The sequence below is a fragment of the Gossypium raimondii genome, chromosome 12, assembly GCF_025698545.1.
Source record: "Gossypium raimondii isolate GPD5lz chromosome 12, ASM2569854v1, whole genome shotgun sequence".
In the NCBI taxonomy this organism is placed as follows: Eukaryota; Viridiplantae; Streptophyta; class Magnoliopsida; order Malvales; family Malvaceae; genus Gossypium; species Gossypium raimondii.
The window spans coordinates 25,308,469-25,380,557 of record NC_068576.1 but is presented as its reverse complement, the minus strand read 5'-3'; the positions used below and the strand labels follow the sequence as shown (position 1 = coordinate 25,380,557).

Below are 72,089 nucleotides of genomic sequence, written 5' to 3'. Positions count from 1 at the left end.
GTTATCCGTATTTATATCTCAAAAATATTCCAAATTAGTTTCGTCTATAAAATTTTTTTCATAAAATGGAGCATTATAAAGTTCACAAATAACCAGAGGGGTCATTTGTACATTTTCCCCTCACACGGGTATCGTTCCCTATGTACGACCTTTCACTTTTCTAGACTCCTGGTCTCGGAAAGATGCATAAAATTCCTGAACTACAGGGACCATAGCAGAGTCTTTTGAGATCACACAAAAACATTCCTATCTATGATATCTAACTAAAGGTCATATCTCTTGACTGAGAACCATCGACGGTTCAAATCCCCTCTCTTGAATAAATGTTTTTCCTTGAAGTTCTACAAAATATTTCTCAACATTTGGATTCGGGAAATTAGCAGGATTCAAAACCGTCGAAGGTTTTTGTTCATTAGTTCTTCTAACCTTTCTTAGAGGCATATTCAATACTATAGTATGTTATGAACTAATCTTAATAAAGCAATAGTAATGAGAAAAAGAATGTTTAACTTTGAGTTTTTTGAACCTTTGGCTGCTTTTCCCCGAGTGGTTGATGATCCTACACTTGAATAAAGCTTGTGAGAAACATAAATTGGGTTTTATGAAATTAGGGTTTTAGGTGAAAAGGGGTTTAAATATGGAGAGTTTTTTTTAAAAGGTTTAATGTTTAAGAATGGCTTAGAGTTTGAGTTAAAATGTGTTTAAGTTAGAAACTAGAGGTTTTTATGTTCAAATCAAGCAAAACGAGGGTTAATCTACTAGGTTGCGCAAATGGCTAGATTCAACCTTACAAAAAATTGCAGCAACGTCGCGACATAGGAGTTCCTTGTTGTGACACCCCTAGCAGCTTGTCGTTACCCGACATCAAGGTTCGATGTCGCGACACACTATAGAATTTTGGAATTTTGGGTAAACTACCTTCGGTGTCATGACACATAGACTCCATGTCAAGATATCAAATTGGTTTTCTCAATTCTTTTGATTCTTACCTTGGTGTTGTGACACTAGCTCTATTTTTGCCCAAAATTCCAATTTCTTGAGTGCCACAGTTTCTATAAAACATAAGTTTGATAAAAATTAATTTCTATTCTAAATAGTTAATTAAATATACAATAATTTAAAAAATAATTAAATGTTAAATTTAATTATCAAGTTTTATTACTGGATTCATCCGATAGTACCATTAATGCATATGAGGACACTTCTTTAGTTCTTTTGGTGTTAGTCCATCGTCTGTCATGCACTCTACCTTCTTTTGCTTGTCATGTTTCTTGTACCTACACTTCCTACCTAGATCAATTATAGAAAACACTTTCTCTTGCTCAGGGTTGTTAAGGATAATTGCAGATATTTCGTAACATGATCTTCTTAATATATCCCTCTCTTTGACTTCTTGTTGGTAACTACATTTAAAAATCCCAATCTCACCATTGATCTTCATTGTTAACTCATTCTTTTCCAAATCAATGGTGGATGTTGACATTGTTAAGAAGGGTCTTCCTAACAGGATAGGTATCTCGCGGTCTTCCTCGAAGTCTAATATTACAAAATTTGTTGGCATGATGAAACTGCGCAATTTGACTAACACATCCTCCAATACTCCTTTTGGCTTTACTGAAGATTTTTCAGCCAATTGTATTGTGATTTGAGTGTTTTTGAGGTTCCCTAACCCAATTTTTTCATAAATAGATAAATGCATTAAATTAATGCTAGCTCCTAAGTGTTGGGAAATGTGCCCATATTGTAGTAAATATGTAACTATTTTCTATTTATTTGAACGATGAATAAATAAATAAAGTTAATTTCACTTTTCACTATTATGTCTTTTGTATTTCTATCTTTTATATTTTGCATGCATAGTGAAATTGTGACAATCAAATATTAGCTTTTTGATTGTCTAAAGTTCAAATTCAAGATAAGTGGCATTGTAAAAACCGTTTACACTGTGAGAAGGACAACTTACTTCAGTAGATAATCTAAATGAGCTTGTAATCCTGGAAAAGAATCAAAGTAAGCATTTGATTCAAATATTGAGAAGGATTATTACGTCGTCTACAATTCCAATTGGGGAGATGACTAGTCTTGACTATTGAAGCAATTGACTTCACGAGTAGAGACATAGATGTATTCATTGGTAAAATGATACATTGGACTGGACCCAAGATGAATTAATTCTGAATCTGTTTGTGCATTAATTCACTTGTGAAGTTCATGGTGTGATTTACCTAAATCCTAAGTTAGCCACTGACCATGCGTATGCAACTCATGTGCTTTGATATAAGTGGAGGCTTATGCTCTAAAGATGATCGAGCCCATAGCCGGTATGTTGGGTACATGACTTGTGTATGGCATGGCTTTACTGGCAACAGTATGATTCATAGCTCAATTAAAGAGTTAATGAGATCCTCTCATTGGCATTGTGTGGATTGATAAATTTGGAACATTGCCACAGGTTGCTTATTCTTGAACGAGAAATTTATCATAGTCATTTGTTGACAGTGATCATATGAATCATTAAGAAGACACAATGGTGACAATGATATAAAATAGGATTGTATTGAGTGAACGAATTTAACCCAAAGGAATCAAGGATATCTTATGAGGGTAACACACACATGACGAGGTCATTAGATAAAGTAGTTGGATGAATTGCTTTCGTAAAGAGTATACAATAAGGAGTTTTCAATCATGGTACTTCTTGTGAACTAACTCCATGATTAAGTAGTTGTGAATTATCAAAACGATGCTTCTAGACATAATTGCAATCACAAGTGCCTATATGTTCTATTGGTTCCTCCGCTAGCTCAACAAAAGCTTGATCGAACTGCATTTGAATCAGAAGAAAATTCAACGACTTTAGGAATAATTTAATTGAGTTGATTTATTTGATGTGGAATTAAATTAGGTGGTTGCGATAATTGTTCAACTAGAGAATTTGACTAAATAATATTCTTGAAAAATTAATGTGGAAAATCTATGTGATTTTTGGAAAAATTAATTTTGATCAAGTAAAATGAAATTAATCAAATAAATTAAAATTAATATGATACTTTTGTAAGTTAATTTTCAAGTTAGACAATTGGCCGAATGGGTAATTGAACTTGAAAATTGAACCTGAGATTGTAAACTGATCTCGAGAGCCTAAAATTGGGACCAAGACCCAAAAACTGTCCAGCTGGTGGCTAAATTGGACCAATTGGGCTGTCATTGACCCAAACCGAATCAACTGGGGTGCCGTAAGGGTGTTGCACCTGCATCACTGAGCATGACAGTGTCGGTGGCTACGACGGCAACATCTCAGTGGCTGGCGGCAGTTGGTCGTCGCTGGTTGAGCAGTGGAAGAGTTGCACTCCCACTAGGACTCTACCAGATAATTTGATTTCAGATTAATTATTCAAAAAATATTTTTATTTTAATAGTTTAATATACAATTTAATTCAATACTTATCTTAATAGTATTTTACTAATTTAATATTATAGTGATTATCTTAATATTAAATTTAATTTAATGTTTATCTTGTAGATAAACATTGTATTATTTAATAAGATTTAATATTAAATTTAACCTAATATTTATCTTGATAAATATTATAATAATTTAATATTAAAGTGATTAAGTTTAATCATAGTTGAACTCTCTAAACTCTCCCTATATAAAAAGAGCATTGGGTCATTATTTAAACACACTTGAATTCAAGAAAAAATTGTAGAGAAAAATTCTTTGAAGAGATTATTCCATAAAATTTCTTGATATATTTTTCTAATTTACAACTCGACCCAAAATTTTAGGGAAATTGAAAAATTACCACACTCGTAATTTTTGTGAATTTTTTTGATTCAAAACGAGCCCACACTCGGCAGACGTGAGCTTGAAGATAGCAGAGAAGACTACTAGGTTGAAGCGCTCATCCTAGATGAATCGAAAAGGTATAATTTTGGTTAAGTGTTATTACTTTAGATATCACAACCAAGATCTTGTTTTGGAAAAAAATTTAAAACTTTGGTTTTTCCCTAAATTTATTTTTTGTTGTATTTTCCAAACCTGTTTTTCAAAGAATTAGTATCAGAGCTAGGTTGTGTTCGATCTATAAGTATCAAAAGATAATAAAAATAAATTTCTCATCTTTTTGACTGAGTTATATGGGAATGAATGCGATATTATATTTTTTTTATATAATTATTTTTTGTCGAGGTTGTGGTTCTTAGGAAATAGATCGTGAACTATCATCTCTACGTAAAATTCATAGAATTCTTGTGAGCCAAAAAGGGACATAGGACTTAAATGTAATTTTTCCAAACGGAGTCCATGACGAGGAAAAAATGCGATGGTGGTTGAAGACCCAAGGAATGCCTTGTGGTGAAAAATTATGTACTTTTATTTTTCCATTTATTTTCTAGAAATAGAGCCATGGAAGCCTTGGCTCACAATTTTATTTTAATTACCTATTTCATTATATATTTGCTTTATAATTAATATTATGTAATGTTATAATTGTGATATATATATATGAGATGATCCACAGTTGATTGGTTAAAAATAAGAAGTGTGGTAATGAGAAAATACATGTGTTATATTGTTCTATTCACTTCTTTGGGTTATTCGATAACTGTTAGAAGTGTGGTAATGAGAAGGTGCATGTCTAGGATTGGCTCTAGCTAGGAAAGACTTGGTTTTTAAGTGGTCATATTTTACTCACCTCCCTTTCTTGGGACCCTACCTGTTGCACGGTTCAGATTCACTTCTTCGATTTTTCCCTTAAAAGAAAATTTATGGTAAATCAAAATTGTTTATTTTTATGATTGATTGGTTCTTGTGAATGAATGTGAATATTATAAAATTTTCATAGCATGCCATGCATATATTGGAAGCATGTCATTTAGAATAGGTAATAATGCCACTAAGACCGTTGTATGATCATTCTTAAAATTTGGGATAAAAAACCTTGCATGTTTTTAAAATCTTGAGTGGGAGAAGGTCCTTGAACAAAACGTACGGCCTACATTGATGATTCCTAAGTGATAGCATGATAAAGTTCTAAGTCGGTTCCTACCTTGGCCGCACCCCAAGGTAATCTTTGTCATGTGGGTTTATTAGATGAGATTTCCATTTAAGGACAACTAGTCATGCTTGACTTTCAGAGAGATTGTCCTAAGATGGCTCACAAATGAAAGACTATTCACGATAGGTGTTGAGTCAATGGTTACACACTCAAGATATCTCTTATTAAATAGTTTCACAAGAAATGATATTTAAGCTAGAGATGATGGAAAAATGTTAAACGGTCACTAGTTTGTTTGGAGTCTTGAGAATTAAGATTCACAAACTGATTGGATCTGATTGGATGTAATCCATGTTCTTGCTAGTTAATCATGGGACCCCAAGGTGACATCGTTGATAGACTAATGTTGGCCTATGTGTTTAATTGTGGAAATGGCCATTTGGTTTAGCTTGAGTTGTCGTATTTTGGTGTTCATATGAACTTAGTTTTGGCATGTAAATACTGGCCTTGATATGGTTGAATGATGGAAGAAAGAAAGGTAGTTGAATGTGCATATTAAATATGTCATATAATTTGTTATGAATTGGAGCTTTGTTGTGGAAGACATATTTATATATTGATGCTAGTGATTAAGTGATTAATTGGTATCTTTTGGTGTGTTTTGGTAAGTGAGTTACATGGTAACTTTTGATGCAAATATGCACATATGTTAGTTGATCATTTGATTATATTGAACACATAGTTAGACATGTTTATAAATTGTCATTTGAGGTGCCTAAGGGCAAATTGGTTGTATGTGAATACACCATATGTGTAAGGCTTGATTATGCATGTTTTGGGTGCCTTATTATGGCTTGTTGTTATGCACAATGTTGGGTGTAGGCTTATGCCTATTTGGATGAGAAAAGTGGCTTGTAAAATGGCTTATTTTCGTCCACATGAGTAGAGACACAGGCGTGTGTCTCAGCTGTGTGACATGGTTGTTACACTGCTTAGCACACGACCTGCCACAAGGACATGTGAGGTTACTTTGAAGGGTACATGGCCTAGCACACCGGCGTGTGGCCATATTGTAGTAAACATGTAATTGTTTTCTATTGATTTGAACGATGAATAAATAAATAAAGTTTATTTCACATTTCACTATTATGTCTTTTGTATTTATGTATTTTATGTTTTGCATGCATAGCGAAATTGTGACAAGCAAATATTAGTTCATTGATTGCCTAAAGTTCAATTTGAATACAAGTGGCATTGTAAAGAACATTTACATTGTGAGAAATACAACTTACTTCAGTAGATAAGCTAAATGAGTTTGTAATCCCGTAAAAGAATCAAAGTGAGCATTTGATTCAAATATTGAGAAGGACTATTATGTAACACCTCTAACCCGTATCCGTCGCCGAATTAGAATTACGAGGCATTACCGAACAAAGACAACCATCCTTAATAAACAAAGACATTAAAATCTAACTAATATAGACATTGCAAACTAGCAAATCCATAAGAAAATAAACCATTTTAGTATGACTATTATAATCATATATAACACAACAAAATACGACCTCCAAAACATTTATCTAGTCTATACATGCCATAGTTAGAATTTAAATATTTAAAATACCGAGATAATAGATAAGGTGATGAACTTGTTGACGATCCCCAGCTTGAAGTGGATCTAAAATCTATAAAATGCAGAGACGTAACGAACAAAGTAAGCTTATATAGCTTAGTAAGTCTATAGCATAACTAAAAATATATAAGTCATATAATTTCCAAATCAAATTCATTTGAATTCGTAATTAACACAAATAATTATTTTATTAGCATTTGTTGTCTTTAAACCATTTTATTTATAATCAAATATATATACCTAATAAACATTATAACCGAATGCAAACATATTCATCAAATACTTATAAACAAATGTATATACACCTCAAATACATATATATACTTATCAAATGCATTTGGCGAATATATATATATCAATTGTTTATCAAATGCATATACCAAATGCATATATATTTAATAATATATGCATATACCAAATGCACATATATATAGATATTTAATAATTACTTAGACCAATATATATGTGCTCATCAATTTAATATAGCCAAAATCATAGCTATATCAATTGCATATTCTCACATAATTTAAATGACTTCACCAAGACTTAGCCTCGCTAGGTTTTAAAACCCGATTCTATTTTAACTTTTAGCTTGCTAGACTTATAGTCTGAAATGTATCACCCAAGATTAAGCCTACTAGACGTATAGTCTCGAATAATTTCACCGCATAAAGCTCGCTAGACATAAAGTCCAATTATTTCACCGGCAATAAATCGATTAGTAATTGAGCTTTAACAAAAGAATCTCAATTCACGTAAGTTGTATCTCATATTTGTATATAAAATCCACTTAAAATTCAGCTCAATAATTTATAAACCATATCTTTAAATAACATAGATAATATAAAGTTCAAACATCAATTCCAACTCAAAATTTCATACTTCCAATGCTATTCAAGAACTTTACATGAATAAACATACATAATTTATTACAAGAATATATACTTGTATATTAACATAACCGAACCTCATGTAACCTTGTATAATTGTCATACCTAATTTCACTATAAAATCATATACATGTATGTATACCGATCATTCAATATAACATATATATATAATTACCAACTCACATATATAAATATAAGTTACATATCTTAATCAAATCTAAGAGTTTATTCATATATATATACATATATTCAAACCTAATATACATATATATGTATAAATCATACTTACCTTGGATTAAAACCAAGAATTTATACATATACAACATTCATACTTCCACTAAATAAAAAAACTATATATATACACATATGCATATATATTCGATCATTATGTATATAATTATAAATATAAATATATACATATTCGTACCTTTATCTAAATTCAAAGTTTATTCATGCTATTACATATATTTTGAATCTATCATATACATGTATAATTTCATACCTAATTTCATTACAAGAGATTTTCATATATATACATGCCTATCCTAATCTCACCTTTACTTATATAAAATTTAAACCTATAATTTAACTCATAAACTTATACAAGATTATACTTGTATATTCAAACTATCAAATACTTATATAAAATTCATACTTATACTTCAAATTATAAACATTTAATTACAGCTCATCAAGTATACCATCGATATACATGTATAAATATTGATTTAATAACTTTTAAATTGCTAATAGACTTACCTCCGATAACGATAATCGAAACTGAACGATTAGTCAACGACTTTAGTCTTCCCCCGATCCAAGTCCAATTTCTTTAATTCTTGATCTAAACACATTCAAATTGAACTCATTCAAATATAATTTCATTCAATTTTGTCCAACAACACATAAATGGGCAATTTACCATTTTACCCTTACTATTTAACATTTTTACAATTTAGTCCAAATTGTACAAAACACAAAATATTTCAAATTGACCACACTATGTTTTGGCCGAATATTTCCTAGACCCATATAGATCCTTGCATGTCATTTATTTCACCTTTTAATCCCTCAATTAAATATTTTCTTACAAATTAATCCAAAATAATTAAATTCATCAAAAATTCAAGAACACACATTATAATCTATCACATATCTTTCATATTTCATCATCAACTATTACCAAGCTCAAGTATTCATAAATGGCATGTCTCAAAATCACTATCAAATTCTAAAATTAAAGCATGGGCTAGATATAACACGAAGCAACGATCACAAAAACGCAAAAATCATCAAAAATCAAGCATCAAAGATGGCCGAATAGCTTGGTTGTTCTTCTTTTATTTTCTTTTCTTAGTTTCGATTAGATGATAATGAAATAAAAGATGATGGTGGTCTTTATTTTTTTAATTATAATATTATAATATAATATATATATTATAACATTTATAATTAATATAAAGACTATATATATTATACACATGCCGCCCACTATTCTATTTAATGGTTAAATTGCAAAACAAAACCTCCATATTAAAAGAATAACCACTATTCAGCCCCTTTTTAGAAATAACCTTTAAAATTTTATTTTACGCGATTTAATCCTTTTATTTAATCAGACACTCAAACGGCAAAATTAAAGCACGAAATTTTCACACTAGTAAATTAACACATAATAAACACAGAAAATAATATTAAAATATTTTTCTAATTTGAATTTGTGGTCCTGAAACCACTGTTCCGATTAGGGTAAAAAAAAACCAGGCTGTTACATATTATGTCATCTACAATTCTAGTTGGGGAGATGACTAGTCTTGGCTATAAAAGTAGTTGACTCCACGAGTAGAGACATAAATGTATTCATTGGTAGAATGATACATTAGGCTAGACCTAAGATGAATTAATTTTGAATCCATTTGTGAATTAATTCACTTGTAATGTTCATGGTGTGATTTACATAAATCCTGAGTTAGTCACTGACCATGCCTATGTAACTCATATGCTTTGATATAAGTGGAAACTTATGCTCTAAAGTTGATCGAGCCCATAGCCAGTACGTTGGGTACATGACTTGTGTATGGCATGGCTTTACTAGAAACTGTGTAATTCATAGCTCAATTAAAGAGTTAATGATATCCTCTCATTGGCATTGTCTGGATTGATAAATATGGAACGTGACCATGGGTTGCTCGTTCTCGAACGAGCAATTTATCACAGTCATTTGTTGACAGCGATCATATTAATCATTAATAAGACACAATGGTGACAATGAGATAAAACTGGATTGTATTGAGTGAACGGGTTTAACTCAAAGGAATCAAGGATATCATATAAGGGTAAAACACACATGATGAGATCATTGGACATAGTAGTTGGATGAATTGCTTTCGTAAAGAGTTTACAGTAAAGAGTATACAGTAAAGAGTTTTCAATCATAGTACTTTTTGTGGACTGACTCCATGATTAAGTAATTGTGAATTATCAGAACGATGCTTCTGGACATAATTGCAATCATTGGAGTCTAATTGTATTTGTTCGATTGGTCCCTCCGTTAGCTCAACAAAAACTCGATTGGACTGTATTTTAATTAGAAGAAAATTCTACGACTTTGGGAATAATTTATTTGAGTTGATTTATTCAATGTGGAACTAAATTAGGTGGTCATGATAATTGTTCAACAAGAGAATTTGATTAAAGAATTTTCTTGAAAATTTAATTTTGAAAATCTAAGTGATTTTTGGAAAAATTAATTTTGATAAAGCAAAATTAAATTAATCAAATCAATTAAAATTAATATGATATTTTTGAAAGATAATTTTCAAGTCAGACAATTGTCCCAATGGGTAATTGAACTTGAAAATTGGACACGAGATTGTAAATTGGGCCCGTGAGTGCAAAATCGAGACCAAGACCCAAAAACTGGTCGAACTGGTCCCGATATGCGAAACTGGGCCGAAGGTCAAATGATGGCTAGATCGGATCGGTCGGGTCATCACTAACCCAGACCAAACCGGCTCAGGGTGTTGTATAGGTGTCGCACCAGATCATCGGACACTGGCGGTGCCATTAGTCATGCATTTACTGCATCTCTAAGTGGCTTGGCCATAATGTTGTTCGTCAGTGGTTGAGTAGTGGAAGAGTTACACTCCTACAGAGAATCTACCAGAGAATTTGATTTCAAATTAATTATTCCATAAATAATATTATTTTAATAGTTTGATATTAAATTTAATCTAATATTGTTTACTTTATAGATAAACATTCTATTATTTTAATAAGATTTAATATTAATTTGAATCTAATATTTATCTTAATAAATATTATATTAATTTAATATTAAAGTGATTAAGTTTAATCATAGTTGAACTCTCTAAACTCTCCTTATATAAAGAGAGCGTTGAGTCATTACTTAAACACACTTGAATTCAAGAGAAAGGTTTTGAGAGAAAATTCTTTAAAGAGAGTATTCCAGAAAATTTCTAAAGATATTTTTTTTTTATTTACAACTTGAATCAAAAGTTTAGAGAAATTGTAAAATTACCCTACTGGTAATTTTTGTGAAAAATTTTCTGATTGGAAGCGAGCCCACACTCGGCGGACGTGAGCTTGAGGATAGCAGAGAAGACTACTCGGTCGAAGCGCTCATCCTAGATGAATCGAAAAGATACAATTTCAATTAAGTATTTATTACTTTAGATATCACAACCAAGATCTTGTTTTGGGAAAATTATTAATACTCCGGTTTTTCCCTAAATTTATTTTCCCTTGCATTTTTCCAAGACTAAGTTACATAGAGCTTTATTAAAATGAATGCTCCCTATCTCTATGGGAATTATTAAGATTCTCTATCTAGAAATAATAGACTACAAGAGGATTCCCTGTCAAGAAATAATAGCACTACAGGAGGCATTCATATTAACTTTTTCACCTACCTTAATTTTCCTATGCCTAGACATGATTTCCTTTAAAAATTTGGCATACTTAGGAACTTTCTCAATTAATTCAATCAAAGCCAAGTTGTCATTTAATGTTTTTAACAAGTTTAGAAAGCTTAGAAACTCGTCTTCATCCTATTTTTTTTTCTCTTCCAACCTTGAAGGGAATGATATCTTTGCAACGATAGGGTATTTAATTGTCTCTTTTTCCGCTTCAATTGCCGGTGTAACTACTTCCTTTGGTTCTAGTTCACCATTAGCTTTTCAGGAGTATTCTTGAAGATTATCAATATTCTCCTTATTTACCTCCTGAGTTGGGTTTCCGGGCTACTCAATACTTTACCCGATTGGAGCGCGATTGCTTTTACATGCTCCTTTCATTCTCTCTGAGGATTATCTTCGGTGTTGCTAGGAATACCCATGTCAATTTGTTTTTTTATATCACCCATCGTGGTCATCAATTGGCTCATCTGATCTTCAAGCTTAGTTAATTTTTTTGAATTAGTGCACTAGTTAATTTTTTTTGAATTGGTGCACTCAGACTGCATCTGCTTCACATCTATTCTCATTGACTGTATCTCCCCCTCGATTCGATCCAAGTGTTGACCACATTCAGTATGATCAATTACGTTAGCCTTTTTTTAGGTTTCTATAAGTAAAGAGGTTGATAGTTAGTGTTTTTAACCTGATTTGAAGTACTACCTCCTCCTTGATTTCCTCTCCATCTCAGATTCGGGAGATCTCTCCATCTGGAATTATAAGTATTTGAATAAGGGTTTCCACCCCTATTTCCTATGTAATTCACATCCTCGGTAGGACTATTGATGCAATTGAAGAGTGGTTTGTACCCTCCATATATAGACAGTGCACTATTCTCAGATTCTATACGGTTGATCTTGTCAACTAACTACTGGTATTTGTTATCCTCTTGGACAACATTTACCATAGATGATCTTAGGTCATATGTATATCGTTCAGTTGGCCACTGGCAAGAGTTCATCTCCATATTTTCTATTAATTTGTAGGCTTCCTCGTACGTTTTGTTCATTAATGCACCTGTTGTTGCTCCATCTAATCCTGACCTTGAATGTACATCCAACCCATTGTAGAAAATTTACAATCTTAACCACTCAGGTAATCTGTGGTATGGGAATTTCTAAATCAACGTCTTAAAACGCTCCCATGCTTCATGAATACTTCCCCTCTAATTGTTTAAACATAGAAATTTCTATTCTTAGTTAGAACGTCTTGCTAATGCGGAAGAACTACTAGAGGAATTTTCCAGCAAGTTCATCCCATGTCAAGATTGATCCTGGTGCCTACGAATCTAACCAATAAAAGGTGTTATTACTTAATGAAAAGGGGAGCAATCGAAGACGAATAGTGTCATCAGTGACCCCATTATTTTTGAAGGTATCACAAAGCTAGAGGAATCATTTTAGATGCTAACTTGGATCTTTTGTCATCATTCCTCAAAACTACAAATGATTCTAGATCATTTGGATCATAGTGGGCTTGATCTCAAAGTTATTGGCCGTTATAGTTGGCCTCGTTATACTCCCTTGAACCATAGACATATTTGGTATATTCCCTTAGAGTTCTTTTGTTTCACGCCATGAGATTGTTTGCGGGTAGCTATGGTGGTGGTGGTGGGTCTTCTAGGTTGTTTTTGTTAGCTTAAGTCAAACAGTGGATTATCATATTGTGGTAAATTACCTTTAGCAGGTAGCTGATTCTGCATTGGCTATTCTTGTTTTTCTCTTGTTGTCGATGATTTCCTTTAAAAATTTGGATCTATGACTGGCTTTATAGGTGTTCCCATACTACAATTCATACACTAAACCCAAAAAGAAAATATTATTAGAAATAATTTGAGACTAAATCAAAAACATATGAAACCTTAAGGAAAAAGTTAGAAAAATTCACACTACAAGGATTACACGGCCGTGTGCCCAGGCTGTGTGACTCACCAATATTTCTTGATATTCTGAGTAGACTACAATAAAAAAAATAAGTGTGATATCTCATATCAATTTATTTGATCATAGCCATGCATTTCTAGTCTCACTCCATCAAGTGGACAGGGATAAATTATGATTTTCTCTATAAACTTATCTCCTAATCTCATTTGTCCTAAATTACTCCTTAAGTGCATCACTTCCTAGGGTTTAATTGCACATAATTTAAACCAACTAACTCAAATTTAAACCCTAATTAGTTGTTAACTAGTCACACATTCATTCGATAATCTCCTTAAGGAAATTAGCTACTCATTCGATAATAATCAGTTGTTTGATTGTGCAAAGAAAAACACCTCTGGCTCGTAATTATTTCCTATACAGAGGTGATGTCACGACACCCCAGGTCCTGTGTCACGACATCGAGGGTAGTATGCTCATCTTTATGGTATCTTCAAGGGTGTGTCGCGACATCCTCAGGCTATGTTGCGACACCAAAAGCAGTCTTGGAATTCTTCTATTCTGCTTCCTATGTTGCGACATTCAATGCTCCATGTTGCAACACAAGGACCAGAATCAAGTTAGTACGCCTTCTAGTGGTCTCTTACATGTTCATAAAGTATATTAGCTCACCTTTTGGCCTCATTCGACCCCTAAGGTTAATAAAAGACTAAGATTACACACCTTATTGAATTTAAGTAAATTTACGAAAACGTAATTATAGCTTAATTAAAATTTTTATGTTCAAGCTCCTAAAGGTTGAAAACTAGTTTAATCTACTACACCAAATTACGGTAGATCATGTTAGAGTATGCCCAAAGACCAATCATGAGATGGTTGTAATAACATACTTGATTTATCATGTTTATTAATATAAGGCGTTACCATTATTATTTCAGTTTCTTTTCTGTGTGTATAAATAAGCTGTTTTATAATAATGTCCTAAGAATAATATGATTATTCTTAAAAGATCCTTAGTCAAGTATTATTGTTGGATAGGACAACGATAATGCATTAAGACTAACATGTAGTTGATTGATGATAAAGAGTTGTCATTGATATGGAATGTCAGAATCGATGCATGAATATGTGTGTTAGAGAACAACATATTGGACTGACCCATTATGAGTATGTCTCTTGGATTATTATGTAATTGTCACAACATTACTCATAGTGATTAATATGTATATGATCCTCAGACTTGAGATCATCGTAATCCCAACATCGTGAGTAGTATATTTTGATACGCTTAAACGCATAATCGTGAATCGGTTGTTCTATAAAGGCTGATGTTGGGATATATCACAATCGATGTAGAGGGATATGGTTGGTCGATATAGAATAAGTCCCTCCTACATAATGGGAGTAATATCTTAGGCCACTTGATTAAGTGAGACTAGAAATGCATGACCATGCTCAAATAAGTTGATATGAGATGTCATACTTATTTGTATATCGTAGTCTGCTTAAGATATCAAGGAACATGGAATGGACTATACAAGTGTGACTATTCCATGACTTGTGTCCAATCCAGAGATAAAGGACTTAAGGATTATTGCATAAAAGGTTAATCATAAAAGGTTATGTCGAATCATGATCTCTTGTGACTTAGGTAGCAATGATGCATTGCTAGATGCCACTCATTGTTTGTAACACTAGAATCGTTCTAGTATTACTGCTAACATTATAGGAACCTACAGGGTCACACCCTATAGTTGAAATGAACGGAATAAACCATAGTTGGTATTATTTTTGGGTGTCACTTGAATTAAATTAATTACAGAATTAATTTAATTCAGTAATCAAATTTCCAACACATTATGTACAAGGTTGTTGTATGCATAATGAGGACATGAATTTGATTAGCATATGAATTTAAATAAATATATGGTTTACCGAAATTATATTATAATTAATGTAATTATAATTTTCGGTTTAAAATATTATTATATTTATTTAATTCCTAAAAAAAACCCTAAAAATAAAGGGATATATTAGAATCCCGTTTTTCTTTATTTTTAAGGTCTAGCAGCCGTCAAAGAAATATAACTCTCAAAACTGTTTTGGGGATTTGTTCCGTTCGTAGTCAATTGGGTGGATTACGTAGAGGTCAGAGTCTCTATAGATTGCGGCTTGGTTTGACTATAGATCAGACGACACATTGTCGAGAAGTTACTGTCTTCTCAATCGAAATATTAGATAATTCTGTAATCTTTTCGCCCCGATTCGTTCTTCACACATGGATCCATGGTTAGGGTCGCCGATTTTAATTTTTTCCGCTGCGCCGTAGGGGTGCCGGCAATCCAACAGATCAGATATCAATTTTGAAGACATTTTTAAAATTAAACCTTTGGAAGAACAAAGATTGATGCAAGAATGCATGGAGTCATAATAGATTAAAGTCAAAAGCATTCAATTGCATTCCCACAAGTAAAAAATGAACTTCAAGAAGGAAATATTTGGAAAATAAGCATACTTGAAATCCATTTAAAAAGAACACTTTATGCAAAAATCTAAGGATAATACAAATGTGTCTTATTTGCATAAAAGTTCAACCAAATTCATTTCTATTGAAAGATGCCAATTTATATTTGAATAAAGATGCTAATTTTTAATAAGAAATACGACAAGACATTAATAAAAATTAAAATTACATAAATAAGATAAGTCAATATAAGCAAATGTAATTTTTATTTCAAGTACCCCCTTTCCTAGATGAACATTCTCAAACTATTTCTCCCCTGTTTCTAGATACCAATTGTTAATAAAAAAAATCAGGCATGACAAGCACAAAGGTACCAAAAATGTGATCATCAAAAGCTAATCAAAGCTAGAATGATACCAATCATGAATACCATAAGAAGGAGAAATAAATATGCAAAGCATACTTCATTGAATAAGTAATGCATGTGAACAACATAGTTTATTCCATTCAATAAGTATACTAATCATCACAACTTATTACTCTGGTTAAATGACAATATTATTAATCATAAGGCATGGTAATGGCATCCAATCACTAATATAACAATTTGAGCAAACAATGGATACTAATGTAAATGTGATGTGAAGAAGGAGATCATGACATATTTGTCCAAGTCGATTTCAAATAAAAACCTAAAATATGTCATGGAAACGTTATATAAAGATATAACAATTCATAGCAATATACAAAAGAAAAGCTTAAGTTATAAATAATTTGGAATAAATATTTTGAAAAGTTAACAATTCATAGCAATTCATAGCAATATACAAAAGAATAACTTAATTTGATAGTCTTGTTTTGAAAAGTTATTTTTTAAATTGATTGATAATTTTTATTAAATGGAATAAATATTGGTGAACACATATGAATTGAAAATTATATAGAGGAAGAAATAGTACAATGATGTACGAGAATATGAGATCAAATTGAAAGAAACGAAGTAAGAGAAATGGTGATTGATCCGCCATAATTTGTTGTGGTGAGTTAAGGTATTTTCGACACTTAATGAGCTTGTTTCCTAGTGTTTTTATATGTTTTTAGTTCATTTTTGGTTTTTAGTATCTTAAGTTTAAATTATGCAAACTAAGTGTTTTTACGCAATTTTTTGAGTTATGTCATGACTTAATGGGCCACTACGGGCCTAGAGATGATTTAACGACTCTATTTAGTGCGTAGGACATTATTTTTGAGCTACAGAGACAAAGGATGACTATAGAATCACGACATCGAGGAGTGGTGTCACAACACTAGACTTCGAAGCCAAAATATCCATAAAATGAAGGTAGTGTCGCGACACTGGTCTTGTTGTGTCACGACATCGGACGACGATTAAAGATTTTAATTATGGGTATTTTACTCCATACAAAGAATTGTAATTAAAATTTTGGGCTATTAACCAACCCTAAGTCAGTCAGAACATAAACTATAGGCATGTTTAGCCTTATTTTAGGGGGCTTGGCCAAGTAAGCCATGTAGCTAGTTTTAGGGTTTTAATTTAGTTTTTAGGGTTTTAATTTAGTTTTTACTTTATTTCAATTTATTCCTTTAAAAATCCTTTTCTCTTGTTTCACTTGGATTTGATTTCGATCCAAGATTTCAATTCAATAGTTTTTTTCATTATTTCTTTTTGGGTTCCAATTGCAGTCGTTGTGATCTTCGCAATTGTTAAAGGAAATTCTGTTCTACGTGCAAATCAATTCCAAAATGGATTTATTTTCTTATTCCCTTCTGTTATTTAATTTACTATTTTGCATGTTAAATATGAGTTTAAGGATTATTGCATCTAGATCCATGAGTCTCTAATTTCCTTAAGGATATTATCGAATGAATGTGTGACTAATTAAAAACTGATTAGGGTTTAAATTTGAGTTAGTTGGTTTAATTTATGTGCAATTAAACCATAGGAAGTGATGCACTTAAGAAGTAATTTAGGACAAATGAGATCAATAGATAAGTTTATAGAGAAAATCATAATTTATCCAGGTCCACTTGATGGAGTGAGACTAGAAATGCATGGCCATGATCAAATAAATTGATATGAGATATCACACTTATTTTTTTTATTGGTGATTAATAAAAGGAAAAAGAACCTTGATGATGGGTGTGGAAGTAAGAAAATTCAATAGCTCTAGCAACAAATTTTGAATTCTCTCTGAAAAAGTTTAAATATTTTTTGTTGTTTATGCTTAATTGGGTGGACTACACAGAGGCCAAGACAATTTCGTTGTAGCTTAGAATTGACACCCCGAAAGAAATTTGATCGCTAAAGGTATAATTCTAATATTGTTTCAAACCGATTTATTCCTCGTGCTTGTATCATTGGTTGATGATCGCCAAAATACTTTTTCCACTGCGCCACGAGGCATACCAGTGATCCAACACTGTCAAGGTCTACCATCTCTGATCCGCTTAATGGGTCACGAAGCTGTGACAATATGACCCACATGCCTCTTAACTGGAGCCTTAACCTTTCCTCTCCTCTCACGCTCCACGCGCTAAGCTTCTTCAACTATTTGGTTTTCTCTACAAAATTTTCAAAAACCCTATCTTGGTGTGGAATGACCTAGATCATCATATCATATTGCAACCCATTTTCAAATCAATCACACTTGTCCTGCTCAGTCACAATCATCCCTAGCATACCAGTCAAGTCTTAAGAATTTAGCCTCATACTCGACCACTAACGTGTCTCATTGCTTCAATTTAATAAATTTGAGCTTGCGGGCCTCTACATATTTGGTCCCCACACATTTCTTCTAAAAACCCTCTTAGAAGTAATCCCAAGTCTGTCTCTCCGCTTGAGTACCACTCATAATGGACTACCACCATTGGTAAGTCTTGTTCCTTAACAACGATACTGTACCATTCAATTTCTGCTTGGGGGTACAATCCACGTCATCTAAGATCCTTTCTATAGCCTATATCCAATATTCAGCTATGGTAGGGGTCGTCCTAGCAACACCCCTAAACAGCTCAGCTCCATTAGATCGAAGCCTCTTAGTTACGAACCCACGACAACCTGATTCGATTTGGGCTATAGCCACCCGCTGAAGCACCCTAATCATGGCATGCAATACAACAGCATTTCTAGGCTCTTGATAACTACCCTCAATGGTAGGTGCATTCTCAACATGTTCAGTCACGGGCTTAAGTGTACACAATTGAGATTCTGATAAATTGATTTGGGTCTCATGACTTTATGCTCCACGGGCTCTCATGACACGGTTTCATACTCCTCGAGTGTTCATTTCATTATCACAAGTCTAAATTTTATGTATTTATCTATAATTGAGAAATAAGTTCTCGTTATTAACCCTTAGTGTTTTCAGTCTAATAGTTCAACTATAGTTTACAGCTTATAGTCTTTTTATACTTTTAGTAATAAAAGTACTTATCTAGGATCGTATCAGATTTTTGTTTTAAAATACAAACTTTATCAACTAAAATTGTTTTATGACACAATTCCCAGAATACCCCTTTAAAAATGCAAACATATTTAAGTAAAAACCATAGCTCGAGTTTTAGACCATGTCACACCCCAAATTTGGTCTTAAAAGTTTTGAAGGTATTTTAGGAATTTTAGCCTATATGTGCTTGGAATTTCGTAAGTTTAGTAACCGATAATATTTTTGACAAAGGCTATTAGGATTTTAAACCAATTACTAAAAATAGTTTTAAATATCTTTAATTTTGGAAATAGGATTGATTTGTAAAAATGTCAAAATTGAGAGTTTTTATGAAGCAATTTACTCAGAAGTTTAAAATCAACCTAAAAACCCCCATCTACAGCATGTTTCACGTTATTTCTTTCTTCTTTGCTAGTTGTGTCGCCCTTTTGCTCTCCCAATTCTCCCAATTGCTTTTGATCTGCAATTCCTATTACATCTTGTTTTCTATACCTTGAACTATAAATCTCCGTTGAAACCAAAAAAACACCCAAAAACTTCATTAATTTCATCATCTTCTTCAAGAGAGAATTTTTTTAGAATTTTTCCAAAGTTCATTTTTCTTGCATTCAAGGTAACCAATCATCTTCTATTAATTTTAAATGTTGTCTAGACTTTAAAATCACATTTCTAGCCATTAAAACACATATTTTAAATAAGAGCCAAATTTTTGGTCATTAATGGTGGATTTTGGGTTTGTAGATTAAAACTTGGTTTTAAAGTGCTTTTCAACTTGTTTTAACATAATTAAAAGGTTTGTAAAGTTACTTTGAAGTTTCGTCAAGGAATTCTTGAGTTTTAATGAATTTTCGTCATTATGGCCAAAACTTGTCAAAAAATGTTGATACATTAAAACGTGTAGTTTTGTGTAGTTTAAAGGTTGGGAATTAGTCATAGATGAATGTGTAGATGAATGAAATTCATTTCATGTGAAAATATTAAGTGTAGGTTGAGATATTTGAATTTAAAGTTTTCTATGTCGAATGTGGTGTAGCGTCTTAGTATTCGAGCTTGACGATCGGGCCAAGAATAAGGTGATACATTGGTGGTATCAGAGCTCTAGGTTCATTAACTTTCAGACCTAGGTGATTTTTGTATGTTTGGGGTTTTGAAACTCATGAGTTTCAATCTCTTTGTTTTCTTGGAATTGTTGATATGACTCTGATTGAATTGCATGAGATTGATAGAAATTTTTTTATTGAATTGTATGTCGGGTAGGAATGGGAACACGTTGCCTTAATCCTAAATTTTTCTTACAGGAACGAGACTTGGATCCTCCCTTCACCACTGACACCGTTTATTTGTTTGTGTGTATGCTAGATTATTAGATATGCCTCCTAGGAGTGTTAATGTTAGAGCTAGTGCTCAAGAGGATGGTACATATTTCGCACCTCTTGTACCACTACATAGAGTAAATATACCTAATGATGGTGTAGGCCCTTTGATGGAAGTGATAATTAGAGCGTTTTAATGGATTGCTGGTGCTAACCCTGCTCCTGCACCTACCAATCCTGCATTTGCGAATCGCGGGTTGTTGCTTGAACGACTTTGGACGTTGGGTGGTATAGAGTTTTTTGGAGTTAAAGGGCTGATCCGACCATAGCTGAGTAATGGTTGGAAGGAGTTGAAAGGATCCTCGAGCAGATGTCCTATTCTGACGAGGAGAAATTAGGTTGTATAGTGTTCTTACTTGAAGGTGAAGCTCATCATTGGTGGAATACTTTCAAGAAAGGTATGACAACTAACCGTTTGACTTGGGATTACTTCCTTAAGGTATGTAGGAGGAAGTTCATGGGTGAGTAGTATATGGAAGCTCGTAAGCGGGAATTTTTGGATATTGTGCAAAGTGGTTTGTTTGTGGTTGACTATGAGACAGAGTTGTGCGACTTAGTTAGTATGCTCCTGAGATGGTTTTGACTGAGAATGACATTTGTAAGAGGTTCCATTTTGGGCTCAATTGGAGATTTGGGTTTACTTGGTGGCCCAAAATGTTGAGTTGTTTGATGATCTTGTGGAAAAAGCCAAAGTTGTTGAGGAGATTTTGGCTGAGCCAACTTGTTTTGTTGTGCCTGAAACTGGTAAGAGGGCTTCTAATGGTGCATTTAGACAAGTGTCTAAGGGAAGGCATGAAATTCAAGGTTTTGATGGGAGTGTACGACACTAGATACGACCAAGTCAGTCTAGGCAGGAAAGTAGCATTGTAATTAGTACTGGTGGTTCGGCTGGTGGTTTTGGATGGTCATTTTGTCTGCATTATGATCGTCGGTATCTTGGAGAGTGTCATAAGTTGACAGATGGTTGTTATAAGTATAGTTTAAAAGAACATTTTCTGAGGGATTGTTCGAATAGAGATGAGGTTTCACAAACTCAAAATTCGACACCTGTTTCTGCGCCTACTAGGGACCGAGGTCGTGGTAGAGGTAATCGGACACTAGTTGGACACTGAATTATTGCTCACACTGTTTCTTCACATGGTGAGTCTAGAGGTCTAGCTCAGGTTTATGCTATTAGGGAAACACAGGATCAAGATTTGAAAGTCAAGATTGCAGGTATTTTTATTTTGTGATCAATTATTTTGTTATCGTTAGTAGGCTTAGATTCTATTCCTTCGTAATTTTGGAGCAATTTAGCTAATAAGTGGAAAGTCCTGATAGAGACTGTTGAATTAAGAAAATTTGTTATGAGTTGTAACAACCAGTTTTTCAGTGGTGACGGAATAGTGGTTTTGGGACCATAAATTTCCACCGTGTCAGCTCGTAAATACTATTTTAAGTATATTTATGGATTCATAAGAGTCATATTAAAATTTGGTTAAGAAATTTTAACATTTAGATAACTAATTAAGGAAAAAGGACTAATTCGTAAAAGATGCAAAATTTGTTATTTATAGCATTAAGATGATCAAATAGTTTAATTATTAAATGAGGGAGGACCTATATGGTAATTAGACTATAGTAAAAGTAGATGGACGACTTTGGACATTGAATTAATTAAAATGCAAGATAATTTAAAGGATAAAGTTGTAATTAGTTAAATAAAACTTAAGTAAAAATAAAATAAAAATACTATCATCTTCCTAAAGGCAAGAAACACCGAATATTGAATAGTAAAAAAACCAGTGATAAATTTTATGGTTCGGCCATCAAGAGTTCTTGCTTGTAAGTCCGTTTTAAACTCGTTTCTTTTAATTTTTATGTTTTTGAGATCGTTGCAGCTAGGTCCAGCTAACGCGTACCTTTATTTTTGAATCTGTTAAAAATTTTAGAAGTTTCCATTGATGAACCTAGGTTGTTTTTTATGATATTTATGTGTTTGAAGCTTTGATTATGGTATTTAGCTGTTTTGTGAAGTAATTTTTATTAGTTTTTTATTTAAGGATTAAATTATTAAAATGTCAAAATGTCAAGTTTTGATAGTGAATTAGAAGTATAATTGAGATTGTTTAAGGGATTATTCAGTTGTAATTGTTAACTTGACAAAATGGTTAATTTGATTATTTTCGGGTTAGAGGACTAAATTGCAAAAGCTGTAAAAGTTTATGGAAAATGTGTAATTAATGAAAAGTTAAGGGTCATATGCATTTAATGGAATGCGAAATGTGTATGAGATTAATATATTGTTTTTAATTATTATATAGATCAAGACTTGAATAAAAAAGACAATAACCAAGGAAAGGGGAAATAGCGGAATAGTCCCTGCGTGTTGATTGAAATTAAATAGTAGGTAAGTCTATAGTATTTCAATACATAAAAAAAGTTCGACTTCTAATATTATATTATTGTTCTTTAGTTAATATGTTTATAGATAATTATTCTTTGAATGGACATACGTGCCCCTGTTTGTACTTCGATACCCTTGAATGCACATATGTGCTCCTGTTTTTACTTCGGTACCCCTGAATTCACATACATTCCCCTATTTGTACTTCAGTATTGTTGAATGCACATACGTGCCTCTTTTTGTACTTTGGTACCCCTGAATGCACATATGTGCCCCTATTTGTACTTCAGTACCCTAAATGCACATATGTGCCCCTATTTGTACTTTGGTAACCGTGAATCAAATAATATATGAACTATGTCTAATTGTGTTTAGATTAAATGTTATACTATGTCATTACTAAGCTATGTAAGCTTACAGGTTTTTGTGGATAGTTTTGTAGATAACCGTTGCTGACATTTTGGAAGGACCAATCAACCGGCTCACACTATCCATCTAAGTTGGTAGTTTTTGTGTCTCTTGGGGTAGTGGCATGTATATATAGATAAATACGTGGTTTTGAAATGTTGATAGGTGTAGTTTATGAATGATATGTGTGTTTTGGTTAAGGTAAGTTTTGTATTGATGAAAAAGTATAGTTATATATTACATAGATAAACACCTTGATGTTTAGTTGTTGAATGAAGTGGTTTTAATCATAGTGCAATGCTTATTTGCTTAATGTTTTATAAATGAGGTCTTTTGATCATGTTTTTCGACTAAATGTTTAGTATATACATGTGGTCCCTTTGAATGGCATTTTGGGAGGATGAAATAGATTGGTTGAATTGGTATATTTAGATGTGTTGGAGTAGTGCCTAGGTTTATTGAATGTGTGCATAATTGGAGTGGTGGAATAGGTATGGTTTACTCTTAAAATGGCATGGTTTTTGGGTCAAATTTGGTGCACACGGCTTGGGAAACAGACGTGTGGGGCAACTCAGTGAGTTACATGGGTGAGGACATGGGCTGGGGCATGACCGTGTGTCCCTAATTCGACTATTACACGGCCTAGGGTGTTTTCAGATTGCCATGTGACCCCTGTTTTCCAATTTTTACAACTTTTTCTTAAAACTTCTATTTTGTTTCAAATTAGTCTCAAATTTCCTCAAAGCCATACTTAGGGCCTTGAAGACTTGATTTAGGGACGAAATGCTTATGATTAATATATTTTGAATGTCATTTATTTATTTTACTATTATATTGATAAATGTTTCCCAATTGTATGATAATACTCTGTAGCCCTAATCTGACGACCAAGATGGGTTAAGGGTTTTACATTTAGTTGTATAAAAGCTACGGTTTAGTCAATTCTAGGACTAATGTAGCGGAGTAGAGTTTAGTATATAAATGCCACATATACCCTGTGATAGTGTGATGCTTTTGATCTACTCTAATATTGTATTTTCTTATTGATTCAAGATGCTGATTGTGTCAGACCGGATTGTAGTTAACGACGCTGAAAGTAATGTTCAAGCATCGAATCCTAAAGTAAGTAATAGTGCGTTGATTCCATAGTCCTTTGGTGATGAAATGAAAAATGTGTTTCTCAAAATGATGAACCAGTGGTTCAATGAATTCAAGTAAACAAATCTTGCAACTCCACCACCTCCACCACCTACTGTGCCTCCTCCGGCATCCCTAGGTCCTCAAAATCCTATACCTATGTCAGTTACTCGAGTATTAGTAGATAAAATCTAGAAATGTGGACCAGAAGAATTTAGAGGCAAGCTTGATGATGATCGTGCAAAAGTTGAGTACTGGTTCATCAATACGAAGAGAGTATTCGCAGAATTGATGTGCGCTTTTAAAGATTGTTTGAGATGTGTTGTGTTGTTGTTAAATGATGAATCATACTTATGGTGGGACACTTTGAGCATGATGACATCAAATGATCCTGTTAATTGGGATTTCTTTCAGATTAAAGTCAAGAAAAATTATGTAAGTCAGTTGTTTATTGATAGGAAAAATAAAGAATTTCTTGAATTAAAACAGGGGAATTGGTCTGTTGCTGAGTATGAACGGGAATTTGTACAGTTAAGCAAGTATGCCCGTAATATAGTGTCAAATGAAGAAGAATTATGTATTAGATTTGAAGATGGGTTGAATGATTATATTCGTATGTCTATGGCAGCATTAAAGTTACGGGAATTTGTAGAACTTTCTTAACGAGCCAAAAAATTGAAGAAATTTGCAAAAGTAAATGATAGTCAGATTTAAAATTTTGAGGTTTTAATAAAAGAGGGTCATTGAAACTGGCTCAAATGTCTCCATCGAAGAAATTTAGAAAGGAGACAAATAAATCTGCTACCCCTTTAGAGTTCCCTGACAGAGATAAACTGAGGCAAAGGAATTTTAAGTTTGTTAATTCTCCAGGGGTTAGTGTCGAAAGTGTAAGAAATGTTGAGAGAATCGTTCATTTTCTCTCTCTTTGATATTAATGTATATACATTGATTGAACTTAGACCAACTCACTTGTATATATGCACTACATTACTAGGCAAAAAGAATTTGCCTAATGACTTCATTGAATATACTATCAAAGTAACGAATCCACTGGGTCGATGTGTTTTAGTTAATCAGATTTGTAAATTGTGTCCACTGAAAGTTAAAGGTTACAGTTTTCCTGGTAGTTTGATGTTGTTACCTTTTGATGATTATGATCTCATCCTGGGAATTGATTGGTTGTCTGCGTGTGATGCAATAGTGAGTTGCCGAAGGAAACAAGTTAGTTTAAAACGTCCGAATGGTGAATTTATTTGTGTTAAGGTAGATGGGGCCGATTGTATTACAAATGTAGTTTTAGCACTGTCCACTTTAAAATTGATTTAAAAGGGATGTGAAGCTTATTTAGCCCACGTTCTTGATTCGAAAGTGGCTGAACCAGAAACGGAACAAGTGCCGATAGTCAAAGAATATGCTGATGTTTTTCCTAAAGAACTGCTTAGGTTGCCATCGACTCGGGAAGTAGAATTTATGATCGAACTTATGCCTGGAACAACTTCAATTTCGATAACACCATAGAGGATGGCCCCTACAGAATTGAAAGAATTAAAAGTATAGTTGCAAGAGTTGTTAGATCGCGAATTTATTTGACCGAGCGTGTCACCTTAGGGTGCTCAAGTTTTTTTCGTGAAGAAGAAAGATAGGTCAATGAGACTTTGTATAGATTATCGACAGTTGAATAGAGCCACCATTAAGAATAAATACCCATTACCTCATATTAATGATTTGTTTGATTAGTTAAAAGGAGCTACAGTGTTTTCGAGTTAAAGAGAAAGATGTACCAAAAATTGCATTTAGAACTAGATATGGTCACTACGAATTTCTGGTGATGCCATTTGGTTTGACTAATGCTTCTATAGCATTCATGGACTTGATGAATCAGGTATTTCAGCCATATTTAGATCAGTTTGTTATGGTATTCATTGATGACATCCTGATTTATTCACTAAATGAGTCAGATCATGCTGAACCCTTAAGAGTTGTGATACAAACTTTGCGTGAAAAATAACTTTATGCGAAATTTAGTAAATGCGGATTTTGGCTACGGGAAGTAGATTTTCTAGGACATGTTATATCTACTGATGGAATCGGGGTTGATTCGAATAGAGTATTTGAGACTGTTGATTGGAAAATTTCGAAGAATGTTTTTGAAGTCCGAAGCTTCTTGGGGTGAGCCAGATACTATCGTTGATTTGTTAAAAATTTCTCTATCATTGATTCCCCTATGACTAGGTTACTAAATTAAAACATCTAATTTGTTTTGTCTGATAAGTGTCGACAGAGTTTTGATTAGCTGAAAAACATGTTAACAGAAGCTCTAGTATTGACTCAGCCTAAATCTGGGATGGAATATGTTGTTTACAGTGATGCATCTCTTAATGGTTTGAAGATTTCAAACATGCTATTTTTATGTAGGGGCAAATCTTGAAAGGCATGAATAGTGGAGGGGTTTGAATGCAAATTGAAAGAGTATTCAAGGGCCATTTTGCAAGCTAAATAATCAGCCAAACAAGCTGATTGGGTCACAATGTGGGACATTTTTGGGCTGCCTAGTGTTCGTTTGGATCGATTTTCTCGGTTCAGCTCAACTGGGCCCCTTTTCATAATTAATTAATAATAATTTATTTTACCCAAATTAAATTAGATTAAAATTAAAATTAATTATATTATGAATTAATACACATAATTTGGATCGTCTTAGGGAGAAAAATTAATTCGCCTTGATGCTTCAAAATTGCTTCCCAGTTTTGAGCTTCTAGTAGTGTCTGCCGAGCCATTTTTCGCCCTTTGTGCAAATCTTTCGAAAATAATCAAAATTTGATATAAAATTAATTAAAATTCAACATGTTCATAATTTGAGTGCAATTCAACTATTTTATAATTATTATATATCTTTCGACAAGAATTTTATCGAAACTACATGAATTTGAGTTAAAAAGGGCACCACGAAGTGTGTATATTTTCGTGTTTCTAGGAGGCCAGTAAAAATAGCAAAAATCAGTAGCCTTAGACTCCCCCCATAGTCAACCATAGCAAGTTTAAAGCTTTCAAACTTGCTAAATTTAGCTATGGGCAAATCTACAAAGGCTTGATAAGTGGAGGGGTTTGAATGCAATTTCAAGGAAGCTTCAAGGGTTATTTTGCAAGCCAAATAATTAGCTAAATAAGCTGATTAGGTCAGCATGTGGGATGGTTTTGGGCAACCCATTGCTTTGTTGGATCGGTCTTCTCAATTTAGCACAATTGGGCCTCCTTTCATAATTTAATTAATAATAATTATTTAACCAAAAATAAATTGGATTAAAATTAAAATTAATTATATTATGAATTAATATTCATAACTTGGACCATCTTAGAATGAAAAATTAATTTTCCTCGATGCTTCAAAATCGCTTCTCGGTTTTCTGCTTCTAGTAGTGTCTGCCAAGCCAATTTTTGCCCATTGTGCGAATCTACCGAAAATAAATCAAAATTAATCAAAATTTATTATAAAACCAATTAAAATTCAACTTGTTAATAATTTAAGTAAAATTTAATTATTTTATAATTATTATATATTTTTCAACAAGAATTCCTACGAAATTGTATGAATTTGAGTTAACAAGGGCATGAAAAAAGTGTGTATACTTTCGTGTCTCCACACCCCCAAACTTAATTCATTACTCGTCCCGAATAATGCATAAATTGAAAAGAATTTCTCGGAAACACCTTTTAAAAATTCCTTTAGAAGAACGTTCTTCCAAAAATTATGAATTTAGTATACTTATGTTCAAGGACAAGACATTTGATATTTATGCTACTTAAGTATACATATCATTCAAATTAATCTCAATTATTATTATGATAGAAAAAATAGACTAAATGCTTAATCAATGAAGACATGTTAAATCCCTACAAATTTGATTTTATTCCCTTATTTAAGATTAAGCTATAATCATTAAGTTTAACTTATGCCTTCATATGTTGAACATGACAATTTCTCCCCTCTAATTTAGGTAGCATAGAAACTTGAATCAATAGGTCTTTTAAATAGGTTGTGACATGGCTAGGCTAGAGGGGTAGGTAAAAGATAAATAAATTTAGGCTAAAAGCCCTAGACTCAGTTTGAATAAGACCTTCAGAATAATTACCTTCAATACACCAACTTATTTTGCTTTCACATGCTCTTTTGTACATCTATTTTTTTCAAGTACATAAGCTCTTCTTTTTTTCTTTTTTTTCTCAAGCATTTTATTGTATGTACTACAATTTTTTTGAGCATTTGATACTTCTTGTCAATTCCCCCAAACTTATTTTCAATGAATATTCTGAATAGTACTGAGTCTAGTGTTTGGGAAAAGATAATTAAGAGAGAAGTGATGGTTAAATATTACATAGGTTCAAATAAAATTAGGCCATATAGTCTCAAAGTTGGGTTTTAAGGGATAAAAATTCATCAAGGTTAGCTTGAAAGGCTCAAACGGTCCAAACAAAAGTTTCCTAAATCATTTTCAACATTCCATGCTTCTTAGGATTTCACCTCAGGAAATTACTAAGTCAATTCTAGAGACTTAAACTTTCATGCATGCTTAGCTTTCCTAAGGAACTAAAATTTTATGGTATGATTTACATACTTTATTAAGAGTACATTTATGTCATAATCCAGCTAACATAACAATTATTTGAAATAATAGAACTTTATTCATATTGAAGTTTAGCATACTTAACAAAATTTCATATTTTTGAACAAAATAAAACCTAATCATAATTAAAAGATAAATTTATTTTGGAAGGAAATAATTTCAATTTGTCGGTCCCCCTACTTAAGATGAACAATGTCCTCATTGTTAGAAGTGAATAGGTACTATACACCAGGTAGGACTCTAGAAAAGAGGAGGTGAGTCAATTTGACTGATTAAGTACCAAGCTCATTCTAGATCCAATCCTACACATTTATATATCTATTGACACACTTCTTATTATAAAAACTTGTTCATTTTTATTCATGATTTCCATCTCTTGTTTTATTATGCGAGAAATTAAAAATCCTAATAGATCCTAATCCTAAAATAACCTAGGAAAGAAAATAATATAAGGTAAAGATCCCCCCATTTCTTATTTATTTGCAAATCCCTCAGAATCTTACTCATCTTTTGCTCCATCATCTTTGTTTTTGGATGAATCTCTTCGTTCCCTCTTCGATAGTGGACTCCATGGTTCAAATATAAAATCTAGAAACACATTTCTTTGGCACGCACTAGACCAAACTTACCCATGAACTATTTGAGATGGGGTAAATTATACCCGCATCTAACCACTTAATGATTTCTTTCTTTACCATGTCCTTCATAATGCGGTTCAGTCTTTGTTGCCCATCAATCATTCCTTTCTTGCCATCTTCTAGGATGATATTGTGCATACAGACAGACAAACTAATGCCATGAATATCGACTATGGTCCATCTAATAGCCTTCTTGCATCATTTCAATACTAGGATGAGTTTCTCTTCTTGCTCTTTGGTCAGTTATGCTGAAACAATCACAAGTAAAGTAGAAGCGTTACCTAAATTAACATATTTTAAATGTGAGGGAAGTATCTTCAGTTCTAATTTAGGTGGCCCCTCAATTGACTCTTTTGTTTGGGCATAATTCCTATTCTTTAACTCCAAAGACTTAAAGTAGGATTACGGGTTGAATCAATCCCCTTTGATTAGCTTCTAGCAAAGATAAGTATTCCTCTCCCTCTTCATCACTTGGAGGGGCTGATGTCAAAATTTGCTCCAATGGGTCCTTAATGTAGTTGAGCTCCTTTTCCAAGACCAATTCCTCTAAGTTGGACACTGTAGAACAATCATCAAGTGTGTTAAGAAATTGTATAGACGTAAAAACATTAAGCGCTACCTTATCGTCCTGAACAAGCATAGTAAGCTTGCCTTTCTGCACATTAATAAGGGTCCTTCTAGTTGCTAGGAAAGGCCTTCCTAGGAAGATTGACACCTCGTTATCTATTGGCACCTCGTTATCTACTTTAAAGTCTAAAATAACAAAGTCAGCAAGAAAAATAAATTTGTCTACACGTATCAATACATCCTTAATTTTTCCTTCTCGATGTGCTAAGGATCGCTCTACTAATTGAAGTGTAACCGTAGTTTGTCTAACTTCACCTATCCCCAACTTCCTCAATATAGACATGGGAATCAAGTTAATGCTCGCACCCAAATTACATAGTACCTTACCACAATACGTTGCTCCAATGTTGCAAGGTATGGTAAAACATCCAGGATCTTTCAACTTTTGGGGTAGTTTTTCTTGAAGATATGCACTGCATTCCTTCGTTAAGGCTACTGTCTCAAATTCTCCAAGTCTTCATTTCTTGGACAGGATATCCTTCATGAATTTGACATAATTTGACATCTGTTCAAGTGCTTCTACCAACAGAATACTGATATGAAGTTGCTTGAGTACGTCTAGAAATTTCTTGACTTGGACTTCCTGCTTCTGCTTCTAAAGTCTTTAAGGGTAAAGTGGTGGAGGATTCTTTAGTGGAACTTGTAATATCCCAAAAATTATTACTGTAATACCCTGAAAATTACTACAGTAAGAAAGTAGGTATCCTTGATAGTAAAATAAGGAAATAAAGTGACAAAAAGAGAAATTTTGAGTTATGGCAACATTGAGAATTATATTATGACATATTAATTCAAGAAAGGATTATATCGCAAAAGTGAGAAAAGTTTTGTTGCCTAAGAGTAAATACTCAAAATTTGAGGGATTAAAGTGTAAATACAAAAAATTTGAAGGACCAATAGTGTAAATATTTTAAAGGTGGAATAATCTAGAAACTAAGGAAAATGGATGAAGTAGGAGCAAATTGAAAAGGTGAAGAATTTTAAGGGACTAAATACAATTTTACCAAATTAAGTGATGACTCAAGGATGAAATTTTAAAGATTATAAAGGAAAAATGATCAATTAGAAGAGAGAGAAATCTAGAAGGCAATGATGATGTTGGTGATGTTTTAGATTAATTAATTAAATAAATATTAGTTTATTAATATTTTAATTTGATTTTAAATGATATTTTATTATTTTATTATTATTCTATTTAGTATATATATGGAAGGAAAGATGAAGAATCTTCATCTTCTTCCCATGAATCCAACGTATGAAGAGAAAAGAAAGAAATAAACTTTCTTTTCTTTACAATTTGGTCCTTTCACCAAAAAGTTACCATTTTCTCTTAGAAATCAAAAGAATTTTCATATCCATCAAGAGAGAAAGATAACAAGGAGACAATGGGGCTTGAATATCAAGTTAGATTCAAGAAATAGAAGCTGGAGGAGAGAGAAAATCAAGTTAAAGATTGAAATCAATAGGACAAGGTAAGAACATCAAGATTTGAATATATTTTTAAGTTTGTTATTATTGAAAAGCATGGAAATGATGTTATAGTAGAGTTTTCTTAAATAAAGTCTTATGTTATTGATATATTAGTGAAAGGAAATAAGAGAAAGTGATGGAAAATATTATAGAGAAAATGAATAAGCAGGTTATAAACTTAGTAATCAACATTTTGCACTAAAACAGTTTTGGATAGCAGCAGTAGGTTAACTTTGAAAAATCACCATAAATTATGGAAATTGAATTAGAGGATTAAAAAAATATGGCATTAAATCTTATTAAGTCTAGTCTCTCATAGAAGAAACAGTATAAGTAACGGAATTGTAAATCATGAGATATAATAAATTATGTGAGACAAGGTGATAGAGGGTTGCGCGCGGACCAAGATCGAGTTGCCAAGTCACGAGAAAACTCCTACGAGGCTCTAAACGAATAGATCTGAAACGAAACATAAATTAAAAGATTAGAACTTTGAATTTCCAGATCTGAAATAAAAATCCCCAAATCAGTAAAGAATCAAATTGAGAATAGGAATAAGTGTTAATAAGGGTTCTTGGGGAATCAAGAACATGTAATTGAACCCCAAAGAATAGTCCAACCTGTCGAATCTGAAAAGAAAGACACAAACAACAAGTTAAATTTCCCCAAAATTCCAGCAATCAAAACGGCCCAAATCTGAAAAGAAGAAATCGGCAAGAACAAGGAATTTAGGGATTTTTGAACGAATTTTGCTGCCAAGAACAAAAGGGACGATTTGATATTTAGTAAAGAAGAGGGCGAATCAGATTTGGAATGCTTTGGAACGCCTGAAACGCAACAAGAACAGCAAACAAAGTGATTAAATAAAATCGACACAAGCAGAATTTAAAAGAAAAAATTGACAGCAAGAAATTAACAGATAAGTCCTAAGAAGCCTTGAAATCCTGAAAGATCTCACAACTCCATTCCAATGGCTCTAATCTCCCCTCCAAATAATATCAATGGCAAGAAGAAGGCAGAAGATGACTCCCACAATCAAAAGATTGTTAAAACAACTTCTAAAGAAAACTCAAGAGAGAATTTTTGGAGAAAAACTCAAGGAGAATTCTGCACTGAAACAAATCTAAAATTTTTGATATATTTCAGAAGTGAATACAAGGGTGGCCGGCCATGCCTTTAAATAGGCCTTATACTAATCCTAATCTCATTAGGAAAACTTAAGAATTAAACCTAATTAATAAAAATAATAAGGAAATCCGGCCAGACACTTAAATGGACTGTTTTGGGCCGAATTTTAACATCTAATATTCCTAAAGCCTAAAAATTAAGTTAACAATTAAAATGTTTACAAATTGGGCCCTTTGACAATTTGGCCTGATTTTCAACTAAGTATGGGTGGATTTCTTGATTGGGCTTGGAATCTTCTTATTGGGCCTTGCCTTCAAGAACTTGGGCTTGTGATCCATCTCTTACCGAAATTGAGTCATTGATGCTCATGACGGAGATCCAATGCGCTTTGGCTGCAAGATTCGGTTTCTTGGACCAAGATTTCCAAGATTTGAAATCTTGATTTTCTTGATTCTTGAAATCGCTCCAAACAGCAAAATTGGGCCAAGATTCAGTTTCTTGATTTTCTTGAAAACAAGAAAGTGAGTCTTGATTTTCTCATTCTTTTGTGTACGCATTTAAGGCATTTGTGACTCGTATCATTCCCCCTTCTTCAAAAAGATTCATCCTTGAATCTGAAAAATCAAATGGAGATAAGTCAAACACATTGAAAGTAGAACTTGTAGTCCAAACATAAGCATAACAAAACAAGTATAACGCATGCGAATGGACAGATTCAGATTACCATGCAAACAAGCTAATTTACTCGCCAATGCCTCGTCAAATATTTGAAACAAAGATGGACATGTTTTAAGGCATTCAATCATCTCAAATTGTTTCCACAAACCATGAATAAATCGCGAGTAATAAATCAAATGGTAAACGTAATCATCACAAATAGGTATTTGAAAAGGTTCACACAGTTCACAGAGTTGGACAATCATACCATGCAGTAATCGACGACCTATAGATTCACTCACACATGCATTATCAAAAAAAAGAATCTTTTTATCAACCATCAAAACAGATAGATCATCACTAAATAAAATAAGACAGTCAAACACGTTTCGATCTAAGTGTTTTACAAAAATTAAATCATCAACACGATCTTTGCCACTATCCGAGGAGTACAAAAGTGTTTCAAAAGTTGCAAGCATCTTACCTTTATAAGCAGAAGAAGAAGGGTCGATTTTACCTTTTTCATTTAATACAAACCTTCACTCATCGGGGGCATAGTGTAGTCGAAGCTCTGTTGTTGAGTTAACCTTTGTCAAATAGAACTCAAACTTCATGTACAACCACCTAAACTGTTTAAGGCACGAATATAAAGTGAAAACAAATTTGGCAAATTTCGTTACCTTATTCACCAAAACAGATTTGCACAAATTCACGGATTTTACACAAGGCAAATCAAGAGAATAACAACTCACGCTTCCTTTCGTAATGACTTTATCAACCACAATCGAAGAATAACAATTAATCGGATCAAAATGAGGGGATCTTTTAAGAATTAAGTCACCAAAAGTTTTCTCAATAATTTTCAAATCTGCACGGGACTCGGTTGATAAAATTTCCTTACCTCGCTTACTTTCGGGCTCATGTAGTGTGATTTCATCTTTGCCTATGTTGATCGTATGAAAGCGTCTTTCATCGGAAAGGTATTGAAGTTGGAAGTTATCTTTCATATGTGGCCAATGGAAGTGTTCTATCCCACACAAAGGTGGTAAACCTTTAGGGGCCTCACTAAAAACATCATCATAATCCTGCGAAAAATATTGAAACACACTAGGCAAATTTTCATTAATGTTAGATAGAGATAAATAATTTTGCCTAAACCTCACAAGGATACAAGGCTGTTCATTAAATAGGTCTCTCCGCACATCTTTTTTTGTTGTAATTAAATTTTTCACTCTATTTTTACCACTTGCGGATTCACTCACCTTTGGGCCATTTAAATTTTGACTTTTTTCACTCCTAGCCTCTTTTCTCTATGTCTTCTTTATTTGTCCTTTCTCCCTCACCCCCTCAAAAAATTTCATCATTTTTAATTGATCTTTATATACATCACTGGGATTTAAAGGAGCAAGAGTGAATTTTCGGCCTTTAAACATAAGAGAGTATCTATTAAGCTTGCCTTGGTGTGTAACATCACAATCAAATTGCCAAGGCCGTCCAAGGAGCAAGTGTGCCGCATGCATTGGAACCACATCACACCATACCTCATCCTCGTAATTCCCAAGCTTAAAAGTGATCAAGGACAGTTTTGTAACTTTAACTTTTGAGCATTCATTAAGCCACCGAAGGTGATACGGCTTAGGGTGCTCGATACAAGGTAACTTTAAGGAATCCACCAAATAGCTGCTAACTACATTCGAACAACTCCCACTATCAATAATAAGTGAACATAAGTTACCTTTTACAAAACACCTAGAATGGAAAATATTGGTCCTTTGGTTATCACAATCGTCTCCCATTTGGATGTTAAGGGTGCGGCAGACTATCATCCTATTTTTTTTCTCTTTTTTTTTTTTGAAATACCTGTTAAACAAATACTCAACACTCAAAAGAAAAATTAGCAAACCTCACCGTTAGTCACTTAAAAAGAAAAATCAAATTCTCAATGAGGTAGAATTCAGTCTTGTGAGTTCTTTAGTAGAGTATATATCAACCAATTAGAAAGTGTATGAACCGAAACTACCAAAGAGTCCTAATTTGCACTAAGATGCCAAAAACTGACGTGACACCAACTGATTTGTGTCGCACCGAGGAAGAATTGTGCACACTTTAAAAATCCTACTAACACAAGAAACAATAAGGTATTAGATAGTGTAAAGGGAGAATAAAGGCAAACAAATGAAAACCTATAGCTAAGAATCAATAAAAATTGCTGAAACCAGACAACCCGAAAAACTGCGGAGTAACTTGACAACTTCGTTCGAGGTGTTCCCGATCTCCAAAAATCACGAAATTAAATATAGAATGTCCTTAAATATTTAATTTTTGATCTGGAAAGTTTGGACACCAAACTCAAACCACTGAATATTTTTTAAACTTTTATTAGATTTCATCTTTTTTAATTTTTTTGACTTTTTCGACTGGTTTTTTTGCGGGAAATATTTTTTTAATATTCAATAAAAATTCCAAAAATATATATGTAAAATATCAGATCAATCGGACAACATTTACCCACTCAAATGAATTTTTTTCAAAAACTTTTTCTGGGTAAAACTGCTGTTTGTAGTTTAAAAAATAGAGATAAGTTTAGAAATCAACCAAGAACACCCCAAACGCCCAAAATCTGATACCAAATGATAGAGGGTTGCGCGCGGACCAAGATCGAGTTGCCAAGTCACGAGAAAACTCCTACGAGGCTCTAAACGAACAGATCTGAAACGAAACAGAAATTAAAAGATTAGAACTTTGAATTTCCAGATCTGAAATAAAAATCCCCAAATCAGAAAAGAATCAAATTGATAATAGGAATAAGTGTTAATAAGGGTTCTTGGGGAATCAAGAACATGTAATTGAACCCCAAAGAATACTCCAATCTGCCGAATCTGAAAAGAAATACACAAACAGCAAGTTAAATTTCCCAAAAATTCCAGCAATCAAAACGGCCCAAATCTGAAAAGAAGAAATCGGCAAGAACAAGGAATTTAGGGATTTTTGAACGAATTTTACTGCCAAGAAAAAAAGGGACGACTCGATCTTTAGTAAAGAAGAAGGCGAATCAGATTTGGAATGCTTTGGAACGCCTGAAACGCAACAAGAACAGCAAACAAAGTGATTAAATAAAATCGACACAAGCAGAATTTAAAAGAAAAATTGACAGCAAGAAATTAAAAGATAAGTCCTAAGAAGCCTTGAAATCCCGAAAGATCTCACAACTCCCTTCAAACGGCTCTAATCTCCCCTCCAAAGAATATCAATGGCAAGAAGAAGGCTGATGATGGCTCCCACAATCAAAAGATTGTTAAAACAACTTCTAAAGAAAACTCAAGAGAGAATTCTTGGAGAAAAACTCAAGGAGAATTCTGCACTTAACCAAATCTGAAATTTTTGATATATTTGAGAAGTGAATACAAGGGTGGCCGGCCATGCCTTTAAATAGGCCTTATACTAATCCTAATCTCATTAGGAAAACTTAAGAATTAAACCTAATTAATAAAAATAATAGGGAAATTCGGCCAGGCACTTAAATGGACTATTTTGGGCCGAATTTTAACATGTAATATTCCTAAAGCCTAAAAATTAAATTAACAATTAAAATGTTTACAAATTGGGCCCTTTGACAATTTGGCCTGATTTTCAACTAAGTATGGGTGGATTTCTTGATTGGGCTTGGAATCTTCTTATTGGGCCTTGCCTTCAAGAACTTGGGCTTGTGATCCATCTTTTACTAAAATTGAGTTGTTGATGCTCGTGACGGAGATCCAATGCACTTTGGCTGCAAGATTCGGTTTCTTGGACCAAGATTTCCAAGATTTGAAATCTTGATTTTCTTGATTCTTGAAATCGCTCCAAACAGCAAAATTGGGCCAAGATTCAGTTTCTTGATTTTATTGAAAACAAGAAAGTGAATCTTGATTTTCTCGTTCTTTTGTGTACGCATTTAAGGCCTTTGTGACTCGTATCACAAGGTCAGAATGAATTCGGGTTCCCCTGTTCTGACTTTGGAAAATTATCAAAAATTGGAGAAAAATAATTATGGGATTAAATTTATATTTTTAAAATCTTGAATGATTTTGTTTCAAGATAAACAAAAAAAAACATCATCCGACTCTTGTACGATGAGATAATTAATTTTTAGTGAAGAAGGGTCGGAACTGTCAGACAGCAAAACAATGATGATTTTAAAGAATAAACTGTACTTGTTGGCTAAACCAAAAATTCTAAAATTTTATGGTAAGAAGATATGTGAGTCTAGTTTCAGATAAATTAACAGATCTCAATTCGGAGTTACATAGCTCAAGATATAAATAATTTTGTGACAATGACTCAAGTGGACATCTTTGAATGAACAAATAAATAAATAGTGAAATTATAGATAATGTTACATATAAGCATGTTATATATGATTATTCAACTAGCATGAGTTTTCATTAAAATGGCTAATTTGCATGTTTTAGGTTCAAGGACTAAATTGAATAAAAGTAATATTTTAAGGGTAAATTTGTAAAATGTCAAAAAGTGACCAAATTGCATGAAATGAATTTTTTATTATTTAAATTAATAAATTGAATGAAATATTAATTCATATCAAGATTGGGTGGAAATTGAGGAAAATAGAAAATTACCAAAATGTCCCTGAATTTTGGTTTTTCTACAATTTAGCCTGGTAAGTTCGTGTAACTTGAATTATATTCTTAGATGATTGAAATATATTTATTGGATTGAGAAATTGATTTGAATTGTGAACATTAGAAATTGTGAATTGAATGAAATGGAAACGAAGCTTTGAATTACATGAGTAAATATCGCGTCTCGTAGGCCCTATTTGTTATGAACATAATATTTCAAGGATATGATGTAAAGAATTATAAAAGAACGTTAATAATTTGAAAGTTTTAATTCGGATGAAATTTTGTAACTCGGTTTAATACGTATGCAAATGTATGTCTTCTAGTAATGCCTCGTACCATATTCCGGCGTCGAATACGGGTAAGGGGTGTTACAATGTGACATTGCCAGATTCGGTCATAACGTTTAGACCGGGTTTGGGGTGTTACAGAACTTGTTGATTCATCTTATGTGGCAATTCTGCATCTAATGAAGTTGTTAGTTTATTAGAATTAACTGGATCAGAAGTTACCTTATTATATTTTGTAAATTTTGATTCTGGTCAAACGTAAATTTCAACACTCGGTTGAACTTCCACTGAGTCTTGAGCATCATCCGGCTCTTCTTCAACTTCGACAGTGTTGGGCTCTAATGTCTTTCCACTGCTGAATGTCAATGTTTTACAATGCTCATTCCCTAGATATCTTGGATTCTCCGTATCACTAGGCAAAACACCTTGTGGATGGTTTCTAAGTTCAGTGGCAAGTTGACCCACTTGACTCTCCAAATTCCTTAATGTGGCATCATTCTTTGCCATATACGTGTTCAATAGGTTCTCTAAACTATTCAAAGGTTTAGCTTGAGTTGGTTTCTAAACTTTTTGGGTAAAAATTGCTAGCTGGATTGGTCTAGGCTAGGTGTAAGTGTTACTGTTTCAAGCCCTTTGGTTGCTCTAGGAAAGTTTAGGGTGGCTTTTCCAAGATTGGCTATAAAAATTGGATTGCATTCATTGCCTTCCTCGGTTCTACTTCTGATTACCCATGTAATACACGGATTCTGGGTTTAATGGACATTCTTTGAACAGATGTCCTTCCCCACAATAAACATAGGCTATATTTTCAAAGTGATTAGGTGACTGAGCTGCAAAACTATTAAACCCATTAGTGGTAAAATTTTTAAGCATTGTGGAAATCAAAGATACCTGAGATGCACGTGAAGTAAGAGCTTTCACTTCATGTACTCCAGCGACTCATCATCCTGACGTTGCTCAATTTGTTGGGCATTGATAATTGTTGCTGGCAATTCTCTCAATGATTTCATAAGCCTCATTATAAGACTTAGAACGGAGAGAACCATTAGCAAAACCGTCCACTACCATCCTCGTGTGAGCATTGAGACCGTTATAAAACATCTCAAGTTGGATGCAATGAGGGATTCCATGATAAGGGCACTTCCGTAATAATTCTTTGTACCTTTCCCATACCTCATACAAGGACTCATCATCAATTTGTTGGAAAGTAGTGATCTCGTTCCTCAACTTAACATTCTTCCTAGGTGGGAAATATTTCATGAGGAATCTTTCTACTGACCCTTACCATGTGAAAATGGAATTTGGTGGCAATGAGTTCAACCAGGCTCGAGCTCTGTCCCTTAGCGAATATGGGAACAACTTCAATCGTAGTGCATCTTCGGGTACTCTGACTAACTTGAAAGAATCACTCACCTCCATAAATAGTCTTAAGTGAAGGTAAGGATCTTCGGTAGGCATTCCACTTAATTGGCCCACTGTCTGAACCATCTGGAGCATGACTGGCTTCAGCTGGAATTGTTGTGCCTCGATTTTGGGTCTCATAATACCTAGATTAAGATCATGAAACATTAGCATGACATACTGTCTTAGAGCTCTATCCCTACCATCAAGAATAAGGATAGAATTTTGAGTAGGGTTTCCTCTGTTTCCTTGATTCGAAATTTCAAAGTTCATCTCTTCGGTCCTTCTCTAACTTGCTTGTCTCCTTCGTTGTCAAAAAGTTCTTTCAATCTCAGGGTATATAGGGAGTAAATTGATAATTCGATCAATACTCATAAACACCTAAAACAAAAAAAAAGAGTAACCAAGTTAAAATTTAACAGAAAAATAAACCAAAATGCAAAATTAACAAAGTAAAAAATAATGACTTTTGAAACAGTCCCCAACAACGACACAAAAAACTTGGGACGATGGAAATGTGCAAGTGTACACAATCGCAACAAGTAATAAAGTGACAAGTAAATGTCGAGTTATCGTACCCATAGGGACTGTGAAAAGAATTATTTATGAATGCAATTAAAAACACTTTGGTGAAGAAAAATATTTTGATTTTGAAGAAGTGATTAAAAACTAAAATTTAACTAAATAAAAGTTCGATGCACAATTTCAATAGATGATTTTAATCAAGATGACATAATTGTGTTAGATTAATTACATTTCTTAACGTAGAATTACTAAACTCATGTTCATGTTGTTACGAATAAATTCACAGCAACTTGGTAATTTGCTAACTACTGCTCATATGTACCTATTAAATTAACTAATCTCTTGAACATTTTCCAATCCCAATTCAAAAAATTAATAAATCTTCATAAGCACATAAAATTTTAAGTGATGTAACAATGTATTCCTACCTTGAAACAGTTTAATAACAATAATCTTGCAAGTTATGCAAGGCTAATGTACCGTCTAATACCATCGCTAATTTAACCCTTAGCTACCTTAGAAGATTAAACATGCACTGATTAAGTATTGTGTCAATTAATTAGAATTTCAACACGATTAAATAATTAATTCATTAGATACCTTACAATTATAATGCAAGGATAACTTAATCATGATTTTACTTAATCAAACAACTTATCAATGCCTGTAACAACACAAACACAATTTTAATAACTTAAGTGGATGAAAATAAATCAACCTAACATGAATTAAATTTAAGCCATATTAATTAAATTAAACATATCAACATAACAAGTATTTATAAATATGTTCATAACACCAACAATAATAATTAAAGGATAGGGAACTAGAATCAAATCTGGTGTTTCTCCGAAGCTTGACTAGTTTGCTCTGCTCCTCTTTCTCTGCTTGTTCTTGTTGAACTGAGGCTTCTACGAGCACTTGATTGCTGCTACCAATGGTGGTTGAAGGGCTATTTTCCAAGAGGGGAAACTGTCAAGGGAATGGAAGGGAAAATGAAGAACAAATGAAGTGTTTTGAAGAGAAAAAGTGAGAGAGAAGTGAAGAATGAAATGATGAGAGGTGTGTTTGAAATGAGCAGCCAAGGGGGGTATTTATAGGTTGAGTAGGCTAATAAAAATAGAAAAAAAATCAGCAGCCATAGACTCCCCCATGGTCAGCCACACATGTGGCAAGTTTGAAGCTTTCAAACTTGCTAAATTTAGCTATGGGAAAATCTACAAAGGTTTGATAAGTGGAGGGGTCTGAATGCAATTTCAAGGAAGCTTCAAAGGATATTTTTCAAGCCAAATAATCAGATAAATAAGCTGATTAGGTCAGCATGTGGGATGGTTTTCGGTAACCCATTGCTCGGTTGGATCAATCTTCTCGGTTTAGCACAACTGGGCCTTCTTTCCTAATTTAATTAATAATAATTATTTAACCCAAAATAAATTGGATTAAAATTAAAATTAATTATATTATGAATCAATATTCATAATTTGTACCATCGTTGAAAAATTAATTCACCTCGATGCTTCAAAATCACTTCTTGGTTTTGTGCTTCTAGTAGTGTCTGCTAAGCCAATTTCGCCCTTTGTGCGAATCTGTCAAAAATAAATCAAAATTAAAAAAATTATTATAAAATTAATTAATATTCAAAATTTTAATAATTTAAGTACAATTTACTTATTTTATAATTATTATTTATTTTTCAACAAGAATTAGTATGGAATTGCATGAATTTGAGTTAACAAGGGCATGAAAAAATGTGTATATTTTTGTGTTTCCAATGACACAGAAGGAACTGAATCTGAGATAGCGAAGTTGGTTAGAGCTACTAAAAGTTTATGATTTGGTTATTGATTATCATTCAAAAAATCCTAATGTCGTTGCAGATGCACTCGGCCTAAAGTCATCATTGTTTACACTTTGAGCGTTGAACGCTTGATTAACTCTGAATGCCTATGGTTTTGTATAGGCAGAATTGAGGACTAAACCCTTGTTTCTACAATGAATTCGGGAGTTACAAAATGACGATTTGAATTGATAATGAAACAAAACTTGGCTCAGGATAATTTGACACTGAATAAGTATTTATAATGATGGTACATTGCATTACCGCCATAGAATTTGTGTTCTGAATAATTTAAATTTAAAATGTGATATTCTATCAGAGGCTCACAGTAGTACATATTCCATTTATCTTTGTAGCACGAAGATGTATTGTGATTTGAAACAAATGTACCAGTGGACGGGTATCAAACATGAGATTTGTCAGTTCGTAGCTAAATGTTTGATTTGTCAACAGGTAAAAGTAGAGCATCAGGTGTCATCTGGATTATTCCAGCCTGTTATGGTTTTTGAGTGGAAGTGGGAGCGAGTAACGATGAATTTTGTATCTGGTTTTCCTGTAACTCTGAAAAAGAAAGATTTTATCTGGGTGATTGTTGACAAATTGATTAAGTCAGCCCACTTTATTCCAGTTAGAACAGATTACTCACTTGTGAGGCTAGCGGAATTATATGTGTTAGAGGTTGTGAGATATATTATTTTTTATTGTGATCTGCAGTTTACATCGAGATTTAGAAGTAAACTTCACGAGGCTTTGGGCACTAAACTAAATATTAGTACAACGTTTCATCCTCAGATGGACGAGCAATCAGAACTAGTAATACATATTCTGGAAGACATGCTACGATGTTGTATACTTGAGTTTAAGGGTAGCTAGGAAAAATATCCACCATTAGCAGAGTTCGCTTAAAATAATAGTTATCAATCTAGTATTAAAATGGCACCACTTGAAGCTTTATATGGAAGAAAATGTAAATTCCCGTTGTATTGGTCCGAGCCGAGTGAATCCAAAATGATAGGGATTCATTTGATTTAAGAAATTGAAGACAGGTTCGAATTATTCGAGATTGTTTGAAAGTTGCATTTGATATCAGAATTCATGCGCGAATTTGAAAAGAAAATATATAGAATTTGTTGTGGACGATCGAGTATTTTTAAAAGTTTCTCCATAGAAGAAAGTGCTACGATGCATCAAGAAAGGAAAATTGAGTCCCAGATTTATTAGGTCGTATGAGATTACTGAAAGTTGTAGCTTACAAATTAGATTTACCTCCTAAACTTGAGAAATTCATAACGTATTCCACGTTTCAATGTTGAGATGGTAAAGATCTAATCATTCACATGTGATTCCTCATAGTGAGATTTAACAACAATCAGATTTGACGTATTCTGAAGAACCAATAAAAATTTTGACTCGGGAAGTCAAAGAACGTCAGAATAAATGAGTACCATTAGTAAAAGTCCTATGGCATCGACATGGTACTGAAGAAGCTGCCTAGGAAATGGATGAATTAATGAAACTACAATATCTGTATTTATTCTCAGGCAACAATTTCGAGGATGAAATTTTCTAAGGGGAGAAAGTTGTAACAATCTGTTTTTCAGTGGTGACGGAACAGTGGTTATGGGACCCCAAATTTCCATCATGTCAGCTCATAAATACTACTTATAGAATATCTTCAGATTCATAAGAGTCGTATTAAAATTTGGTTAAGAAATTTTAACATTTGGATAATTAATTAAGGAAAAAAGGACTAATGTGTAAAAGGTGCAAAATTTGTTAATTATAGCATTAAGATGATCAAATAGTTTAATTATTAAATGAGGGAGGACTTATATTGTAATTAGACCATATAAAAGTATATGGATAACTTTGGACTTTGAATTAATTAAAATGCATGATCATTTAAAGGAAAAAGTTCAATAAAACTTAAGTAAAAATAAAATAAAAATACTATCATCTTCCTAAAGGCAAGAGCTATCAAAAATTGAAGAGTAAAAACACCATTGATACAGATTAAGGTTCAACCATCAAGAGTTCTTGCATGTAAGTTCATTTTAAACTCGTTTCTTGTAATTTTTATGTTTTCGTGATCATTACAACTAGGCCAAACTAACCCATACCTCCGTTTTTGAATCTGTTAAAAATTTCAAAAGTTGCCATTGATGAATCTAGGTTTTTTTTTTATGATAGTTATGTGTTTGAAGCTTTGATTGTGGTATTTGGTTGTTTTGTAAAGTAATTTTTATTAGTTTTTTATTTAAGGATTAAATTGCTAAAATGTCAAAATGCAAGTTTTAATGGTGAATTAGAAGTATAATTGGGACTGCCTAAGGGCCTAGATTTTTTGGTTGTAATTGTTAACTTGAGAAAATGGTTAATTTGATTATTTTTGGGTTAGAGGACTAAATTGCAAAAGTTGTAAAAGTTTAGGGAAAATATGTAATTAACGAAAAGTTAAGGGCTATATGCATTGAATGGAATGTGAAATGTGTATGAGATTAATAAATTGTGTTTAATTATTATATAGATTAAGACTTGAATAAAAAAGACAATAACCGAGGAAAGGGGAAAATAGTGGAATAGTCCCTGCGTGGTGATCGAAATTAAATTGTAGCTAAGTCCACAGTATTTCAATACATAAATAAGGTTCGACTTGTAATCTTATATTATTATTCTTTAGTTAATATGTTTATAGGTAATTATTGTTTGAATGCACATACGTGCCTCTATTTCTACTTCGGTACCCTTGAATGCTCATACGTGCCCCTGTTTGTACTTCGGTACCCCTGAATGCACATACGTGCCCTTATTTTTACTTCGGTACCATTGAATGCACATACGTACCCCTATTTGTACTTCGATACCCCTGAATGCACATATGTTCCCTTGTTTGTACTTCAGTACCACTGAATGCACGTACGTGCCCTTGTTTGTACTTTGGTAACCGTGAATCAAATAATGAGTGAACTATGTCTAATTGTATTTAGCTTAAATGTTATTCTATGTCCTTACAAAGCTATGTAAGCTTATAGGATTTTTTGGATAGTTTTGTAGATAATCATTGCTGACATTTTGGAAGGATCAATCAACCGGCTCACACTATCCATCTAAGTTGAATGAAGTGGTTGTAATCATAGTGCAATTCTTATTTGCTTAATGTCTTATAAAGGAGGTATTTTGATCATTTTTTTTACTAAATGTTTAGTATATATATGTGTGGGCCTTTGAATGGCATATTGGTTGGATGAAATAGATTAGTTGAATTTGTATATTTATATATGTTGGAGTAGTGCCTAGGTTTATTGAATGTGTGCATAATTGGAGTGGTGGAATAGGTATGGTTTAGTCTTAAAATGGCATGGTTTTTGGGTCAAATTTAGTACACACGGCCTGGGACACGGGTTGTCACATGGGCTGCCACACGGCCTGGCGACACGGCCGTCTGTCATTTGAGAGTTTCTCACTGTTTCAAGTTAGTGAGTTACACGGCCTAGCACACGGGCATGTGGGGCAACTCAGTGAGTTACATCGGTGAGGACATGGGCTAGGACATGACTGTGTGTCCCTAGTTCAAATATTACATGACCTAGGGTGTTTTCACGCAGCTGTGTGACCCTTATTTTCCAATTTTTACAACTTTTTCTTAAAACTTCTATTTTGTTTCAAATTAGTCCTGAATTTCCTCAAAGCTATTTTTAGGGCCTCTAAAGGCTCGATTTAGGAGCGAATGCTTATGATTGATATGTTTTGAATGTCATTTATTTATTTTAATGTTTTATTGATAAACCTTTCCTGATTGTATGGTAATACTCCGTAACCCTAATCTGACGATAGAGACGGGTTAGGGGTGTTACACGAGTTCTTTAGACGAAAGTATAATAGTGAATAGAGGAAGCAGTTAGCAGAGTTATCGTAGAAATAATATGTGGTAGCAAATAGAATATTTAAAGAAAAGCAATAGAAAGTTAGAGAGAATAGGAATCAGAGTGCACACAAAAGTGCGATGGTTAGTTTAAAAGTAGAAATATCATGTTTTGTGATAAAACAAGTGACATGTTAGTAGGGAATTTTGAGGACGGAATTCTTTTTAGAGGGGGAGAATTGTCACACCCCAAAATTGGGCATAGAAGTTTCGAGGGTATTTTAGGAATTTCAGCATATATGTGCTTGGAATTTCGTAAGTTCGGCAACCAATAATGTTTTCAATAAAGGGTATGATGCGTCCATGACTCGAAGCGTACCAAATACAAGCAAAGATCCTCAAACACTTCCTCAAGGCCCGATCACTAGAGCTCGGGCAAAGCAATTTAAGGAAGCCATTTCGGCTTTAGTATAGAGCAAGTTTGGAGTGACATTTTAGTTTTGCAACTTAAGAAAGATTCGAACAGCTCCATAAGTTTTCCTTGCAACCTTTTACTAGCTGAATTAAGCTCGGAATCATCTCAATAACTTCATTTCAGCTCACTTTTAGTTCACTAGCTTTTAATTCAGCTCAATTAATTTTGTTGTTTAATTGGTCTTAAATTTGGACGAATATAATTATGCATGATTAATTTTGTTTTTTCTTACATGTTATTAAAATTTCCTACAGCTTATAAATATGTCTTATTACATGTTTTTAAGTTGTCTTGTCCAAACCGAATTAATTAGTTTTAGTTTAAGTAATTGTGTTTGTTTTAAATTATAAGAATTTAAGTTGTCTAGATTATGTTTAAATATGATTCAGCTGAATATTGATTAACTAAATTCATTTGCTCATGATGTGTAGGTTGGCAGAATGTGGATGGAAGCATTTAAGCTAGATGCATGCAAAATAGATTCAATGAATGTGGTGATACATGCATGATGAATGTTCAGCTGATTTTATTATTTTAGGAACCAGCATAATGCCGTTCACACAAGGAGTTCACACTCATGGCTTTTCGGTTTGGAATGTTCACACCTGAAGACTTTTCAAAATTGATTGTTCACACCTCATTTGGCCGTTCAAATCCCTCTTAATTGCTGGTCACTTTTCAGCAAAAGTTACCTTTTAAATGAGCTTATTTATGCACATCAGCTGAACCTAGCTCATCCATGCACCATTCAAGTTGTCCATGGTTCAATGTGAATTCTAGAAGCTTTCCATGTTCAGCCAAATCTAGCTAAGCTATTGTTGAATTCATTTAGCTTAATTTTTAAGAAATGTATGTGACTATTCGGCTAGCTTAGGTGTTGATTATAAATAGCTGAAAACTTCATTTTGTAAAGGACTTTTGACATTTTAATTAACGAATTACTGCCGAATTTCTGAGGCATTTTCTTTCAAATTTCGTTCGAGACCCGTAAGACTTATCTAGCTACTAGTGGCGTCTTTCCGAGTCTTTTATTCAACTTATCACTCCCTAAACCCGAGTGTGGCGTTCACCCGTAATACCTTTGGTTCATACTTTCCTAAGTATCGGGTCAAGGTCCCTATCAACCATTTCAACTCATTTAGGTCCTATAAGTTTCGGGTCAACACTTTTCTTTAGTGTTGGTTCACTCTTGACCTTTTTGAACCATTTCCATTTCGTACCAAACCCAAACCAATTCCAAATTCCAATTCGTATCCAAACCAAATCCATTTCTTAATTAATCCTAAACCGAACTCGACCATCCCTAATCATACCATTTTTACTTTAAACCAAATCCACATCCATCTTTAATCGAACCTACTTGATTTCTTTGAATTCAATTATATTTCTATTCTTCTTTTAAATTATACTTCTTCGTTTACGATCAAGAACTAAACGACTCGGAATCAACATTAAATCGAGGTCGTATCATTTGGTATCAGAGCTAGTTAAACGAGAAGTACGAGCACCCGAAGACATTCCGAAATAGGTATGTAAAAAAAAGTTCGAAAAAAATTAGAAATTTAAAAAAAAGTGAATAGAAATAAAAAAATCGTGAATTAAAAAAAGTGTTGAGATTCAAGTGTTGAAAATTACAAAAGTGCTTCGAGTTTGTAAGTTTGGTATTCTCTTCTACTCATCTCCTATTCTTTCTACGCCACACTTAGCTTGAGCCTTCTTTGTTTCTTTAGCCTACCCATAACCTAACATTGACCATTGTAAAACATTTTGAAGCTGACCCACCGAACTACGATAAGGTCACGACGAGTCGCTTACGAAATCACGAGAGGAAATTGAGTGGTAAAAGGTACGAGTGTGTGAGCACATTAGAGGGGAGGTAAAAGCCTAAGAACGAGTGCAAACACGAGTGTGAGTGACACCATCTTTTCTTTCCGAGAGATTCGTGAGGTTTTTGTTGTGAGGTTTTATTTTCATGTCTCGAAGTCCTGAACAAAATATGGCGGAAGGAAGTGGAAGACAACCAATCCGAAACGTTGCGCCTAGAGGAGGTGGAGTGCCGGATTTAGCTCAACAAGCCATGATGCGAGAATTTCAACGCATGCTTCGTGAAGATATGGAATCATTCAACGAACGCTTGGAACGAGTTGAAGAAAGGACTCAACGGGAACGTACACCCCAAGGGCCACAAAGAGAGCGAGGCCAATTGGAAATCAATCAAGACGACCTCTATGATCCGAGTGGAGCTGAAAGTGATCAAGGGTCAAACCTAAGTGAAGGACGAAGAGGTCCAAGGAACAGAGGCAATCGGGATCAAAGACGCATAGATGATGACTTAAGGAACATTAAACTTTCTATTCCGTCTTTTCAAGGAAAGTCTGATCCGGAAGCCTACTTGGAATGGGAAAAGAAGATTGAATTGGTCTTTGATTGTCACAATTATTCCGAGATCAAGAAGGTGAAGTTGGCAGCCATAGAGTTCTCTGATTACGCCATGATTTGATGGGATCAACTCATTACGAGCCGAAGAAGGAATGGGGAACGACCAATATCCACTTGGGCCGAGATGAAGGCCGTGATGCGACGTCGTTTCATTCCCTCTTACTACCATTGGGAACTCTATCAAAAACTTCAAAATCTCACTCAAGGTTCACGGAGTGTTGAGGAGTATTTCAAAGAGATGGAGATTGCGATGATCCGTGCTGATGTCCAAGAAGATCGTGAAGCAACGATGGCACGTTTCCTTGCTGGTCTCAATCGAGACATTGCCAACGTTATGGAATTGCAACATTACATCGAGATCGTGGACATGGTACATATGGCCATTAAGGTGGAGAAGCAACTTAAATGAAAGAGTACCAGTCGAAGTTATCCTACTCCAAGCACAACTAGATGGGAGCAAAGCTCGAGTAAAACTAATCCACCAAGTCGAGCTAAAGAGCCAATGGTGCCTGCCAAAACAAACAAACCTATGGGCGACTCGAGCAAAGGTAAGGCAACCGATTCATTTGCTAATCGTTCAAGGGATATTAAGTGTTTTAAGTGCCTGGGAAGGGGGCATATCGCGAGTCAATGTCCCAACCGCAACATAATGGTGGTTCGTGCAAATGGAGAAATAGAATCGGAGGAAGAAGAATTTGAAGAAGAGCCCGAAAATGATTCTGACAACGAAGAAGAAGTTGAACATGCCCTTGACGAAGAACTCCTCGTTGTTAAAAGAAGTCTAAGCATCCAAAGTGTCGAAGATGAACAACAACGAGAGAACATCTTCCATACGCGTTTTCAAGTACAAGGGAAACTTTGTAGTGTCATTATCGATGGAGGAAGTTGTACGAACGTGGCAAGCACTCTCATGGTGGAAAAGTTGAATCTACCGACCACCAAGCATCCAAATCCGTACAAACTTCAATGGCTCAACGATGGAGGAGAGTTAAAGGTGACAAAACAAGCTTTAGTTTCATTGTCCATTAGGAAATATTCTGATGAAGTCCTATGCGATGTTGTTCCAATGCACGCGGGTCATTTGTTATTGGGCTGTCCATGGCAATTTGATCGTCGAGTCATGCACGATGGATATTCAAACAGATATTCTTTCAAGCATATGGGAAGAAATGTAACCTTAGCCCCATTGACGCCAAAGCAAGTCTATGAAGATCAAATCAAGTTAAAAACTTCCGTAGATCAAATGAGGGAAAAAGAAAAGAGCGAAAAAAGAAAAATGACAAAAAGAAAGAAAACTCCAAAAAAGAGAATGAAAAAAAATGAGAAAAGAAAGAGATGAAAAAGAAAAAGCGAGTGAAAGATTAAGTGTTTTTGCGAGGGTTAGTGATGTTCGAAAAGCATTTTTGACGAGGCAACCGATCCTTGTGCTCATGTACAAGGAAAATTTTCTTAATACTAATGAACTTCTCGAGAACCTTCCATCTTCTATTGTTTCTCTTTTGCAGGATTTCAAAGATGTATTTCCGGATGAGGTCCCAAGTGGGTTGCCACCACTTCGTGGGATTGAGCACCAAATTGATTTTGTGCCCGGAGCCGTTATTCCGAACAGGCCAGGATACCGAACAATTCCCAAGGAAACCAAAGAGCTTCAACGACAAGTCAATGAACTTATGGAAAAGGGCCACATTCGAGAAAGCCTTAGTCCATGCGTCGTACCAATTTTGTTGGTACCAAAGAAGGACGGATCGTGGCACGTGTGTGTAGATTGCCGTGCTGTAAATAAAATTACTATTAAGTATAGGCATCCCATACTGCGCTTAGATGACATGCTCGATGAGTTAAGTTGTGCCAAATTATTTTCAAAAATTGAACTCAAAAGCGGATACCATCAAATTCGAATGCACAAAGGTGATGAATGGAAGACCGCTTTTAAAACGAAACATGGTTTGTATGAATGGTTGGTCATGCCATTCAGCTTAACCAACGCTCCTAGTACTTTTATGAGACTTTTGAATTATGTATTCAAAATTGTATTGGTAAGTTTTGTGTTGTATATTTCGACGATATTTTAATTTATAGCAAGTCCTTGGAGGAGCATGTGACACATCTTAGGACTATTTTGGATGTTTTACGCAAAGAAACTCTATATGCTAATCTTCAAAAGTGCACATTCTGCTCTAATAAAGTGGTTTTTCTTGGTTTTGTAGTTAGCTCGGAAGGACTCGAGGTGGACCATGAAAAGATTAAGGCAATACAAGAGTGGCCGAGACTAACGAGTATCAACCAAGTTAGAAGCTTCCATGGATTGGCAAGCTTTTATCGACGCTTTGTGCCTAATTTTAGCACTTTGGCTGCACCATTGACGAGTGTAATCAAGAAAAATTCCACCTTCAATTGGGGTAATGAGCAAGAGAAAGCTTTCACTATTATTAAGGATTATCTTACTAACGCCCCATTGTTAACTCTACCTGACTTTTCTAAAACATTTGAAATTGAGTGTGATGCGTTAGGTGTGGGAATAAGTGCTGTGCTGACTCAAGACGGGAAACCGATTGCTTATTTTAGTGAAAAGCTGAACGGATCTGTGTTGAACTACCCCGTGTATGATAAGGAGATGTACGCTCTCATTCGAGCCCTTGAAACATGGCAGCACTACTTGTGGCCAAAAGAATTTGTGATTCATTCTGATCACGAGGCGCTTAAAAATATTAAAGGCCAACACAAATTGAACAAAAGGCATGCCAAATGGGTCGAATACCTAGAGTCATTTCCCTCTGTCATTAAGCATAAAAAAGGTAAATAAAACATAGTGGCTGATGCATTATCTAGAAGGTATACGCTCCTGTCACATTTAGATTCAAAATTACTTGGTTTTGTGTTTTTGAAAGATTTATATGCCACTGACAATGATTTTGGTGAAATATATGTTTCTTGTGAGAATGTGGCTGTTAATAGGTTTTATCGACAAGATGGCTTTCTTTTTAAAGAGGGAAAGTTGTGTGTTCCACAAGGATCCATTAGGGAATTATTAGTGAACGAGGCACATAGTGGGGGCCTCATGGGCCATTTTGGCGTGGGCAAAACATTGGCTACACTCCAAGAACATTTTTATTGCCCAAAAATGAAGCGGGATGTTGAACGCGTTTGTGGTCGATGTCTGACGTGCAAGAGAGCCAAATCCACAATCAAGCCACATGGACTATATACACCGCTTCCAATTCTTGAAGGTCCTTGGATGGATATATCCATGGATTTCGTCCTTGGGTTACCTAGGACAAAGACGGGGAAGGATTCTATATTTGTCGTCGTTGATCGTTTTTCTAAAATGTCACATTTTATAGCTTGCACAAAAATTGACGACGCTGCTCATGTTTCTAATTTATTTTTCAGGGAAATCGTTCGTGTACATGGCATTCCTCGAACGATAGTGTCGGATCGCGATGCAGAGTTCTTAAGTCATTTTTGGCGATCATTGTGGGGAAGGCTAGGAACTAAACTCTTATTTTCAACTACTTGCCATCCTCAAACCGATGGCCAAACCGAGGTGGTCAACCGCATTCTATCAACGTTGCTTAGGGCTATCATTCGAAAGAATTTAAAATCTTGGGAGGAATGTTTACCACATGTCGAATTTGCCTACAATCGCTCCATACATTCGGCGACCAAATATTCCCCTTTCGAAATTGTTTATGGCTTCAATCCTTTAACGCCATTAGATTTAGTTCCTCTTCCTAACGAACAATTTGTTCATGCAGATGCTAAAAAGAAAGCTGAATTCGTGAAGAATTTACATGAGAAAGTGAGGTCCAATTTTGAAGCAAGAACCAAGATCTATGCCCAGAAAGCAAACAAGGGTCGGAAACGAGTTGTTTTTGAACCCGAAGACTGGGTCTGGGTACACATGAGGAAGGAAAGATTTCCAGCTCATTGGAGATCCAAGTTACTTCCTCGGGGAAATGGACCATTTCAAGTGTTGGAACGCATAAACGACAATTCATACAAACTTGATCTGCCTGGTGAATATATTATTAGTGCTAGTTTCAATGTTGCTGGTTTAACTCCTTTTGATGTAGATTCCAACTTGAGGACAAGTTGTTTTGAAGAGGGGGGAAATGATGCGTCCATGACTTGAAGTGTACCAAATACAAGCAAAGATCCTCAAACACTTCCTCAAGGCCTGATCACTAGAGCTCGGGCAAAGTAATTTAAGGAAGCCATTTCGGCTTTAGTAGAGCAAGTTTGGAGCGACATTTTAGTTTTGCAACTTAAGAAAGATTCGAACAGCTCCATAAGTTTTCCTTGCAACCTTTTACTAGTTGAATTAAGCTCGAAATCAGCTCAATAACTTCATTTCAGCTCACTTTTAGCTCACTAGCTTTTAATTCAGCTCAATTAATTTTGTTGTTTAATTGGTCTTAAATTTGGACGAATTTAATTATGGATGATTAATTTTGTTTTTTTCTTACATGTTATTAAGTCAATTAAATTTCCTACAGCTTATAAATATGTCTTATTACATGTTTTTAAGTTGTCTTGTCCAAACCGAATTAATTAGTTTTAGTTTAAGTAATTGTGTTTGTTTTAAATTATAAGAATTTAAGTTGTCTAGATTATGTTTAAATATGATTCAGCTGAATATTGATTAACTAAATCCATTTGCTCATGATGTGTAGGTTGGCCGAATGTGGATGGAAGCATTTAAGCTAGATGCATGCACAATAGATTCAATGAATGTGGCGATACATGCATGATGAATGTTCAGCTGATTTTATTATTTTAGGAACCAACATAATGCCGTTCACACAAGGAGTTCACACTCATGGCTTTTCGATTTGGAATGTTCACACTAAAGAGTTTTCAAAATTGAGTGTTCACACCTCATTTGGCCATTCAAATCCCTCTTAATTGCTAGTCACTTTCAGCAAAATTTACCTTTTAAATGAGCTTATTTATGCACATCAGCCGAACCTAGCTCATCCATGCACCATTCAAGTTGTCCATGGTTTAATGTGAATTCTAGAAGCTTTCCATGTTCAGTCGAATCTAGCTAAGCTATTGATGAATTCATTTAGCTTAATTTTTAAGAAATGTATGTGACTATTCCGCTAGCTTAGGTGTTGATTATAAATAGCTGAAAGCTTCATTTTGTGAAGGACTTTTGACATTTTAATTAACGAATTGCTACTGAATTTGTGAGGCATTTTCTTTCAAATTTTGTTCGAGACCCGTAAGACTTATCTAGCTACTAGTGGCGTCTTTCCGAGTCTTTTATTGAACTTATCACTCTCTAAACCCGAGCGTGGCATTCACCCGTAATACCTTTGGTTCATACTTTCCTAAGTATCGGGTCAAGGTCCCTATCAACCATTTCAACTCATTTAGGTCCTATAAGTTTCGGGTCAACACTTTTCTTTAGTGTTGGTTCACTCTTGACCTTTTTGAACCATTTCCATTTCATACCAAATCCAAACCAATTCCAAATTCCAATTCGTATCCAAACCAAATCCATTTCTTAATTAATCCTAAACCGAACTCGACCATCCCTAATCATACCAATGTTTTTGAATCTATTCAATGCAAGGAAAAAGAACAATGTCATACTGTCAATGTGTTAGATGATCTAATTAAGGAAGAATTCAATGACCAAAGCACAGTACTTTCTGAAGAGTTTACAGTGACATCTGATACCGAGTCCTTAGACGATTGTGACAGCATGGTTGAAGCTAATAATCTTGAACTCAAGCATGGATTGCAGATTGAATCCTTAGACTTAGCCAATAGAACAACCCTAATTTTCAAACCATCTATTAAAGAAGTTCTTACTCTGGAATTAAAACCACTACCTCCTCATCTTAAATATCTCTTTCTGGGTGATCACAATACTCTCCCAGTTATTTTCTCTACAACACTAGCTATAACTCAAGAAGAGAAATTGGTCCATATTCTCAAGCAGCATAAACGAGCTATTGCTTGGAGTATTATCGATATTCAAGGTATTAGTCCTTCTTTTTGCATGCACAAGATCAAGTTGAAAGATGAAGGAAAGCAATCAGTTGAACAGCAAAGAAGATTAAACAAGAAGATGAAGGAAGTTGTTAAGAAAGAAATCATAAAATGGCTTGATGCTAGAATTATTTACCCAATTTCTAACAGCAGTTGAGAAAGCCCAATGCAATGCATGCCTAAAAAGAGTAGCATCACTGTGGTTCGCAACGATTAGGACGAATTAATTCCTACACATATTCCCACAAGATGGCGAGTTTGTATGGATTATCGCAAATTGAATGCGGCCACAAAGAAGGATTACTTCCCACTTCCTTTCATTGACCAAATGCTGGATCGACTTGCTGGAAGCAATCAAATTGCTATTGTACTAGAAGATCAGGAGAAAACAACCTTCACCTGCCCCTTCGGTGCTTTCACTTTTCGCTATATGCCTTTCGGTCTTTGCAACGCACCAACCACATTTCAAAGGTGCATGATAGCAATATTCTCAGATATGATCGAAGACTCTTTAGAGGTTTTTATGGATGGCTTTTTAGTCTATGGGAATGATTTTCATCATTACGCTGACAATTTGGATAAAGTATTGAAGCGATGTGAGGACACACATCTTATCCTGAATTGGGAAAAATGTCATTTCATGGCAACTAAAGGTATTGTGTTAGGCCATCATATCTCTAGTCAAGGCATTCAAGTAGACAAATCTAAGGTGGAAATCATTGAGAAATTACCTCCACCAATAAACGTGAAAGGTATTCTCAGTTTTCTTGGACATGCGGGGTTTTACCGAAGGTTTATTAGAGATTTTTCAAAAATTGTGAAGCCCTTATGCTCATTGCTAGAACAGAATTGAAAATTCTTCTTTAATGATACATGTCTGGAAGCCTTTATTCAGTTAAAAAAACAGCTAGTGAATGCACCCATTGTCGTTGCACCAAATTGGTCTCAACCTTTTAATGTTATGTGCGATACAAGCGACTTTGCTGTGGGTGCGGTTCTAGGACAACGAAAGGGAAAAATATTTCACGCCATCTATTATGCAAGCAACAATCTTACAGAGGCTCAATTCAATTTTACCACCACAAAGAAAGAATTGTTGCCTGTAGCCTTTGCTTTCAACAAGTTTTGTTCCTATATTGTTGGCACAAAGGTTATTGTATTCATTGATCACTTGGCGTTGAGATAACTCTTTGTGAAAAAAGGATGCCAAACCAAGACTGATACGTTGCATATTATTGTTACAAGAATTTGACATCGAGATAAAAGACCGTAATGGTTCAAAGAATCAAGTTGCAGACCATCTATCTCGATTGGAAGTTGGCAGCAAAGACAGAAACATATTTCAAATTGTCGACGCATTCCCAGATGAGAAGTTATTTGCTGTAGATGCAACTCTTTGGTATGCAGATTTTGTTAATTATCTAGTGTGTGGAAAACTCCTATTGGGTGTCACAGGCCATAGAAAAAAAATATTTCTTCGTCATATAGTAAAGTATCATTGGAGCGAGTCGTATTTATTCAAGGTATGCAATGGAAACATCATTCGACGTTGTGTTTTGAAAGAGGAGATTCTTTCAATCATGAAGCATTGTCATGATGCTTCTTATGGAGGTCATTTCGGTGGTATGAGAACTGCTACTAAAGTTCTCCAATCAAGATTCTACTAGCCTTCATTATTCAAAGACGCCCACAATTTTGTGAATCAATGTGATAGGTGTCAACACACCGGTTCTATATCTCGACGCAATGAAATGTTACAGTAGCCAATTATGGAGGCTGAATTATTTGATGTTTGGGGTATGGATTTTATGGGACCGTTTCTGAGTTTATTTGGAAATTTTTATATATTAGTAGCTGTTGACTACATCTCGAAGTGGGTTGAAGTTGTTGCAGTCCCAAAGGATGATGCAAAGACAGTGGTAAATTTATTTCACAAGCATATACTCACCCGCTCTAGCACACCAAAGGCATTGATTAGTGATCAGGGTACACACTTTCATTGCAACCAAGTGGCAGCCGCACTAAAGAGATATGGAGTTAGTCATAGAATGGATACTACTTATCATCCACATACCAATGGACAAGCCGAAGTATCGAATCGACAAATTAAGAACATTCTTGAGAAGGTTGTAAACCCTTCGAGGAAAGGTTCGTCTTTTCGATTGGATGACACTTAATGGGCATTATTAACGGCATACAAAACTCTATTAGGTACGTCGTCGTATCAATTAGTTTTTGGGAAAGCACGTCACTTGCCAGTTGAACTGGAACACAAAGCAATGTAGGCAATTAAACAAGTGAACATAGACTATGAAGCGGCTGGAAAGAAAAGGCTGTTGGATATCACTAAACTAGAGGAGGTTAGGAGAAATGCCTATGTAAACGCTATGATTTATAAAAGGAAAAGACTAAACAATGGCATGACAAGATTATTTTACAGCAATAATTTATTGCGAGTCAACATGTTTTATTATTCAATTCTCGACTTAAATTGTACCCAAGTAAATTGCGTTCATGTTGGTCTGGACCTTTTAAAGTTGTCGATGTATTTCCTCATGGTTTAGTCACAATTTGAGATTTACGTGATGGACACCAGTTCAAAGTAAATGGACAGAGGCTGAAACACTATTTTGGCAACAGTGATCAAAAGCAGGCAAAGACCATTAAATTGGTCAAAAAGTTTTAATTTTTAATTATTACTCCGTCATTTTAGTTTATTTTATTTATGTTTTGTTAAAGTTTGTTTTCCTTCCTTTTTGCAGAATAATTAGGTACCATTGTCAACGTATTGAAATTTTGCTGTCAACGCATTCCGTAATTCTGTACTACCATTTCTAACTCACTAGAATTCAGGGAACTTCAGATTCCACCGTTGGATCAAAAATCACTCAGTCGTTTGATCCTTTTGAGGGGGCACAATTTCTATTGGACACAACTACTCCCGCCAGCTTTATATCTCTCCACAAAACAACAAGCCTTTCCATCTTTCTCTTTCACTCACTATAAATCCTCTTCCACTGTACTGACTGTAATGCATTCAAGCAACCATTTTTATTTCCTTTCTCTTCTCAAGATCATATCTTTTCAACTTTAAACCATTTTCCCTCAACAAAAGATGGCAAAAACGAGAGGCTCAGTCAAGAAAGCCACCAAATTTGCTGAAGAACATGCGTCCTCTGCTATCGCAGTTCGTGAATTGGAATCCCCTAGGCCAGTGCAGAAAAAGGAGCTAGTAATCTTTTTGAATAAAGCAGCAAAGGAAAGATTTCAAGACAACATGTTAGAGCGAAACTTCCACCTCGAACAAGGAATTTCCCTTTCACAACAATAAGACTTAGGTAAGCAAGTCTACAAAACCATCTCGAAGTTCAAGTAGGAAACTTTTTGCACCAATCCTGGAAGCTATTCTCCTTCACTGGTACGTGAGTTTTATGCTAACCTTTATGATCATGAGTTAGAGTTCATTTTTGTTCGAGAAGGCTTAATACCATGGGATGCTAAAAAAATCAACGAGCTATACAACACCAAGGTGGATGTAGACGAACACTCCGAGTTCATTAAGGATATCATAGACGAAAAATGAGACCTGTTAGTGAAAGAATTGTGCATCGAAGGAGCATTGTGGATAGGTCCCATCAAAAGAATCATACGATACACCGTCGCTTCCTGACGCTGCAAAGTAAAACCTGGTTTCATTTTGTCAACTGCAGGCTAAAGCCCTCTACTCACAGCACCACAGTCGCCCTCGATAGAATGTGTTTGATACATTCCATCATCAAGGGTAGAAAGATTGATGTCGTCCCAATACTCCAACAGGAAATTACTTTCTATACCGTAAGGCAAACTGGAATCTTGGTTTTCCCATCATTGGTGATGTTATTGTACCAGCAAAGAGGAATCGTGCCTTGTGATGGTGAGATAGTCCTGAAAAATAAAGGCCCAACCAATGAAGCCTCTATAGAAAGAATGACTCATGGCAAAGATACATCGATACTGAAGGAGGCAGAAACAAGTACGACAAGGAAGGGCAAAACCAAAGCCGACAACAAAGGAACAAACCTGAATGCAGAGACATCATTATGGCGCAAAATGAAATATGTCGAAAAAATGGTCAATTCCATCAATAATAGGCAGATCATGCTTGTCGCTACAATAGAGGAGATGGAAAACTCCCAGAATTTGTTTTATGCTTATACCAAAGCCTCGAACAGTTCTATTGTATCCATATTAAGCCAATTAAGCCTATCCCTTCTACCAGAATTCTAAGTGTTTGCACCAATCATTCAAAATTATGAATTCTCATCCGTGGATGACGACTTAGAAGATCGAGATAGATCGGTGGTATCCGCACCCATTGTGTAGGTCTCTGATAATGACAAAGAAGAAGAATCCAGGGACATTGAAGAATGCCTGCAAAAGATTGATAGCTTGTTAGAGGATGGTATTTTTGTTGATCAAGAGGACACTATTTTTTAGAAGGAAATTGCTACTGCAGAAGAGGAAGTTGTTGCTGAAGATGAAAAAGAAAAGAAAGACGAAGATTTTGTTGTGAACATTGTCATTGCACCCGAGTCCATGGGTGCAAATATTGATAATTTGGAGCGAGATGGAACGAGACCGGCAGAAGTTACTGAGGTAACCAGTGAGGAGCAATGCAACTCATTAGCAATAGTGGTCTATACTGGACCACTCTAGGTGGCCTCTTCTACATTGGAAGCACCCAATGATACTAGGGCAGAGCCAAAAATTGAGGAGCAATCTGAGGACCATGTGAAGCCCAAAGAAAAAAAGACAAACTGCTTCAAGGTCACAAAATGAGGGAATGAGGAGAAGAAAAGGAGGAAGAAACATCGTGCAGCCACATCGATAGCTGAGGATAACTGAGTTAGTTTATTTTAAGCTTTCACTATAGTATTCATGCATTGCATGCAGCTGTAAGTTTTATTTTGATAAGTACACATTGTCATTGCATTTTTATTGTTATTACAGTTTCATGCTAATGCATTGGGGACAATGCAAACTTTAAGTTTGGGGGAATGACATGGAGCTTGGAAATGCACCCACATTTCAAATTTTTTTTTTGGTAATGAAGCATACAAGGTTTAATTATAGTTAATGAAAATTGTTCAAAAATTTTTGTTACATTCGATGCTTAATTCTTGAATCATGTGAGTTATCAATAGATGATTTAGATAAATTTGACAATTCTTTAATAAATGGATTAGGTTGCATTAGTAATGGATGACTGCTATCATTCCTTAAATCTTAAATGAATCTACTTTTTACAGTTGTTTATATATATATAGTTATAAATTAGAGACACTCCAAAGTGGGTGTAGTATGGAATGTTAAAGAGGGAATAGTCCAATACAAGCATTAGAAAAATCAATCTAACCAAAGGTTGTCACTACATGAGTGTGTGTCAGCGCAATTACGTACTACCTGGGGTTTGCTGCACTCCATCGTTACTTCTCAGGAACAAAGGTACAGTAATGCAACGACATCCCTTATTCCAAAAAACAATATATATAATATATAAATACTTAGTATTGTACAATAAATGTTGTATTGGTAGATAAAACTTAGGGTTTGAAGTATGATGCTAGCATTGACGAAGTTGCAACCTTATTCATTCATGCTTATGTATTGTTGATGCAATATTCTTTCATCTGAATGCCATTCATTCATTGGGAATTTAGAGGATTCAAGTTGCTAGAATGATCAATTGCCTTAGTAATTTTTTTGTAGCCTTGCTAGTTTCTGTTTTACTTGAGGGCAAGTAAAAACTCAAGTTTGGGGTGTGATAGCACTAGAAAGAACATAGGTTTTCCTCCTTACTTATTGGTTAAATTGTTCTCATTTAGTTATCCTTAGCATATATTTTAGTATTTTCAGTTTAGTAAAGTGTACATTATAACTCTGTGGATCCTAGTCTATTTTATCCTTTATTTTATCCTTTATTTTGCTATCCTTTATTCAAAATTGCATCCAAAATTTTCGCTGCATTTGCAGCTGTCTGGATAAGAACTAAAAATGTATGAGCTGTCCAGTCTGGTATAACCAACCTGTACGTACAGGGACAGAATAATTCTGAGGAAAGGACACATGTACTATTGGAGGAGGACATAAAAGGTTGATGTGAGAAGAAAAATAAGAGGAAAGAGCTTTCTCTTGACCATCATCTTCTTCATCCTACCTTAAACCTTGCGGCTATGGCAGCTTAAGCCTCTCACAGGTGAGCCAACGTGAAAATTGATGCATATTAGCTTCTGACGAGGAGACCTAATTGTAAGACAAGAAGGAATAGAGAGATTCGGTCAAGTTGTCTAGGAATAGTATTCTCCACTCAATTCTTTCTTATTTCTTTCTAAATGCTGGCGATTAGTCTCTATTTTCTGTTCGTATGGAAGTACACATAAATTCTTGGCTAAATGTTATCTTATTCAATCTTGCTTTCATTGTTTAATCTCAGAGTTTGAATGTTTCTTAACACAAAAGTGTTATTGCAGTCACTGACACTAGAAAGTGCAGTGATAGTTCTTGCCAACAAGCAGTACAATGGAAATTGAGTGAGGATTAGAGGAATTTAGTCCACTTGTTCTTAATTGACGCTTGGTAAGATAAACATTGAAATTTATTACCTCGACAATCACCTATCCTTTTATACCTTATTAGCACTTAGTATTCTGCTAAATATCCATGTTGGGGATCCTAGTTTATCATTACCATATTTTATTTTATTATTTTCAAATTGTTTCTCTCACAAGTATCCTCACAATTTTTCTCATTTCTATCTAGTTTGTGCACCAACATTAACAGACAAAAGACAACAGTCCCTGTGGGATCGATATCCGACCGACTCACATCTGTCCAGTATACTTGCATCGATAGTGTACGCTTGCACATTATTGTTGTGATGTTAAACAGCCGATCAGACATTAAACACTTCAAACTTTTATGATCTGTAAAGATGTGACATTTTTTGCCGTACAAATGGTGTCGCCAAATCTTCAACGCAAACACAATAGTTGCAAGCTCTAAATCGTGTGTCGGATAATTCTTTTCGTGTGGCTTCAGCTGTCTAGAAGCATAAGCTATCACTTTGTCTTCCTCCATCAAAACATAGCCTAAACCATTTAAAGACGGATCACTAAAAATTACGAACTCTTTACCCAACTCAGGTTGAACTAACATCGGTGCCTCGGTCAACAGCACTTTGAACTGATAGAAAGTTTGCTAGCATTTCTCAGACCACTCAAATTTCACATCTTTTTGCAATAATCTCTTCATCAGCGTAGCAATCCTCGAAAATCCCTTAACAAACCTTTTGTAATACTCAGGTAATCCCAAAAAGCTTCTAACCTCAGATACATTACTTGGAGATTTCTAGTCAAAAACAGTTGAAATCTTGCTCGGATCAACTGTGATGCCCTCGGCTCATACAACATGTCTCAGAAATTTGACTTCCCGAAGCCAAAATTCACATTTGCTAAACTTGGAGAATAATTGCTTTTCGCGTAGAGTTTGTAAAATAATCCTCAAATGCACAGCATGTTCAGATTCATCCCGTGAATATATTAAAATATCATCGATTAATACCACAACAAATTGGTCCAAATACTGTCTTAAAATTATGTTTCATCAAATCCATAAATACTGCAGGTGCATTAGTTAAACCAAATGGCATCACAAGAAATTCATAATGTCCATACCTGTTCCTGAACGCAGTTTTCGGCACATCAGAATCTTTAACACACAGCTGATAATAACCAGAACGAAGATCAATCTTCAAAAATACTATTGCACCTTTCAAATAATCAAACAAATTATCAATTCGCGGTAATGGATATTTATTCTTGATCGTAACTTTATTGAGCTGGCTATAATCAATACATAATCTCATAGATTCGTCATTTTTCTTAACGAGCAGGACAGGTGCATCCAAGGTGAAAAACTAGGTCGAGCAAAACCCCTTTCTATAAACTCTTATAACTAAACTTTCAACTCAGTAAGATCTATTCTGTAAGGAGCTATCAATATCAGAGATGTTCTCGGTACTAAATCAATAGCAAACTCAACCTCTCTCATCGATGGTAACCCGAGTCTAGAAACACATCTGGGTACTCCCAAACCACTGGAACCAATTCTAACTTCAACTCAGAAACTCTAGAATCAAATACATATGCAAGGTACGAATCATAGCATTTTCTCACATATCTCTATGTTGACATAGCTGAAATAACATTAAGCGTACCACTCAAACTATCTGATTCAATCTGAAGCTTTTCACCATTCTGACGCTCTAACACAATAAGCTTTCGTCTACAGTTCACAATAGTATCATGCAGAGTTAGCCATTCCACGCCCAAAATCACATCAAACTCATCAAATGGCAACAACATCAAATCGACCAGAAAATTACAACCCCGAATCATCAACGGACAATTTTTACAAACTTTATCAACTAGCACATACTGACCTAGGGGGTCGATACTTCAACTACAAATTCAGTGGACTCAACAGGTAAATTCTTACTTGAAACTAGATTAGTGCATACATACGAATGGATTGATCCCAGATCAATCAAAGCGTAACATCAGTATTAAAGATAAAAAATGTACCAATAATAACATCTGGCGCTGAAGTTTCCGCTCGTGCAAGAGTTGCGTAAGCTCTAGTTGGTGCTCGTGTCTCAAACCTCATAGAAGAGTGTTTTGTTCTAGTACAGCTATTACTTACATTTCCAGGATTACGAGGTGGTCTACGTCTCGCAGCAGTGTTGCTCGATCGAAAAGTCTGAACCTTTTCTTTTTAGGGTATTTCTGGGCAATCTCGAATAAAATACTTATATGATTCACATTTGAAACAAGCATGCATCTTTCACCTTGAGCTCACCAAAGTGTCGACGTCCACACTGTTGACAATTGGGCTTATTGTCTTTAACACTGCCTACGCTCGCTATAGACGTAGCTTGAGTTTTTGAACCCGCATATTGTTTACCTCGGTCTCTACCAGAATTTGGCTCTCTCCGGATTATCATCAATTGTAGCTCTAAATTCTTCCACCCCATATTTACAAATTTTGTCGACTGTGGGTTTATTAACTTGTATTGGTTCTAAACCCTGAGGAACTACAGGGATCGGTTGGGGAAGAGGTGGGGGTAGAGCCGCCAGGTTCGTTCGTACGAACTCAGTAAATCATTCACTCATCATTTGGAAGAAAGCTTCCTTAGCCTCTCCTCCCCGGCCCTCCGATACGGGCCTAGTGCCACTCGACGTTGCTTCATGAACGGAGGCTTGCGCATTACTTTCAACTTCATCAGAGTCAGCTCAATTAGACGTCATTACTATATAAAAACATAATTCAAAACGAGTCAGGAGTTATCATACTATCATTGGTTATATAATGGCATGTATTTCTAGACTCACACACACTACGTTCAGTCCGAGAATCGACTAAACCGTAGCTCTGATACCACTAAATATAACACCCCTAATCCGTATATGTCACTGGAATAGGGTTACGGAGCATTTTCAAAAATTTAAAACTCAAAACATTCAATTTGAAACATTTCATAAATCACGGTAATATCAATCAATATCATGTATAGTGTCCCTTATTCGAACTCTCGAGGCCTTATAAACACTTCAGAAATGATTCAGGACTAAATCAAAAACATTTAAAACATCATAGAAAAAGATAGAATTTTTTAACACTACAGGGGTCACACGGCCGTGTGGCCAGGCCGTGTGGGCATTCGAATAAGGGATACATGGCCATGCCCCAGCCCTTGTCTGTGCCCGTGTAACTCTCTAACTTGGATCACACGGTCGAGGCACACGCCCGTGTGCCAAGCCGTGTGCTAGGCTGTGTAACTGCCTAACTTGCAACCCTTTAAAACCTACAGGGGACACACGGTTGTGTCGCATGACCGTGTGTCACACACGGCTGAGACACATGCACGTGCCTTAGGCTACGTGGACATGAAATAGGTCATTTTCAAGGCATTTCCTTACCCAAATCATGCACACACATACAAGCCATTTACACCCATTTCAACATTCAAAATGAACCTAAAACATGAATAATCAAACTAGATCAATATGGTACCTATTCATACAACAAATATACCAAACGGCACCTCAATTCATAATCATAACTTAGCCATTTATCAACTCAACATTTACAACCTAACTCAATACCAAATCCTACCATAATGGCCACATACCAAGATCACATTCAAGCATACCAATAGAGCCATTCAATACATATCATCACTAACCATTTCAACATTAGCCAACAAGCACCAAAATACCAAAATGTCATCAACCAAAGTACCTTATTTACAAACTAAACATATTGGATATTTTGTCAAGTACAAAACAACTATACATGCCATTATAACCATGACTTAAAAACATCAAAATCTACCAATATAGCCGATGGATAGTATGATATGTCTCCGACGATCTTCCAACCCAAACGAGCTTTCAGTTAACTATAAAACAAAGAAAAAGAACACAAAATAAGCATAAAATTCTTAGTAAGTTCGTAAATCATAAATAATGCTTACCATTTTAATGCATAAGCTTAAAAATAAATATCAATCAATCCAACACAAGCTTGGCACAAGCCTAAGTATCACCAACAACACAAATTATTGCTTAATCACATAACTTAACAATATCATCACATGATAAGATAGATTTCATAAACATAATTCATATGAACTCATACTTTTCATAATTATGAATATACATAATTCATACCTTTCCATAATATCAAATTCAATTTCATCGAACCTCTACCGAAGCTTAGACAAAGTGTGCTAAACGATGGTCGAAACTATCCCTTTTCATATTCGGTGGTCGTCACCATCCCTTTCCATATTCGATGGTTGAAACCATCCCTTTTCATATTCGATGGTCGCCACCATCCCTTTTCATATTCAATGGTTGAAACCATCCCTTTTCATATTCGATGGTCGCCACCATCCCTTTTCATATTCAATGGTCGAAACCATCCTTTTTCATATTCGATGGTCGCCACCATCCCTTTTCATATTCGATGGTCAAAACCATCCCTTTTCATATTCGATGTTCGAAACCATCCCTTTTCATATTCGATGGTCAAAACCATCCTTTTTCATATTCGATGATCGTCACTATCCCTTTTCATATTCGATGGGCATCAATACATCATTAAATTTTTCCAACGAGACATGATATGATAATGTAACATGATTGTAACAGCCCGTTTTTAGTGAAATCAAAACAGTGGTTTTAGGACCACAAATCCAAAATCAAAAAATTTATTTTATTATTATTATTTTATTTCCTACAACATGATAGTAATATCGTATAAAAATTTCGTTAAGAAATTTTACCGTTTACATGCTCAATTTGATTAGAAGGACTAAATCGCGTAAAGTGCAAAAGTTGAGTACTAATAGCTAAAGGTATTAAATAGCTATAGAACTTTAAAGTGGAAGTCCTTATATGGTAATTAGACCATTATAGTTAATAGTGGATGTACATGGCTTGGAAATTGTGTAAATTTTAATATTTTTAAAGGTTAATTAGTAATTAAGTAATTAAAGTAAATATTAAATAAAACCAAATTAAGTATCATCTTTCTATTATCATTTTTCAACCAAATATTTTGGGTTTCAAAGCCATTACTAAGCTTAACATTCGGCCATACTCGCATGCTTGATTAGGTATGCGTTTTTGGGATCGTTGTAGCTTAATCTAGCTATCCCGGGGACTAATTTGTGAAACTATTAAACTATTGGGTTTTTCCATTGTTGAATATACATGATATTTGATGTTTTATGATAGAAAATGGATGGTTGTTGTTAGATAAAAAACTTTCGTAAAAGTATTTTTAGTGAAATTATCAAATAGGGGCTAAATTGAAAAATAAAAAATTATACATGGTGAAATTACGAAATAAATGAAATATAGGGCATGGTAGTGACCTAGCTAATATTCGACCATAGTGGGTTGTGATGGAATTTTATGAATTTCCATTTTTATGAGCTAGGGACTAAATTGTAAAGAAATTAAAAGTATAGGGCAAAATGGTAAGTTTGCCAACAATTATTTTGGGCTAAATTGAATGAATTATTTATTAAATTAGGTTAAACTTATCCATATAGATCAAGACAGGCCTCATACGGCTTTAGAACGTGGCAAAGAGAAAGTCTCGAATTAATTACCTTTGTATCTACGTATATTAGTCGAGGTAAGTTCGTGTAATTAAATCGTATTTATATGTTTTTAATTGAATTATACATGTGTTGTGAAATGTCATACATATATACCGATTGTATATCCAATGACATACGACAATTACCGAGCCCCGTTTGAACCTTCAGAATACGTAGGATACAAATGACATGTCATTAGGGTCTACATGATTTGGGTGCTGGTCCTGAATGTCCTACCAATGGCTAAGGTCCAACATTGTGTAGCTACGTTCTGACCCACATCTCGTGAGAGCATCCCGATTTACAGCTCGTGTGAGCATACATATATAGGATTTGATGGATCACAGTTATATGAATTAGCACACTATGTGTGAGCTATCCCGGGTATCCAACGCTATTCTAAATGGTTCAATGGACAATGTTCTAATACGAAATGATAAGAGTTCAATACGAACTATTACAAGTATACACATGAATTACATGGAAATGTTGTTACATGGTATATGGAAACTTGAATTATGAAAGATGAAATTATGGTTTGAATATGCATATTTTATAAGTCTTGTAATTTGTTGGAATTGTTGTGAATTGGCCTTTATTTGAATGGCTTATATGGTTTTAGATGCTAGTGCCTGAATGGAATGATTAGTCCCATTTGGCATATTTTCGTAAGTAAGTTCCATGTTATGTATTAATGCAAACATGCCTATAAGTTAGTTGATCAATTAGCCAAAATGAATACATAGTTATACATGTTTATATGTTGTCATTTAAGGTATTGGTTGTATGTGATCATACCATTTATATAAGGCTAGAATATGCATCGTTTTGGGTGCCTTATTATAGCTTGTGTATATGTGCATTTGTGGCTGTAGGTACATGCCAAATTGGGTGAGAAAATGGCTTGTAAAATGGCCTATTTTCGTCCACACAGGCAGAGACACGGGCATGTGTCTCGACTATGTGTAACACACGGTTAGGTGACACGGTTATATGTCCTCTGTAGCTTTCAAAGGGTTGCAAGTCAGGCTGTTACACGGCCTAACCCACGGCTTGTCACGGGCATGTGAGGTTACTTTGAAGGGTTCATGGCCTATCACACGGGCGTGTAGCTTGGCCGTGTGACCCAAACCAGTGAGTTATACGGGCACGGACACAGGATGGGAGACGGGCTGGGACACAGCCATGTGTCTCTACTTCGAATGCCCACACGACCTGAGACGGGGGCATGTCTCTAGGTCGTGTGAGTCAAACGGCTTGGCCACATGTTTGTGTGACCCCTGCAGTGTTGAAAATTTTCTATTTTTTCTGAAAAATTCTCTAAGTTTTCAATTTAGTCCCGACTTGAGTCTAATGTGTATTTAGGGCCTCAAGGGCTCGTTTAAGGGACAATTTAGTCCCGACTTGGCTTTAACATGTTTATTGATATGATATGAAATGTTTAAAATTTCTGTCAATTTGAATTGTAAACTCAGGTAATGCTCTGTAACCCTGTTCTGGTGACGGATACGGGTTAGGGGTGTTACAATGATAGCATTTAAAACAACAACTTAAAATGCTATTTAAACGTACGAACTTACCTCGACGATAAAACGTAGAAACGGAGTCGATTAATCTGAAGCTTTATATTTGCCTCGATCTAAAGCCGTACAAGGTCTATCTTGATCTAAATGAATAAATTCAACCTATTTAATAATCATTCTACTCAATTCAATCCAAATTCATATTTTTGAAAAATTACACTTTTGCCCCTAATTTTTTGATTTCATTTCAATTTAGTCCTTAAGCTTTCATGCAATTTCATCATTTCCCAAGTTAGCCAAATTTCATATACATCCTTATCAACTCATACATTTCATTATTTCATAATTTTCACCAAGAATATTTCATATTTTTCAATTAAACCCCTAGTTAACAAATTCATCAAAAATCACTTCACAAAAGTTGTTTATCTAACAACAAAGGTTCGTTTTCTTCCACCAAACATCATAAAAAACATATATACATTCATGGGAAAACCTTAATCTTTTAAAAATTTTGTAAATTAGTCCCTAGGCTAGCTAGATTAAGCTACAACGACTTCAAAAACATAAAAATCATTAAAAATGGGACGAAAACACACTTACATGCATAAGGTAATTTTGGCCGAACCTTTAAGCTCCTCCCATGGAGTTTCTAAGTCTAAATTTCAGTGGTAGATAGGAAGAAACAAGATGATGGCTTTGTTTTAACCATTTTACTATTATGTAATTACTAAATTACTAAATTAACCTTAATTAATAACCTTTAAAATAACATATAAAATGTCCATAATAGTCCATTCATGATATCAATGGTTTATTTACAATATAAACCCTTCAAGCATTTAATTTCATAGCTATTAAATCCCTTTAGCTTATAGAACTCAAGTTTTACACCTTTTGCAATTTCGTCCTTTTTATCGAAATAAACATGCAAACGGTAAAATTTCTTAATTGAATTTTTATACGATATTACCAAAATGCTGTAGACATTAGAATAATAATAAAATAATTATCTCACATCAGATTTGTGGTCCCAAAACTACTGTTCTGGTTTCACTGAAAAACGGGTTGTTACAATTGTATTATGTTAGTTTTAAAGAAATGCATTGAAAGGGTAAGTGACCAAATGAAAAGATGCTTATGTGCATGAAAGAGTGGTAAGAATCAAAATATGTAATTTCTCATTAAATGGTTTATTGTGTAGTTGATTCTCAAAGATTTATGCTTAAATGCACTAGCTTGTGGCTATGGTTAATGTTATGCTTATGTCTTGTATGTTACGCAAATGAAATGGGTGAGAATAGGCAATGAAATGATAAGTTCATAGCTGAGATGTAATGTGATGAAATAAAAGGATTGTTGAGTTAAAGGACTTACTTATAAGGAAGAAATTTACTTATGCTATATGTGAGTTTACTTATGTCATGAATAAATACACTAATTCATGAGTTAATAATGTAATTAAGCTTATGCTAAGTAAATGGAATGGTAAGTAAGTAGATGAAATGGTTCATCGTTTTAAGAAAGGGTTGATAATTATGTAAGTCAACTTATGAGACCTTATTTGTTATGAATGAAAGGTGTATATGATGTTTATAAATAAAATCAATTGTGAGTTGAATGGTGTTCAAATGGTTTATACTAAGTTTAAAGTATTGGTGTTGAATCATGTTTAATCTATGTATGATAGTATTGAAGTGATAAGTTATGTTTCAAGTATATATGAACTTACTAAGCATTCATTGCTTACGTAGTCATCTTCCTCTTACCTTGCAGATTATCAGAAGCTCGACAGGTTTGGAAACTCGTCGGGGATCTATCACACTATCTAGCGACTATATCTGTAGTTTTTGATGTCTTGATCAAGGATATAATGGCATGTATAGGTGGACTTGTGATGCGTTATTTATGTGAATTATTTTGACAATGTGTTAATGCATGTTTGAATGGCCAAAGTGATAGGTGATGAATTTTGTTCAACATGGTTAAGTTATGATATGCTTTACAAAGGTTTTGAATAGGTGTGCATGTTTGAAACATGGTATGCAAATATATTGGTTGTTGGTACCATTTGGAAATGGCTAGATTTGTGTCATTTAGATGGTTTTGATGCATGTCAGAAATGGTCCAAATGGTAACGTTATTTTGATGTGACATGAATCTAGTATGGTATGGTTGATATGTGTTAATTGTGATATGTTTTGGAATGGAAACAAGTTAGTTGATAAATGGTTAAATATGCACATGTTTAGGTATATTTGATGTATGTGCTTGAGGTTCCTTTTGGCATATTGCTTGTATGGAAAGATACCATATTGAATTAGCCCTATCATGCTTGTTTTAGGTATGTTTTGAAGCTTGATTTTCTATGCAAATGGCTTGTAGGTATGAGCATGAATTGGGTGAAAGAAATGGCTTAAATTTGGTTTATTTCTAGTCCAAACGGCTTAAGGCACAGGAATATATCTCATCCGTATGTGACACACAACCATGCGACACGGCCATATGTCCCTTGTAGGTTTTAATGGTTGCTTGTCGAGAGATACACGGGCGTGTGAGGCCGTTTTGAAGGTTACACGGCCTAGCACACGGGCGTGTGGCTTGGTCGTGTGGTCCAGGTCAGAGAGTTACACGAGCTGGGACATAGTTGTGTGTCCCTATTTCAAATGTTCACACAACCTGAGACACAAGCGCGTGTCTCAGCCGTGTGAGTCACACCGCCTGGCCACACAGTTGTGTGACCCCTGCAGTGTGAATTTTTCTATCTTTTTCCATGAAGTTCTAAATGTTTTTTATTTAGTCCTGAATCATTTCTAAAGTGTTTCTAAGGCCTCGAGGGCTCAATAGGGATGTTATGCATGTGATTGAATGGAGTATGCTATGATTATGAAATGTTAGAAATGAATTATTTAAGTTAAATTTTTATGGCAACACTTTGTAACCCTATTGTGGCAACAGATTCGGGTTAGAGGTGTTACATTTGGCATGTATATCATGCCCACAACACAACACAATTCATAATAGTCATTACACATGTCTCATATAACAATATTGCATCATAATAATCAATCCATAATTATTCACATAATCACTTAACTGCCAAAATAAAGCATGGGAAATAAAAAGCTTACACTTGAAACTTAGTAT

General features: G+C 34.5%; 2 non-coding genes and 1 pseudogene across 2 annotated transcripts; all 3 read left to right on the top strand.

Annotated features, from left to right (window-relative positions):
• The first annotated feature begins 12,594 nt into the window (after positions 1-12,594).
• On the top strand, positions 12,595-12,699 carry LOC128035706 (small nucleolar RNA R71). The gene has a single exon (XR_008192257.1). It is a non-coding gene; the product is annotated as a small nucleolar RNA R71 (small nucleolar RNA).
• Positions 12,700-39,789: 27,090 nt separating this feature from the next.
• Positions 39,790-39,896, top strand: LOC128035661 (small nucleolar RNA R71). The gene has a single exon (XR_008192213.1). It is a non-coding gene; the product is annotated as a small nucleolar RNA R71 (small nucleolar RNA).
• Positions 39,897-48,762: 8,866 nt separating this feature from the next.
• On the top strand, positions 48,763-53,337 carry LOC128035481 (uncharacterized; annotated as a pseudogene).
• The last annotated feature ends 18,752 nt before the right edge of the window (positions 53,338-72,089 follow it).